Source organism: Nicotiana tabacum, chromosome 22 (genome assembly GCF_000715075.1).
Source record: "Nicotiana tabacum cultivar K326 chromosome 22, ASM71507v2, whole genome shotgun sequence".
In the NCBI taxonomy this organism is placed as follows: Eukaryota; Viridiplantae; Streptophyta; class Magnoliopsida; order Solanales; family Solanaceae; genus Nicotiana; species Nicotiana tabacum.
Genome location: NC_134101.1, coordinates 90386149 through 90458237, shown reverse-complemented (window position 1 = coordinate 90458237; position 72089 = coordinate 90386149). Strand labels below are relative to the sequence as shown.

General features: G+C 37.7%; 1 protein-coding gene and 1 long non-coding RNA gene across 6 annotated transcripts; both read right to left on the bottom strand.

The window, feature by feature from the left end:
* Positions 1-28536: 28536 nt before the first annotated feature.
* On the bottom strand, positions 28537-53151 carry LOC107823876 (inositol hexakisphosphate and diphosphoinositol-pentakisphosphate kinase VIP2). Of its 5 annotated transcripts, none has more exons than XM_016650578.2 (31): positions 52975-53151; positions 52683-52825; positions 52477-52536; positions 51655-51701; positions 51315-51398; positions 45431-45494; positions 43760-43913; positions 43211-43281; positions 42355-42459; positions 41314-41406; positions 40869-40943; positions 40208-40293; positions 38939-39145; positions 38756-38855; positions 38591-38661; positions 36563-36644; positions 35559-35717; positions 35372-35414; positions 34919-35001; positions 34624-34686; positions 34461-34535; positions 33975-34100; positions 33463-33704; positions 33233-33277; positions 33016-33082; positions 32575-32646; positions 30960-31198; positions 30748-30805; positions 29912-30079; positions 29279-29353; positions 28537-29073 (listed from the first exon to the last, which is right to left on the bottom strand). In XM_016650578.2, the coding sequence occupies exons 2-31, from the start codon at positions 52743-52745 to the stop codon at positions 28810-28812; spliced, it is 3141 nt and encodes a 1046-aa protein (XP_016506064.1). In that variant the 5' UTR covers positions 52746-52825; positions 52975-53151; the 3' UTR covers positions 28537-28809. The 5 variants fall into 5 exon arrangements, with proteins under 5 accessions (XP_016506064.1, XP_016506065.1, XP_075100587.1 ...); XM_016650579.2 differs by having other exon boundaries at positions 52701-52825; positions 52975-53150; XM_075244486.1 differs by lacking the exons at positions 52477-52536; positions 52683-52825; positions 52975-53151 and adding an exon at positions 51837-51925.
* A 3420-nt stretch (positions 53152-56571) lies between these two features.
* Positions 56572-59262, bottom strand: LOC107823877 (uncharacterized). The gene is made up of 3 exons (XR_001656729.1): positions 58562-59262; positions 57676-57966; positions 56572-56726 (listed from the first exon to the last, which is right to left on the bottom strand). It is a non-coding gene; the product is annotated as an uncharacterized LOC107823877 (long non-coding RNA).
* Between the last annotated feature and the right edge of the window lie 12827 nt (positions 59263-72089).

Here is a 72089-nt window from a genome sequence, read left to right as displayed (position 1 = left end):
ATGATACGGAAGCGATTAATCTAGGGGACCTAGATAATGTCAGATAAACTAAGATAAGTATCCATCTTTAACCGCAAATCAGGGAAGAAATAATTAAAGCATTGTTGGAATACAAGGATATTTTTGCATGGTCGTATGATGACATGCCAGGCTTGAGTACCGATCTGGTGGTCCACAAATTGCCAATTGATCCAGCTTTCCCTCATGTCAAGCAGAAGTTGAGAAAGTTCAAAACTGACATGAGCGTGAAGATTAAAGAAGAAGTCATAAAGCAGCTTGATGCAAAGGTCATTCGAGTCACGTGGTATCCCACTTGGTTAGCCAACGTTGTGCATGTGCCAAAGAAAGATGGTAAGACCAGAGTGTGTGTTGATTACCGCAACCTCAACAAAGCAAGACGAAAGGACAACTTTCCACTATCGAACATCCACATTTTGATTGATAATTGTGCCAAGCATGAGATTGGGTCTTTTGTGGACTGCTATGTGGGATACCATCAGATTTTAATGGATGAGGAAAATGTATAAAAGACGGCATTCATCACTCCATGGGGAACATACTACTACCGGGTCATGCCTTTGGCTTGAAAAATGCTGGGGCAACTTACATGAGGGTAATGACAACCATATCCCATGACATGATACACAAGGAGATTGAGGTCTACGTGGATGATGTGATCATAAAGTCCAGGAAGCAGTCTGACCACGTCAGAGATTTGAGAATGTTTTTTCATAGGCTCCGTAGGTATAATCTTAAACTCAACCCTACAAAGTGTGTGTTTGATGTTCCATCTGAGAAACTGTTAGAGTTCATAGTCAGCTAGTGGGGCATTGAGTTGGATCCTTCAAAAATCAAGGCTATCCGGGAATTACTACCACCAAAGAACAAGACCGGGGTGATGAGTTTGTTAGGGAGGCTGAACTACATCAGCAGGTTTATTGCTCAGCTCACGACAACTTGTGAGCCCATCTTTAAGTTACTAAAGAAGGATGATGCGGTCAAATGGACTGATGAGTGCCAAGAAGCATTCGATAAGATCAAAGAGTATTTGTCGAATCCACTTGTGTTGGTCCCACTAGAGCCAGGGAGACCTTTGATTCTTTATTTGACAGTCCTGGATAATTCATTTGGATGTGTATTGGGTCAGCATGACATCACTGGCAGGAAAGGGCAATCCATCTACTATCTCAGCATGAAATTCACATCTTATGAGGTTAAGTATACTCCCCTTGAGAGGACATGTTGCGCCCTAACTTGGGTAGCACAAAAGCTGAAGCATTATTTGTCATCATACACCACTTACCTCATCTCTCGCCTGGATCCCCTAAAGTATATCTTTCAGAAGCCCATGCCCACAGGAAGGCTCGCAAAATGGCAGAATTTGCTTACGAAGTTTGACATCGTATATGTGACTCGGACGGCGATGAAAGCCCAAGCTTTGGCCGAGAAACCGGTGGATGAAGAATATGAACCTTCGAGGACTTACTTTCCTGATCATATTGATGAGGTTGAGAAGGATAAAAATCCCAAATTGAAACTCTTCTTTGATGGGGCCGCTAACATGAAATGCATTGGAATATGAGTTGTACTTATTTCTGAAATAGGGAACCGCTACCATGTCACTACTCAGCTTCGTTTATATTGTACCAACAATATGGCCGAGTACGAAGCATGCATTTTGTGTTTAAGATTAGGTATGGACATGGGACTCCAAGAAGTACTGGTTTAGGGAGATGCAGATCTGTTAGTGCATCAGACTCAGGGAGAATAGGAGACCCAAGATTTGAAACTCATTTAGTATCGGTAATGTCTGCAGGATCTTTGTCAGCGGTTCAGATCAGTAGAGTACAGACATATCCCTAGGATCCATAATGAGGTTGCCGACGCTTTGGCTAATCTGTCGTCGATGTTACATCATCTAGATAAGACTTATGTTGATCCTTTACATATTCAGGTCCGCGATCAGCATGCTTACTGTAACATGGTAGAAGAAGAACTTGATAGTGAGACGTGGTTCTACGATATCAGGGAGTACATCAGAATGGGGGTATATCCGGTACAAATTACGGGGGATCAAAAGAGAACAATTCGACATTTGGCAAGTGGGTTTTTCTTCAGTGGAGGAGTTTTGTACAAAAGAACTCGAGATCTTGGATTGTTAAGATGCATGGATGCTAGACAAGCATCGACTATCATGACCAAAGTACATTCCAGAGTCTGCGGACCACATATGAGTGGGTATGTTCTGGCAAAGAAAATTCTTTGAGCAGGTTATTATTGGCTCACCATGGAGCGAGATTGCATTAGTTTTGTTCGCAAGTGCCATCAATGCCAAGTACACGTAGATTTGATTCATTCTCTGCCTTCTAAATTGCACACAATGTCCGCACCATGGCCCTTTGTTGCTTGGGGTATGGATGTCATTGGACCGATTGAGCCAGAAGCATCCAATGGGCACAGGTTCATTCTAGTGGCCATTGACTACTTCACTAAGTGGGTCGAAGCTAAAACTTTCAAATGTGTGACCAAGAAGGCAGTGGTCAATTTTGTTCATTCAAATATAATTTATCAGTTCGGAATCCCAAAGGTGATCATCACAGATAATGGGGCTAATCTTAACAGCCATCTAATGAAAGTGGTATGTCAACAGTTTAAGATTATGCATCGCAATTCTATCCCATACCGCCCCAAGGTGAATGGAGCAGTCGACGAAGCCAACAAGAACATAAAGAAAATACTTCGGAAAATGGTGCAAGGTTCCAGGCAATGGCATGAGAATTTGCCCTTTACTTTGTTAGGTTATCGCACTACTGTTCGCACTTCAGTACGTACAACTCCTTATTTGTTGGTATATGGCACTAAAGCAGTGATACCCACAGAAGTTGAAATCCTATCCCTTAGGATTGTTGCTGAAGCCGAATTTGATGATGATGAGTAGGTCAAAGCCCGTCTGGAGCAATTAGGTTTGATTGACGAGAAGGGATTGGTAGCAGTGTGTCATGGCCAGTGGTATCAAAAGAGAATGGCAAGAACATACAACAAGAAGGTGCATCCCCGGAAATTTGAAGTGGGTCAGCAAGTATTAAAACGCATCCTTCCACATCAGGCTGAAGCAAAAGCAAGTTCGCCCCGAATTGGCAGGGGTCGTTCATCATAACAAGAATGTTGTCCAATGGTACTTTGTATTTAACAGATATAGAGGTCAAATGTATAGATATGGCTATCAATTCTGATGCAGTCAAAAGATATTATGTATGATTTTTTTGGTTTGTCTAAATCGTTGTTTGTACTTGGAATATTTTGATGATTGGAATGATGAAGGCATTTTATTCTGCTATCTAAACACTTTACCTTTTGATACAGCATTGAGCCTTATTTATTTTCTTTCATACCTCTCTTTTGGAATCAGTAGCAAAATTCAGAAACATGAACGCAAAAGTTAAGTAAAGAAGAAAAGGAGAAAAAGAAAAAAAAGAAAGGAAAAGAAAAGAGAAGAAAGAGAAGAAAAAGTGAAAGAAAAGAAAAAAAAAGAAAAGAAGAGAAAAAGAGAGAAAGAAAAGAAAGAGAAAAGTAACAACAACAAAATGTATTTTCATGAACTACATTCGACTCGATTCCTTTTAAGGATACGTAGGCAGCTTCACGGTTCGGTCCCATCAAAATAAAATTTCAAAAGTCCCCAAGCAAAGAAACTGGGGCAGAAGTTGTGGTTGTTGTAAGAGATCTAATTCTAAAAGTTGTAATTTTGAACCCATTCAAGCTGTTTTGAGCCTTTGTGATACCTTTTATTTCTAATCCTATCCAAACACCCACATTACGGTCCAAAGAAAGACCTTCCAATCAGTCTTCGAGAGATTCCAAGTCGAGCAAGCAGAGATGATTCATATCAGGGGCAACACCCCGTTCTGAGCAAGAAAATGGAAAGTGAGAGAGTCTTATATGTGAAAACTCCCACGGGCACCGTAAGGCGATGGAAAGCTAAGAGAAATTAAAAATGAGAGAGTCTTATTGGTGAAAACTCTCACGGGCACCATAAGGCGACGGTGAGTTGAGAGATAAATAAATGAAAGAGGTTTGTTGGTGAAAACCCTTAAGGGCACTGCAAGCCGAATAAGGTTGTTAAATTTGCAAAGGAATCAGACTATGGGAACCCTAGGCATAAAGTGTGAAGACTGAAAGAGGATGGACTGGCTGATTAATCCAAAATACATGTCATGATCATTGATGCCGGTAGCCTCACTTAGATAAGTTCTTTTTCCTTTTCTCCCTCAAATAGTCCTTTTGTTTTGATTTTTCTCCTCTATTCATAACTCTCAAAATCATTGTATTTCATTTCCTTTTGGGTCTACTCTTCTAAGGCATTTTTAATGTTAGCCTTGCTAAGCAAAAGAAAGTATTGCAAAGCTTATTACCAACTTCCAAATTGCACAAAGCAAAGTGCGGCCAAGGCATGCCAGCAATAGCATGATGCAAAAGTTGAAAAATAAAGTGTTAATGGAAGCTCAAGCAGTCGAATGGTTTGTGAATTTTGTGGAAGATACAAAGGTTCAAATGGGAAGGACAGAAATGTAAAACAGCAGGTTGGGTGTAGAGCATTCAGGTCGTTCAGAGTCCTGTGATTAAAATGCAAACAGAAAGGCAAACAATTCTTGGCCAGTTCAAGGCGGACACTCAAAGCAAAGCACGGAAGCAAAAGGGCCACCCTCAGTAAGAATGCCGCAAACTAACCACCACATTTTCAAACTGATAAGATTTTTCTTTGATTGAAACAGGGGCATAAAATTTTGTTTGTTTCAGAGAAACCCTCCATATAGAAAGCAAGCGCCAGACAGGTTCGACAGTAAATGCCAGTACCCTCTTGTATAACATGATTTAGTAAGTTTTGAGGCCCTCGCATATGACAAGGTTCGGCGAAAGGTCTACTTTTGTGAAGTGTAATTTGGCATTTAAGTTTTCACTTTTGAAATGAGGCTTGGTTTGAAATTTTCAGGATAAAAGAATTTAATTTAGAATTTAGTTCGATAACAAGAACTGGTTATCACTCATAGGTGTTCCCAATATCAAACTGGGGCAGAAAAATTTCTTTTGTTTTGTTTGTTTTTGTGAAAATCAGGCGCCCACCTAGAGAATAAAGGAAAAGCAATTCAAGTTGTGGAAATCAGCTGCCCACCTGGAGAACAAAGGAAAAATGAGTCAAGGAAAAGTAGTACAAGTGTTAGAAATCAGGATCCCACCTGGAGAAGAAAGGGAAAGAAATTCAAGTGTTGGTAATCAGGCGCCCACCTGGAGAACAAAGGGAAGCAGTTCAAGTTTCGAGGAAAAATAGTTCAAGTGTTAAAAATCATGAGCCCACCTGGAGAACAAAGGGAAACAGTTCAAGTCTCTAGGAAAAACAGTGCAAATGCTGGTAATCAGGCACCCACCTAGAGAACATAGGGAAAGCAGCAATGTTCAAAGGAAGACAACAATTAGGAGCCCACCTGGAGAACAAAGGGAAAGCAGCACAAGTCTCGAGGAAAAATAGTGCAAATGTTGGTAATCAGGCACCCACCTGGAGAACAAAGGGAAAGTAGCAATGTTCAAAGGAAGACAACAATCAGGAGCCCACCTGGAGAACAAAGGGAAACAGTTCAAGTCTCGAGGAAAGACAATGCAAATGTTGATAATCAGGCACCCACCTGGAGAACAAAGGGAAAGCAACAATGTTCTAAGGAAGACAACAATCAAGAGCCCACCTGGAGAACGAAGGGAAACAGTTCAAGTCTCGAGGAAAAATAGTGCAAATGTTGGCAATCAGGCGCCCACCTAGAGAAAAAGGAGAAGGCAGCCCAAGTTTTGAAGGAAGACAATTCGAGTATTGCCAATCAGGCGCCTACCTGGAGAATAAGGGAATTCACTTCAGAATAAAATTCAAGGCAGCAACTAAGGAATCTCACCGGGAGAGGACAAGTCAATAGAGCAGCAGAAACTGCGAGATCAAGTTTGAAGATATAGATAGGATTCTTGTAGTTCATAGATCATAGCTTAGTCTAGTTTCTTTTATTTGGTCTTGGTGTAATAAGGAGTTCAGCAAGCAGTAGCAGCAGCAGCAACAGTGAAATCACAGCTTCCTGGTAGTTCCAGCTACCGAAACTTCCCGAACTACACTGACCTGATTACTTTATAGCCAAGGATATGTAGGCAACCTCGGAAGCAGGGTGCGGTCAAATCTTTCAAAAATGCTTCCCACGGAGTATTCAAACGGGCAAAAATCGCTCGTATCCGCTCACTTTATCTTTGCACAAAAACTCTACATATTTCCGAGCAAAGAGGGGCAGTTGTGAGCACGTATTTTTCGCTCTATATAAATTACTCCCATAAAATACAAGAAAAACAATTTTTTCCATTTTTTAAAAAATTTTATAGGATTTCATGAGATTTGTTTTTTGCATTTCTGTGCATGTTTATCTTGTTAAAATCATGAAAAATACAAAAAAATATCATGCATTTCATTTAAGATTTATCTTTACATTTTTAGGATCAATCAGTTAATTATTTGTCTTATTAAAAGTGAAAATCACAAAATTAGTTCATTTTGCATTTTTTAGTTTTAATTTTAGAATAGTATTTTTATTTTTTTAATTTAGGATTAAAGAACTTTTATAATTTTTAGAAAAGTGGGTAGTGTTACAATTTAAATCAATTTAAGGTTTAATTTAGTTTTTGTTTCATTAATTTTTAGTTGAAAGAAAATTGAAAAAAAAATAAAAAAAAGAAAACAAAGAGGAAAGAAGTGGAAAGGTTCAGCTTATTTCAAAATTGGGCCAACATTTGAAATTGGCCCAAAACCCTCGCCCATTTCCGCCCAGGTCCGATCCGAAAACCAGTCCACCCCTTTAAAACCCAAAACGACGTTGTTTATGTAACGACCATCTTGGCCATTGATCTCCTTTGATCGGACGGTTGAGAACTCATCAACACTTACCCTTATATATGTCGGAATCCCACCTCATACCTTAACAAACACTCTCATTCTCACCCCATCTCTAACACAACAAACCCTAGCCGCCCTACTTCTCTCTAAAACTCACACAGCTTGAACCCTAGTTGCTGCCCACCAAAAATATTTCACGGCGGTGGCACATCGCTAAACACCACCAAACTCGTCCTCTACACTCCCCAACCTCCCCTATACACTAATCTATCAACCATCTTACCAAAAAACCCCATCAAAATACCCGAAAACCAGATCTAAGATAACCTTAAATCCACCCTAATTCCGATTCCTTGCCTCCCGAGGCTCGATTTGACTCGAGACTAGTGTTATGCAATTGTTCTTATTAAGAACCATTGCCTAGAGCTAGTTTTTACTTATTTCGAGGTTTATTGTCTCGACCGAACCGCTGTGCCTAGCCAAGTTCATCTCCTTCCTTTGTTCGTTGGGTTAGCTCAGTCATTGATTCTTTCCGGTTAGACCAGTTCTTTACTTCTTCCTCTTTGGTTTTGTTTTTTGCTTATTTCTTGATTTTTCTCTTAATTCTAATTATTTGTTTGTTTGAATTTGTGTTGGTTACTTATTTGGTCAAATTAGACGTTATTATTTGCTTGTTTGAATCAATTGGGTTTTTATTTGTTTAAAATAATTTTAATGTCTACTCGCTTAAGTTAATCAGGACTCTTAACTGTTTAGCTGAATTTATTTGAATTTATTATGATTCTATTTTTTTGTGTTTTTCTATTTCTTTTATATTCTAATGCCAATTGCATGTTTTAGATTTTAAGTTTTCCTTTGCTTTGAGATTTCAGTACCAAATGACTAATGCTCATTCCTCTTTGATTGTGAACGAATTTGGCAAATAGCCAACTGTTTGATTTCATTGTACTGATAGTTTTCCATTTTGTATTGTTTATCTAGTTAGTAATGGTTAGGAAACTATTCGGGTGTTAGTTGAATAATAGAAACTTGGGAGGTTGTTTTGAGAGTAAGAAAATCAAATTTTGTTGGGGAAATTTCTAGACTATGGGCAACTGGCCCAGTTTTGGCCAGCATAAGTGCTGGAGCTAATTAAAGGCTGCCAGTTGTCCTATTCAGTTAAAAAAGATGCCTTTGCAGGCTGGAAATATTCCTAATTCTGTTTCAGCATATGGGATTTTCTTTAGGCCTATAAAGAGGCAGCATTTCCTTCACTCGAGAGCAGATTTCAAGACTCATTTTCTCTGCACTAAACTTCTGAAAAAGCCACTAATACACTGAAACACAAAAAAAAAATTCTGCATCATTTTGTTTCGAAAATTACTGGGAATTGGTCTTTAATTTCACTTTTAGCAGTAGCTAAAGAGTTTCAAAGGATTTCTGAACTATTTGAGGTTTTAAAAATGGTTTAAGGAAGCTAAAAGGAGCTGTGTTGATATGCTGAGCAGTTGCTCATTGCTGAAATCCTCATTTTTGCTTTGTCTTTATTTCCATGTACCTATTGGACCTTATTGAATGTGAAGCTCAAACTTGAAGCATGTAATCGAATGTGGAGATCTAAGCTTTAGTATCAGCTGATGTTATTTAGAATCTATCTTTGTTTTATGCATTTCAATAGTTGATTCTGTAATTTGTCGTTGTATTCATTCATGCTGCTGATAATACGTTCCCAGCTAGGTTTGTATTTGGACTTTAACTTATCATGATATTGGTTTGGCTAAAACTTTCCTTATTAAGCATATAGTGCATGGGCTGTTGTAGTAGGGGTTTGGGGACTTCTCTTGTTGGGTTTTGTTTTGTTCAAGTTAGTGGTGAAGTTCAGCTTGAGATTAACTCTTATCATGACTTTACTATTTTGGGATTTTGGTTTTAGTACTTGAATAAATTTAGGAACTACTGTTGCATTGTAATACTTAGTTCAATGTCTGGAGTATTTCATTATACGTATGAATTCAATAGAAGCTTAGTAGTAGCTTCAATTCTCAAATGCAAGTGGCCTGTAGCTAATTTCAGCAAATTAATCTCCATGTTTAGTATTGTATGTGTGTCCTAAGGCAATAAAATTTAGAATTGGGCCTGTTGAGTTCGCTTCCCTAATACGAGGCCCAAAACTATCGGATCCAGTTCTCTTTGGGTCTTGGACCCAATCTCAGGCCCAAGGATCTTTAGCCTTGGCATATCATGTGTCCTGTTTGGATTTATGTACTAAAAATGCATTTTTGTTGTTCTCTTTTTGGCTTTATCTAGGTTCGAACTCGGATTTTGTTAAGTTAAGTAGCCCTAACTTGTTAAGTGTTTATATGCTGACAATGGGATATGCCTTTCTTGTTGGAAGTTCATTATGAAAAGGCTAGGCTTAAGGTTGGCCCAATCACCAGCCAAACCAGTTGGGCCATTGCCATTCTTGTCTCTCGTTTGGCTTGTCTAAGCCCAAGCCCTATTAGCCCCATTTGCTCTTGTTATTTCTGCAGTAGTTTAGGCTTGTAACTGGCCCATTGTTACCCCAAAAATAATTCATGGACCAACATGTATCTCAAGCCTATTTTGTTTACTAATAGCTCAAACTTTCCCGTTTCTTTTAAATTGTCACAACCCTAAACCCGCACCCGGTCGTGATGGCGCCTCTCGTGAAGAGAAGGCCAACCGACACTTTCCATTTTCCAATTTTTAACATTAATCATTAAGAATAGTCTAAACATGATAAAATAAATCCGAAGTAATAGATGATAGCATAATTACGCGGAAGAACACCCATACACAGCCCTAACCGAGGTGTCACTAGTCATGAGCATCTATAAGTCATAATACAATCCACTAAGTCTATAAACTAGTACAACTGTCTGAAAAGAAAGATAGAACTGATAAAGGAGTAGAGACACGGGGCTGCGAATGCCAACAGTTACCTTGTGAACTCCGAATATCCGCCTGAAGCTTGAGGGATCAGCACTCGGGAGCGGAATCAGCTACGCCTGAATCTGCACACAGGGTGCAGGGAGTAAAGTGAGTACTCCAACTCAGTTAGTAATAAATGTAAATAACGACTGAAAGTAAGAAAGCACGCAAGGCACAAGGCATTCTATAATGAAGCAGTAAAACCATTTAAAAGCAATAAATCAGTGAAAAGTTAAGTAACAATCCTTTTTCAACAAGTAACAGGTAATTGACAAGTAGTTAAGGTAAAGTAAACAAATAGAAGTTCGCCCCTCGGGCACAGTATCAACAAATCCGCCCCTCGGGCAACATCTCAGAACAGTACCAGCCCCTCGGGCCATCACATAGAACAATACCAGCCCCTCGAGCTATATCTCACATCACAATGGGTACCCGCGCCCACTGGGGTGTGCAAACTCCTGGAGGGGCCCCTTAATGCCCAAGCGCAATATCAAGCCATCTAGTGGCATCATCTCTAGGCCCTCGGCCTCATATCAATCAAGCCACCTCGTGGCATACATATCTCAGGCCCTCGGCCTCATAATCAGTATCAAATGTTTCCTCACAACATAGGCCCTTGGCCTTACTCAGTCAAAAATCTTCACAAGCCACTCGGGCAGTAGTAAAATATGTTTCTCAGCCCAAAAATATCATTTAAAAGATCATGTAAGTGTTTGAAACAGAGTAAACATGGCTGAGTACAAAAACAATGAAATATAACATGACTGAGTTCAAGTATAAAGTCAAAACAGTGAGGAAATACCAATAAAAATCCCCGAAGGGTTCAAATAGTTGGCACAAGGCCCAAATATGGCATTCAGCCCAAATAATGTTGATAACAAATAGATTTCAGTCAAATACGCGGTTAAATCATCAATCGGGACAGACCAAGTCACAATCCCCAATAGTGCACGACCCCACGCTCATCATCAAGCGTGTGCCTTACCTCAATATAGCACTACGATGTGCAATCCGGTTTTCAAACCCTCAGAACATCATTTACAATCATTACTCACCTTGAATCGGTCAAAGATATAGTTTGTGATGCCTTTGCCCCTTGAATCGGCCTCCACGTGCATCGAATTTATCCAAAATCAGAACAAGAACGTCAAAATATGCTAAGGGAACGAAGCCCAAGCGAAAGCAATCAATGAAGGGCACAAATCCTGAAATTACAAAAATGCGACCCCCAGGCCCACGTCTCGGAATTTAATAATTTTTACATCAATAGGTTTCTTATCTCCCCACGAGTTCATACATATCAAAAGTTCTCAAATCCGACCCCAAATGGTCCTTCAAATCCTCAATTAAAGGCCTAAGTTCCCAAGACCTAGTTTTCCCCAAATTTCACCCTTGATTTTCCTTAATTTCTAGCTCTAATCCATGGAATAATAGCATAGGAATGAGTTTTAAGTCCAAATCCCTTACCTCAATGAAGTTCCCTTGAAATCCCTCTTTCAAATCATCCAAAAAGCTCCAAAGCCAAAGTCAAAAATGGTAAAATAGCTCAAATTCGCGGAATAAAATAACTTATATGTTCTACCCAGACCCTTTCGCATCTGCGGTACCGCATTTACGGTTAAAACCTCTGCTTCTGCGGGAATCACTAACCAGCCCAAAAATCACATCTACGATAAGCCTTCCGCAGATGCGGCCATACTGACCGCTTCTGCGATTCCTCACATTCTTCCAAAATCCACTTCTGCGGCCCCTCACTCTCGCATATGCGGCGCGCACCTGCGGTCCCCAATCCGCAGGTGCAAAAATACCAGAAGCAGCAAATTCAGCAGCTGCAACAAAAATCCAACTTCTCCGTTAACCATCCGAAATCACTCCGAGGCCTCCGGGACCTCAACCAAAAGCATAAACATATCCTAATACCTTATTCAAACTTGTATCAATCTTCAAAACACCTAAAACAATAACAAATCAACCAAAACACGTCGGATTCAAGCCAAATTTTCTAAAATCTTCCGAATTACGCTTTTGATCAAAAACCCAACCAAACCATGTCCGAATGACCTGAAATTTAACACACACATCCCAAATGACACAACAGAACTATTGCAACTCTCGGAATTTCATTCTAACCCCTATATCAAAATCTCGCCTACCAATCGGAAATCGCCAAAATATCAATTTTGCCAACTCAAGCCTAAATCTACTCCGGACCTCTAAAATCCATTCCGATCAACTCCTAAGCCATAAATTACCTCCCGAAACTAACCAACCCCTCGGAACTCACTTCCGAGCCCTCTAATACATAAGTCAACATCTGGTTGACTTTTCCAACTTAAGCTTCCTTAAAAGAGACTAAGTGTCTCAAACCTTACCAAAATCATTCCAGATTCGATCCGACTAACCCGATACCACAAAACACGGATAATGAAGCATAAAGAAGCAGAAATAGGGAAAACAGAGTAGTGACTCATGAGACGACTGGCCGGGTCGTCACATCCTACCCAACTTAAAACAATGTTTATCTGGGAACAAATCAAGAAACATACCTGAAGCCTCAAACAGGTGAGGATATCTCCTCCGCATCTCCTGCTCGGTCTCCCAAGTAGCCTCATCCACGTGCCGACCTCTCCATTGCACTTTCACTGAAGTTATATCCTTTGATCTCAACTTTCGAACCTTACGACCCAAAATAGCTACTGGCTCCACATCATAGGTCAAATCATCATCCAATTGAACTATGCTAAAATACAGAACATGAGACGGATCCCCAATATACTTTCGGAGCATAGAAACATGAAATACCGGATGCACACTCAACAAGCTGGGTGGCAAGGCAAGCTCATAAGCTACCACCCCAATTCTCCGAAGCACCTCAAAAGGCCCAATAAACCCAGGACTCAATTTACATTTCTTTCCAAATCTCATAACACCCTTCATGGGCGAAACCTTCAACAGAACCTTCTCGCCAACCATGTAAGACACATCTCGAACTTTCCTGTCAGCATAACTTTTTTGCCTCAACTGCGCTGTATGAAGCCTCTCCCGAATCACCTTTACCTTTTCCAAAGCATCCTGCACCAAGTCTGTCCCCAATAGCCTAGCCTCACTCGGCTCGAACTAACCAATGGGAGATCTACACCTCCTTCTATACAAAGCCTCATATAGAGCCATCTGAATACTCAACTGGTAGCTGTTGTTATAAGCAAACTCCGCAAGTGGTAGAAACTGATCCCATGACCCTCTGAAATTAATGACACAAGCACGCAACATGTCTTCCAATATCTGAAAAACACGCTCGGACTACCCGTCCATTTGAGGATGAAACTATGTACTCAACTCAACCTGAGTAACCAACTCTCGCTACATAGACCACCAAAACTGCGAAGTAAACTAAGTGCCCCTATCTGAAAAGATGGAAACTGGGACACCATGCAAACGAACAATCTCCTAGATATATATCTCTGCCAACCGATCTGAAGAATAGGTAGTACACATAGGAATAAAGTGCGCGGATTTGGTCAACCGATCCATAATCACCCAAATAGCATCGAACTTTCTCAAAGTCCGTGGAAGTCCAACTACAAAGTCTATAGTGATCCTTTCCCACTTCCACTCTGGAATATCTATCCGCTAAAGCAAGTCACCCAATCTCTGATGCTCATATTTCACCTGCTAAAAATTAAGACACCGAGCTACAAACCCTACAATGTCTTTCTTTATTCTCCGCCACCAATAGTGTTGTCTCAGATCCTGATACATCTTCGCGGCAACCGGATGAATGGAATTCCGCGAGCTATGGGTCTCCCCAAGAATTAACTCCCGAAGCCCATCCACATTGGGCACACAGATCCGCCCTGCATCCTCAACACCCTATCATCTCCAATGGTCACATATCTAGCACCATCATGTTGAACTCTGTCCTTAAGGACAGCCAAGTGCGGATCATCATACTGGCGCTCTCTGATGCCATCATATAAGGAAGACCAAGAAACCACACAAGCCAATACCTGATTGGCCTCCGAAATATCTAACCTCACGAACCAATTGGCCAAGGCCTGACCATCAACTGCAAGAGGTCTCTCCCCAACTAGAATATATGCCAAACTCCCCATACTCACTACCTTTCGGCTCAAGGCATCGGCCACCACATTGGCCTTTCCCGGATGGTACAATATAGTGATATCATAATCCTTAAGCAACAACCATCTCCGTTGTCTCAAACTAAGATCCTTTTGCTTGAACGAATGCTGAAGACTGCGATGATCAGTGAACCCCTCACAAGATACGCCATACAATTAATGCCTCCAAATCTTCAATGCGTGAACTATGGCAGCCAACTCCAAATCATGAATGGGGTAGTTCTTCTCATGGGGCTTCAACTGATGAAAAGCATAAGCAATAACTCTACCCTCCTATATCAACACACAACCAATCCCAACTCTCGAAGCATCACAATACACGGTATACAAACCTGAAGCTGATGGCAAGACCAATACTAGAGCTGTGGTTAAAGCTGTCTTGAGTTTCTAAAAGCTCTCCTCATACTCGTCCGATCATACAAATAAAGTATCCTTCTGAGTCAACTTGGTCAAGGGCGATGTGATAGATGAGAATCCCTGAATAAACCAGCGATAATAACTCGCCAAACCAAGAAAGCTGCGAATCTCTGTGGTTGAGAACGGTTTGGGCCAACTCTGAACTGCCTCTATCTTCCTCGGATCAACCTGAATACCCTCGTTGGACACCACGTGCCCTAAGAAAGCCACTGAACTGAGCCAAAACTCACACTTGGAGAATTTTGCATAAAGCTTCTCCTCTCTCAATCTCTGAAACACAACTCTCAAATGCTCTGCGTGCTCCTCCTAACTACGCGAATACACCAGAATGTCATCAATGAAGACTTTGACAAATGAGTCGAGATAAGGTCGGAACACACTATTCATCAAATACATGAATGTTGTTGGGGCATTGGTCAGCCCAAAGGATCACTAAGAACTCATAATGACCATATCTGGTCCTGAAAACCGTCTAAGAATATCCGAGTCCCTAATCTTCAACTGGTGATAACCTGAACGGATATCAATCTTGGAACACTCTCACTCCCTAAAGCTGGTCGAATAAATCATCAATGTGAGGCAAAGGATACTTGTTCTTAATTGTTAACTTGTACAATTGCCTATAATCAATGCGCATTCTCATAGTGCCATCATTCTTCTTCACAAATAAAACTGGAGTACCCCAAGGTGACACACTAGGCCGAATGAACCCTTTATCAAAGAGTTTATGAAGTTGTTCTTTTAATTCCTTCAACTTCGCTAGTGCCATACGATACGGCAGAATATAAATGGGCTAAGTGCCCGCACTAGGTCAATACCAAAATCAATATCTCTGTCCGGTGGCATGCCTGGCAGGTCTGCAGGAAACACATCGGGAAAATCCCTCACAATTGGAACAGAATCAATACTAGGAGTCTCAGATCTGGCATCCCTCACAAAGGCTGGATACGAAAGACGGCCCTTCCCAACTATATGCTGGGCTTTCAAGAATGAGATCACTCTATTGGGAACATAATCAGTCACACCTCGCCACTCGATCTGTGGCACCCCCGGTATAGCCAATGTGACTGTCTTAACATGACAGTCCAGAATAGCACGACACGGAGATAGCCAATCCATGCCCAAAATGACATCGAAATCCACCATACACAATAATAAAATATCCACACGGGTCTCCAGACCCCCAATAGTCACCACACACAACCAGTACACACGGTCTACAACAACAGTATTGCCCATCGGGGTAGATACATGAATAGGTGAAGCAAGAAACTCATGGGGCATACCCAAATAACGAGTAAAGTATGATGACACATAAGAAAAGGTGGAACCTAGATCAAATAATAATACAGAGGCATCTCTGTGGCACACTAAAACAATACATGTAATGACAGCATCTAAAGCAATAGCATCGGGTCTGCCTGGAAGTGCATAGAAATGGGTCTGACTGCCACCTGATCGACCTCCCCCTCTGGGGAGACCCCTAGCTGACTGAACTCTACCCCTAGCTGGCTGGGCGGGTGGTGGTAAAGTAACTGGCGCTGAAGCCGATGACTGACCCCTCTGCTGAGATGAAATCGCATGACGATGAGGGCATTGCCTCCACATGTGGCCCCTATCACCATACTCATAACAACTCCCAAGCACTGGAGAAGGGGATTGAAGGGAACCCCTCGCACTAGAGTGACTAGCAGATGCACTCGACATGGAAGAGCTTGAGTTGATGGAGCACGGGACGAACTCTGAGCTGAAAGGGCACTAAGTGATGACTGGCCCTGATGAGAACTGTGAAAACCATGACCCGATGACGCCCCACGATAACTTGGGCGAGCTGGCTGAGCATGCCTGAATGGACGGCCTCTGCCGTGCTGAAACTGACCCCTTAAAGGAGTACCACTGTAACTACTAGATCCTCGAGGCCTCCTAGCCTCCTGGCCTCTCTCTCCTCGCGCTCCCGGCGACGAACAGACTCAATCTCACGGGCAATATCCATAACCTCCTCAAAAGTAGCACCAATCACCCTCTCCCTGGTCATGAGAATACGAAGCTGATAAGTGAGGTCATCAACAAACCTCTTAATCCTCTCTCTATCTGTCGGAACCATCCAAATAGCATGACGAGCTAACTCGGAGAACCTCATCTCGTACTACGTCACAGTCATCTCTCCCTGACGCAACCACTCAAACTCCCTATGCAGCTCCTCTCTGCACGACTACGGCACATACTTCTCCAGAAAGAGAACGGAGAATTGCTGCTAGGTAAGGGGTGCTGCACCAACAGGCCTACGCCTCTCAAAAGCCTCCCACCAAGTAAAGGCAGCTCCCAAAAACTGATAAGTAGTGAAAGTGACCCCGCTGGTCTCCAAAATACCCGTTGTACGAAGTATCCTCTAGCACTTATCCAAGAAACCCTGGGCATCCTCACCCTCTACACCACTGAAGGTCGTACGCTGCAGTCTACCAAACCTCTCCAACCTACGCTGCTCATCCTCCGGCATAGCAGGAACTACATAGTCCTGAGCAGCTGCAACCAGCTAAGTTGGATGTGCCCCCGGCGTCTGAAGTCCCTGCACGACCTACTCAGGTATGTGAGTGGCGGGAGTCTGATTGCTTCCCCTGACCTGAGAAGTAGCTGCGGCTGTAGTGGCTGAAACCACCTGAGCTAGGCCAGTGCAAACTGATAAGATCTGAGCCAAGGCCTCCTGAAGACCCGGAATCACAATGGGCATAGCTAGTGCCTAAGTTGGTGCTACTGGAGTGTCCATAACCGGGACCTGATCCTGAACTTGGGCAGCGGGTGGATCTGCAGGTGCTGCCCTAGTTGCTCTGCCCCTACCACGACTACGGCCGCATCCTCAGCCTTTGGTGGCCACAGCTAGTGGTACTGGGGGTCGTCCATCCTGACCAATAGTGCGTGTCCTCAACATCTGTGAGTGAATAGAATAAAAGAAGTTTAGTACTCAGATCAACAAGTTCGCACGACAAGAATTTCAAGAATATGAAGTTTTTCCTAAAGGTTTTGCAGCCTCTCGAGGATAAATACAGACGTCTCCGTACCGATCTGCGAGACTCTACTAAACCTGCTCATGGCTCGTGAGATCTATGTAACCTAGGCTCTGATACCAACTTGTCACGACCCTAAACCTGGACCCGGTCGTGATGGCGACTCTCATGAAGAGAAGGCTAGCCGACACTTCCCATTTTCCAATTTTTAATAGTAAGCATTAAGAACAGTCTAAACATAAATAAATCTGAAATAACAGATGATAGCATAATTACGCGGAAGAATACTCATACATAACCCTAACCAGGGTGTCACTAGTCATGAGTATCTATAAGTCATAATACAATCCACTAAGTCTATAAACTAGTACAACTGTCTGAAAAGAAAGATAGAACTGATAAAGGAGTAGAGACACGGGGCTGCGAACGCCAACAACTACCTCATGAACTCCGAATGTCTGCCTGGAGCTAGAGGGATCAGCACTCGGGAGCAGAACCAGTTACGCCTGAATCTGCACATAGGGTGCAGGGAGTAAAGTGAGTACTCCAACTCAGTGAGTAACAAATGTAAATAAAGACTGAAAGTAAGAAAACATGCAAGGCACAATGCATTCTATAATGAAGCAGTAAAACCATTTAAAAGTAGTAAATCAGTGAAAAGTTAAGTAGAAATCCTTTTTCAACAAGTAAACAGGTAATTGACAGGCAGTTAAGGTAATGTAAACAAATAGAAGTTCGCCCCTCGGGCACAGTATCAACAAATCCGCCCCTCGAGCAACATCTCAGAACAGTACTAGCCCCTCGGGCCATCACATAGAACAATACGAGCCCCTCGGGCTCAATCGCACATCACAATGGGTACCCGCGCTCACTGGGGTGTACAGACTCCTGGAGCGGCCCCTTACGGCCCAAGCGCAATATCAAGTCACCTGTGGCATCATCATTAGGCCCTCGGACTCATATCAATCAAATCACCTCGTGGCGTACATAACTCAGGCTCTCGACCTCATAATCAGTATCAAATGTTTTCTCACAACATAGGCCCTCGATCTTACTCAGTCAAAAATCCTCACAAGCCACTCGGGCAGAAGTAAAACATGTTTCTCAGCCCAAAAATATCGTTTAAAAGATCATATAAGTGTTTAAAATAGAGTAAACATGGCTGAGTGTGAAAATAGTAAAATATAACATGACTGAGTTCAAGTATAAAGTCAAAACAGTGAGGAAATACCAGTAAAAATCCCCGAAGGGTTCAAATAGTTGGCACAAGGCCCAAATATGGCATTCAGCCCAAATAATGTTGATAACAAATAGATTTTTGTCAAATGTGCAGTAAAATCATCAATTAGGACGGACCAAGTCACAATCCCCAATAGTGAACGATCTGACGCTCGTCATCAAGCATGTGCCTCACCATAATATAGCACTACAATGTGCAATTCGGGGTTTCAAACCCTTAGAACATCATTTACAATCATTACTCACCTCGAACCGGTCAAAGCTCTAGCTCGCAACTCCTTTTCCCCTCGAATCGACCTCCACGCGCGTCGAATCTATCCAAAATTAGAACGAGAATGTCAAAATATGCTAAGGGAACGAAGCCCAAGCAAAAGCAATCAATAAAGGCACAAATTCCGAAATTACCAAAACCTGACCCTCGGGCCACATCTCGGAATTCAATAATTTTTACATCAATAGTTTCCTTATCTCCCCACGAGTTCATACATATCAAAAGTTCTCAAATCCGACCCCAAATGGTCCTTCAAATCCTCAATTAAAAGCCTAAGTTCCCAAGCCCTAGTTTTCCCCAAATTTCACCCTTGATTTTCCTTAATTTCTAGCTCTAATCCATGGAATAATAGCATAGGAATGAGTTTTAAGTCCAAATCCCTTACCTCAATGAAGTTCCCTTGAAATCTCTCTTTCAAATCGCCCAAAAAGCTCCAAAGCCGAAGTCAAAAATGGTGAAATAGCTCAATTTCACAGAATGAAATAACTTATATGTTCTGCCCAAACCTTTCTGCATCTGCGGTACCGCATTTGCGGTTAAATCTTCCGCTTCTGTGGGAATCACTAACTAGCCCAAAAATCACATCTGCGATAAGCCTTCCGCATCTGTGACTCTGCAGATGCAGCCATGCTGACTGCTTCTGTGGTTCCTGACATTCTTCTAAAATCTTCTTCTGCGGGCCCTCTCTCTCGCATATGCGGCTCCGCACCTGCGGTCCCCAATCCGCACGTGCGAAAATACCAGAAGCAGCAAATTCAGCAACTGCAACAAAAATCCAACTTCTCCGTTAACCATCTGAAATCACCCTGACGCCCCCGGGACCTCAACCAAAAGCATAAAATTATCCTAATACCTTATTCAAACTTGTACCAATCTTCAAAACACCTCAAACAATAACAAATCAACCAAAACACGTCGGATTTAAGCCAAATTTTCTAAAATCTTCCGAATTCCGCTTTTGATAAAAAACCCAACCAAACCACGTCCGAATAACCTAAAATTTTGCACACACATCCCAAATGACACAACGGAACTACTGCAATTCTCGGAATTCCATTCTGACCCCTATATCAAAATCTCGCATACCAATCGTAAATCGCCAAAATATCAACTTCGCCAATTCAAGCCTAAATCTACTTCGGACCTCCAAAACCCATTCCGATCACACTCCTAAGCTATAAATCACCTCCTAAATAAATATCCGTAGAAAAGCCTTTAGGCACGTTTAAAATACAAGTGTGATTGTGTACACGTTCGCGTGACATAATTACAATTTGAAAAACCAATTCGGGGTATGCGTTCGTGCAACTTCGTACAAACTTTCTTAATAATAAAAATTGTTTTAATAGGCCACTAATTAAATTTAGTTCATATAGTCCAAGGTGTGCTATCTTCCATTTAATAATTAATGGCCCTCGTATTAATTTCAAAGCCTAGACATAAAGATGACAAATGCTCGTAGTTGCTTTAGGCACGTTTAATATACCATCGTGATTGTGGATGTGTCCGCGTGACATGATTACGATTTCTAAAAACAAAAACGGAGTACGCGTTCGCACAACTTTGGCCAAATTTTCTTAATAATAATAATGCGTTATTAATTGTGGACACGTTCGTGTGACATGATATTTGACGCGCCAAACAAATGGGTACACATATGCGTGACCCGTTTCAAGATAATTTTCTTAATTAAAATGCGGTAAAAGGTAAACGCATATAGGTTCTAAAATCAGTAATTAGACAATTTTATTAAGCCAAGTATAATCAAAGCGACAGTGCTAAAACCATGGAACTCGGGAATGCCTAACACCTCTTCCTGGGTTAACAGAATTCCTTACCCGGATTTCTGTGTTCGCAGACCGTAAATAGAGTCAAATTTCCTCGATTCGGGATTTTAAACCGGTGACTTAGGACACCATAAATTATCCCAAGTGGTGACTCTGATTTTAATATAAATAATCCCATTTCGATTGTCACTTAAATTGGAAAAAACTCCCTTATATCTCTTCCGGGGGTAGTAAAAAGGAGGTGTGATAGTAATCAATATGGATTTTATCATAGGCTTACCTCGTACCCAGCGTAAGTGCGATTCGATATGGGTGACTGTTGATAGGCTTACAAAGTCAGCCCATTTTCTGCCCATTAGAACTACATATTCCTCAGAGGATTAGCAAGGCTTTATATTAAGGAGATATTACGACTGCATGGTGTCCCTATATCTATTATCTAGGATAGAGGAGCTCAATTTACATATAACTTCTGGAGGTCCGTCCAAAAAGGATTGGGGACTCAAGTAAGTCTTAATACAGCATTTCATCCCTAGACGGACGGATAGGCTAAGCGTACTATTCAGACACTGGAGGATATGTTATGATCTTGTGTAATAGACTTCAAAAGTAGCTGGGATGATCATCTGCCACTTATTGAGTTTGCATATAATAATTGCTATCATTCTAGTATACAGATGGCTCCATATGAAGCTCTTTACTAATGGAAGTGTAGGTCGCCTATAGGGTGGTTTGATGTTGGAGAATCTAGATTACATGGGTCAGACATGGTTTAACAAGCCATAGAAAAAGTGAAGCTTATCCGGGTCGACAATTGATAGCTCAGTGTCGTCAAAAGTCATATTCTGACGTGCGGCGACGAGATTTAGAGTTTGGGTTTGATGACTGGATGTTCTTAAAGGTGTCACCTATAAAGGGTGTTATGAGATTTGGCAAGAAAGGCAAACTTATCCCACGATATATTGGGCCTTATAGGATCATTCAGAGAGTGGGCCAAATAGCTTATGAGTTAGAATTGCCCTCGGAATTAGAGTCTGTCCATCCGATTTTTCACGTATCTATGTTATGGAAATGCATTAGCGATCCTACCCGAGTGGTACTCCCGGATGATGTACAGATTATAGAGGACTTGTCATACGAGGAAATTCCTGTTGCCATCCTAGACCGACAAATCCGCAAGCTACGGAATAAGGAGGTAGCCTCAGTGAAAGTACTTTGGAGAAACAACAATGTGGAAGAAATGACTTGGGAGGCCGAGGAAGACATGAAGTCTAGATATCCCTACTTATTTCCTCCTCCAGAGAAGGGTCCGACTGAGATGTCATAACCTTAAGGTATATGTACGGATTCTTATGTCAGTTATTGCCATTGGTCGTGTGAGGTCATTCTCGTTATTGATGATTATGATCCTATGTGGCATTAAATTATTGAGTTTCCACGGAAAGAGTTGATAGTAGTGTTGTTGCAAAGGCGGCTCTGCCAAGGTTATATAGATCCCGGAGATTTAATACATTCGAGGACGAATGTTTCTAAGGGGGAGAGATGTTACATCTCGCATTTTCGTATGTAAAAAGTTTCATCTTCTGTTAATCGACGTAGTCTCGAGGATGAGATTATCTTGAGGTTAACGTATTTTTGCTATTTATAACAAGCGATAAATAAGTGACATGAAGGATAGAGGGTGCACGAATTAAAGAAAACGAGTTTCATTGAAAATGGCGAATTTGGGATAAAATACGGGTCGAGCGATAATACCCGATAATTATAGACTAGTACCATGCAAGGTATCATATGACCACGGTAGCATAATGTATAAAGTATAAATATAAATTATATTAAAAATAAGTAGAATTTTAAGTAATTTGTGGTATTTTTTAAATTATGCAGGTAATTGGTTAATTATCGGGTAACGGGACATTACCCAGTTAACTAATAAGTGAATAAAAATTTATAAACTACACCCCCTCAAAAAACGTGGCAGAAGGTTACAAAGTGAAGGTATGACTCTTGCTAAATCCATGACAAGGTGGCAATTGGTGGCCTAAAAAGGGATACATTATTATGATTAATATAACATCTTACTATCAGAATTTAAGAAACTTTACAAAGACGAAAGATATTGTCATTTTGGAATCAACAGAAATGTCATCCTCCATGGAAACAGTAACCATCTTCAAGCTTTCAAAAAAAGCTAATTTCTCCATTTCTTAGCTTCATTTCGTTCAATACTTCAAAAAAAAAAGCAGAAGCTTAATTCCATTCGAATTTTGTGGTTTTAAAAGAGTACGGTGCAATCTTTATCAAAAATATTATACGGAGTTTTCCCTACTCCGGGTATGTTAAGGCAATCCCTTCTTTCTTTTGGCATGGTCCAAATTATACAGAAGAAACGAGCAAACGCACAATTTCCATAAATTACTCTATTCATAGAAATACTAGGGGTGTCTATATTCTTGATTCCCTATGAGAATTATTATTATCTTCTGTTCATGGGTCTCAGAATAATACGCAGTTGAAAAAGTTTATCCAGAAGGAATATTGAGATTATTATGTATTTTTCATGCATTTCACCCATTTATACATGTGCATTGACCCATGACCAGATGGCGTTATATATGTGTATATATGTAAATATATGTATATGGAATATAGAAAAAGGTTACGACGTTATATACGCACCACCACCTAATCAACTGGTATATGTTGATGATGTTGCCCATAGTAGCCGAGACGATATGATGGGACGCCCTCAGAGGCATGATGATATTATGTACATCTATACCTATGCATGACATGACATTTATATGCACGTGCATGACATTATAAATGTTTCAGGATTTATAAAGTTACTCAGATTTATAGATGGATTTCTTTATTTAATATTTCATCTATGTCTCTTATGTGCTGATTTTCATGCCTTACATACTCAGTACATTATTCGTACTGACGCCCTATTTCACGGGGCCTGTGTTTCATGCTCGCACGTGCAGGTAGGCAAGTTGACGGTCCCCCTTCTTAGGATCCTTGATTGTCTACAGGCGTGCTCCACTTGATTCGGAGCTGCTTTTGATTTTGGTACGATACATTTGTATATATATATGGGTATGACGTGGCTCAGTCCCGTCTTTGTACAGTTATATTTCTATTAGAGGTCTGTAGACAGTATGTCTAGTTGGATAGTATGTGGCCTTGCCGGCTTCCAGTTTTGAGGTATCTAGTTGTCTATAGCAGCCTTGTCGGCTCGCCCTACGTATGTTGCATGTATATGTATGTATGCCTTTTGGGCAGGTTTCCTTCATGTATATTATTCTCGTAATTCAAGATTACATCTTAGACGCATGCTTAGGGTGTTTAACAGGTAGGACTCGGGCACCCATCGCGGCCTATCGGTCTGGGTCGTGACATCTTTCACTCGGTGAAAGTAATATTTGTCATCGATTTGACATGAAATTTTGTAAAGCACACATAAATGATTATGGTTCATTCATGATGTGAATGTGATAATATGTGATTTATGAATACATATTCATTTTTGGAAGAATATGAGCGTGCTAGTGGTATATACCACACTCACCTCTAGAAGGAGGTTTGAGAGGAAATAAGAAAATAATATCATTATTATGGCATAAATGGTCATTGGTCACGCACATATTATACGCCAAAATATTTTGGCATTGTAATTATTAAAAGACAACAGTAATGGAAGAAACAGATCTTGCATATAATTTTGACCATAACCATAATGGTATAACTTTCTCTTTAAAAGAAATATTCACCATATGGATGTTGATGAATATGTGGTACAACAAAATTAATCGAGAACTCTGCAAGAGCCAATTATACAATTTTGGAGAAACACAATTGATTACCAATAAGGTATTGTGTTATATTAAGTCTCAAAGAAACTTATTCAGTTTCCAAAATATACGCGAAATCGGTTGATTATATTGAGACTATAAATAAAGAAAAGATTTAATATCTTCAATTACTACAATTTGTAGTAGGGTAATATGTATGTGAAAAGTTACCTGCTTTATTCTCCAATTTGTACTACACAAATAAAAGAATGTCATAATAAAGTAAGATCAAGGGGTTAGAGCAAAACCTAGGGTTTTAATAAAAGTTAGATTTAACCACGAAATTTGTTATGGAATAAATTAGAAATCATACATTATTGATCCTTAGGTTATAGAGAACAACTTCCTTCGAAAAATTTCGGAATCCGGGCACGTGGGCCCGGGGTCGGATTTTAGGAAACTTGTGTTAAAGGTTGGGAAATTGCTTAAATAGATAGAATTCGATATTGTGAGTCTATATTGACTAGTTCCTACCTCAGTTAACTAGTTTGGGATCATTCAGCTCTGAATTGAGGGCTTGGACTCGTTCTTGGTATTGAATGTTTATTGATATAAAAACCCATATCATAATAAACTTGGAGTTTATCAATAATTAAACACGTTAGGGTGTAAACCTGAATTTTATCAATATTGATAATTTATCCAGTTGGCATAATTGGTTTAGCCATGATAATTTAAGTATAATGTGCAAAAATAAAAGAGAATTCACATTGGTAAATATTAAAGAACTAGAAAGTTCTTTACGAATTCTCTTACATTGCTTGTCCTCAATAATTGATAGACCAACTAAAATTGGGATTGAATCCCATGAATGCTGAAAATATCAAAAGTGAATATGGGCTCATTCACCTGCCATGTATACCACATAAGATGCATCTATGAGATGGTTACATGTGCGATTATTATTAACCCGCAACCTGGCCGGTGTTTGCGAGGTAACTTGCTCAGTAATTTAATATCTAGCATAATTTCTATATTTTCCGTTCAAGACAGTTTATCTTGATAAGTTGGTTTACATCACAGTTGGTTTAGCAAAATGATTTATTGAGTGCATCCACTTAATAGCTAAACTATTTCTTATGAGAACAAAGTTATATATATCAGTTTGTTATATGTTATATACGAAAGTATATTATTTTCTCCCCTCACAAGTGCTTCAGGGTCAGGAACCAATAATTCTATCTTATTATTATTGATGTGCGATGTATATTTTGATTAACACTATAACGCACAAAGATGGGTTCTCAAAGTTGAGAAAGCAAGTTAGTTTTTCTAACATGAGGGAGAGACAAGATAAACAGTTGAGAAAAAGTTACTTTGCTGACCCAAAGAAAGTAACTATATTCTCACTGCAAATGCTCCTATTAGAATAAGTCCTAGAAGGACAACATCTATGGTACACTTAAAGCGTATAGACAAATCAGTTTCAAATAAAATTCTTGATAAAGAAGATGAACAATATGATCAAAATGATCATAATAAGGAGGCAAGTGATCTAGAAGATCACATGACGTAACACTTCACAAAATCTCAGGAGAGATTCAGGTACCTGAAAATATTAATGAAGAGATCTCTATGTTATGTCTTTATGAAAAATGTCGGAACCGATATAAAATATTCGTCGACGACATCTATGATAGCGCTAAGTATAGATAGGGATCTTAAGCATGTCGAACACAGACACAAAAGTATTAGCCAAATGAAAGAGACACAATTCGAATAGAATTTGTTTCATATGAAATACATGTAGGACCTGCAGTTCAAACACTTGAAAGTATAAAGTCAATGGTGTGTGCAATCACCTTTATCTATCTTGTATGTCTTGCATGACATAAAACTTGATATGCACCTAAAGTCCATTTATATGACTTAACTTATATAACAATCCTTGAAGATTTAAATCGCTTGAAGCATGTACAATTCTTGGTCCTAAAGTACCACATCCTAAGTGCAATTTATGCATGTGTATCTTGCTATAGTTATAAGCATGATAATATGATAGCGAAAATACCTCTATGGAGATATTGAAAAAGCTATTCCACAACAATATTATATGAAGACATTACATATCTATCAAGAAGGATGATTTCAAGGTTCAACATATTCATTCAAGTTAATATGGCTGATTTGTTTATCGAATCTATACCAACGATCTTTTGAAGATGGTGCACAAGATTGGGATGCGAAAGCTCAAGGATGTGAATTGATGCTCTCATCAGGGGGAGCTAATGCGCGTTGCACTCTTTTTCCCTTACAAGGTTTTGTCCCATTGATTTTTCTTGCAAGGTTTTTAATGAGGCAACCAAAAGGTGTATTTCTAAACATGTGTACTCTTTTTCCTTCTCTAGAATTTTTTTGCCACTGGGTTTTATTTTAGTTAAAGTTTTAACGGGGCATATTATCTGTTGAATAGACATTCAAGGGGGAGTGTTATAAATAGAATTATATTTATGGTAAATGTCTATCTTTAGGTAGATTTTAGGATTTGTTACTTGGTGGCTAAGTCATTTTCCCCTATAAATAAAGGGGTTCTATTCCATTTTAATTGATCTCAAAGCAATAAGAATTTTCTCTCTTTCTTTGCAATATTCTTCTTTTATTATTTTATAACAAGCCCAGAATTGTCAGGGATATTTAATTAAGGAGTACCAATTTCAACATTTTAAATATCTATCTCTAACATTTCGTGCGGGGATGGTAACGGATTCTTCGTTAGAGTAACTTGTTCAATTGTTCGATGAATATTCCTTCAACCTCATAAATACACTATGATGCTAAAATACTTATAAACTGATAAAGCAAGTGAAAGAAAACAAAAGATGACGACAGAACCTTAATTGTCGAAGTGATTAATCAAATATAAATAGTGTACTACTCTGGAAAGCTATTGCATGAATAGAGTGGGAATTGGAATGATACGTGTTTTAAGTCACAGAAGTTATTTGACAACGAAAGACTGAATTGTCACTTGTGAGTCCATTCTTCCTATGACAATCAAGTTGCATGTATGCCAATGCTACGTGACGTTATTAAAAGAATTTAAATTAATATATATAAAATGTAACTTAAGGTGTAATGACAGTTATTCCATTTCAATTTGCGTAATATATTTTACTTTTTTGGTTTATACAAAAAAGAATGATATTTTTTTATATTTAAAAACGATTTAACTTTAAAAATTCTCATTTACCTTAAGTTATAACCATGTAAAATTTGTTAACTATTTTAGGATACAAGTTTTAAAAATCCTTCTTTTTTTAAAAAGAAATCGTGAATAATCAAACAAAGCTATATAAAATGAAACCAAAAGAGTGAATTTTTTTGTTGATTACCAATTATGATGATATAGAGCTATATTGTAAAGTGAAACTAATTACCATAAAAGATCTTCCATTGTTTTCACGTACTTCATTAAGTACTGAGCTATTCCGCTACTACCGATCCTTGGTGTTTTATGTTCATCCTAATTAGTATCAAACAACTTTCAAGTAATTTAGAAGAAAGTTACTTTCCATGTGAATAGGAAACTACAGAGACATCACGTGGAAAACCAAGAAATAGTAACTACTGTTTCATTATTTTAACTAGAGATCGTATTCGAATCCCGCCTATGGAGTTACCTTTGCTAGGAAGTGCTTTATCCCTAAATGTAAAACTTCCCAATGCAAACATGGACAAGTTAGGCCCCAATGCGGGTACTAGCCACCAAGTTGAAAAAGAATGCAATGACGGCAATATCATCTTGGTATCAAATATAAAAATCATGTTTGTTCCTAAAAGCTTATCAGATCCAAATTATAACCAGTGCAATTCTGATCTCCAAAGATCATTCTAATGCTTCAACAGTATCCCCATATAGCACTATGATTGGGAACAACTGTTAGAGAATTGCCTGCTCTTGTTCATAATTAAATACTATAATATAACATCAGCACAAAAAAAAAGGGTCAGATCTGCGCAAGAGGCAGAAGCGCAAAAGTTAAAGCAATTTTAGGCTAATTCACTAAGAATTTAGTGCTGTGAGTTGTGGCTGGCTACTAGAGTTCATTGCAAAACGTTCCATTATTTACAAGAATGAATAATGATTGGCAAGACTTGGGAAAAAGGATTCAAGAATGGTAATTAACAAAAAGAACTGCTATTTTGAACTCTATAGCGACTACTGATTCTTCAATTGATTTTGCCAATACCTTTGAGAAGACAATCCCAACAAACCACCACAGAAAAGGGAAAACTAGGCGAAAAAGAAAGAACTACTTCCCATTAGTGTTCCCATACTTGTGAAAGGGCCATAAGTTCGCAAGGCGCTCTAGAACTGCTGCACTTTTTGAAAAGTAGCCCGAGAATCCTTGAGGGATTGATGGTGGGGGGAAATCTTCAGCCGGCATGGCGAATGGATGAATCATTTTTTCCATGTTTTCCCATGTAAGATATGATCCCACTTCTTGAAGCCTTTCAGGACCCATAATTGGCACAGTGTGCTCCTGATGCCATGAAGCTGCATCCTTGTCATTTTTCTGAATGTTATATAGAAAGAAAGTAAATGAATGGCCTGGAATTTCTACATCTTGTGAGTTTTATGCAAATCAGACTTATGAATGTAACAATGATTCGTTCCTGTGCTTTTACTGTCAGCATTATCAGAAATTAGACCTTAATGAAGTGGTTTTACAGCAGTCAGAATTTCTTTGTAATTACATTTCCTGAATGGATACAACATACCTCCAATGGTGATAGATCTGCTCCACGGCTGAAAGTCATCTCTATGCGGAACTTTTTTGGGTCTTCCAAAGCCACCTGCGCGAATAAAGTTGCTAAATGAATCCAACTTAAAAAAGAAAAACAAATCTGGATTATTACACTGAGCATTTACTTTAACAACCAATAAGAGTATTCTCCATGCTGCCATTTGCCGAAAGAGTTGAAGTAGGAACATTGGAGATGTAAAATTTGCTGGGATATACTTATCTCAAGTTGCGTCTAATAAGTTCAAAATAATGTATCTTCACCCGGGCTGCATTATTTATTCCGTTGGTTCATATACTAAGTCCATAAAAATTGTAAGAACTTATACCTGACTTTATACCTAATAAGGGTGCAGAAGTGTCCTGCTAAGAGGGTTTCCATACTTCTGCCAATGGTTCACTGATATGCTGAAAAGGTTTTAACAACTTTTTACCTTACCAACTTTTAAATTAAATCTAAGGACGCAGAAATAGTGATTCAAAACTTTTTACCTTACCAACTTTTAAATTAAATCTAAGGACGCAGAAATAGTGATTCACTTCAGTAACTAGTAATCCTGCTTTTTGTTTTTATTTGTACCTCAATAAAGGTTCAGTAGGATGTACTGACCTCTGTGTTCTCAAACATCCTCAATACAATATAACTCATGTAGTCAAGCTCCTTGGTTTTGAACAAGCGATCTAAAGCATTGTCACACACAAGGCTGGCTTCTCCATGAAGAGACTCATCCAGGTTGCAGTAACGGAGTACATTCATCAAGGAATGGATATGTGACTCCTGACAGTCAAACAATTGTAAAACTAGCAAGTTAAAAGAAAAGATAAGGGATACAAAAACAAAATTAATGATAAAAGCCAAAACAGACGAGACAAGCAAAAGCCAAAGAAGATTAAAAAATAATCTAATCATAGAAAATTTGTAGAACCGGCAAATTTAAGGAAGAAATACAAAATTATGGCGATATAGATATCATAACAAACATAAAGTCGGCTGAAGAAAGTTCAGATGGAACATTCATCTCTTTATCCAGCTGCAGGCATCAAGTGTTCTCGTCAGTTTTAAAAGTCAGAATCAGGTCAAGACCATTTATGTTTGATCATGAAATTGGTTGACTTGAAATTTGCTCCCTCATATTTCAGTATCAGGGGTTTTTAAAAATTCACAGACAAAATCAAGTAAAACACATTTACGTTTGGTCTCGTTGTAGTCGATTTGAACTTAGCTGCCTGCTATTTTTGTTTACTATCAGCATATCACCATCATTATTCATGTTTATAAACTGACATATTTCTGCTTGTTATACCTTTATGTTTTGCCAATTCTAGCTAAAAAGATAAGGATGCAGGGTTCCAAGGGTTAAGAGGAAGTGCGGAAGAAAATCACCAGTAGCAGCTGTATAATACAGTAGAAATAGTAACAAAACTCAGCCGCAGGTTTTCACTCACAGATGTAAAGTAAAGGCGTGTCCGCACATGTCTTTCTGGTGTCCTCACATTTGCATACCTAAAAACAAGAAAATTAAAAAAAAAAAAAAAACGTCAAAGAATAACACAACAGATGTTTTAGCAGATCTTCCTTGATTTATGGGGACATCTCTAAACTACAAGATAAATAAAGATTCAGCATTCTTCATTTACTAATGATAAAGACCACATACTTTGGATCTAAGCGGTACTTGGTCTCTTTGTCTTCATCATCATCCTGGTCCGTTGACTTTACACTGGTGAAGCTACTTTTCCTAAGGTCTTCACTCCTAGCGTTAAGCTTGGGATCACTCCCTGTCTTATTTACTGCTGAATGGTGGTCTTCACAACTCTTCAAGTCAGCAACACTAAGAGCTTCTTCACGAGTATTCCTCAGATCAATCAAAATTTTACCCAACAAGCGGCGAGCAATCTGAAATGTCATAATCTTAAGATGATGTATTCAAGTCTCCATGAAGCTTGCATCTGTAATAAAGCAAAGCTCTACCAGATATATGATTTAAGTGTAATTGAAAGGACTCCTATTAAACCATGGAGAGCCAAGACCATAGCCAGTGATCCATTAAGAACGCAAGCTGCAGTGCTACTCCCTTCCTTAAGCACATGTTGACGGTTGCAATGGAGAAATATGACGAAGATGAATCGATTACTTGATATTCAAATGACATAATGTATGCGTGCCAAACAAAAATGACATCTGTTCAACGTGGACAATATCCAACTTAATATCTAATATTCTAGCTCTAATACTCCAACTCGATAACACTTTACTTTTAGACGCCCCCTCAAATTCAAGATGGAATGATCAACTTGAGCTTGCTTATTTTAATAACACAAAAGAAATTTCGCCTGAATTTTTTTGGTGATTGGAATATCATCGGAAGCTTTCGTTGTCAGAATCTGGCTGGAAAAAGTGATGTTGTTGGAACATTAACTGGAAAGTAATGCAGCTCCCGTGGGGCATTCATGAGGAATAGGCGTGGAGCTGACAGAATAGTCCCTGGGATAAGAATGTTGCCTCTAGAAGAGTCGCAGAAAAGAGGGATAAGAATACAAGAAGAAAACTATAACGGGACAGGTGGCATACGACCTCCAACTGCCAGATGGAAGCTACTTGAGTCTCTAGTCTCTACCAAGATCATAGAAGATCGTAGAGGCTTAGATATCATGGGAAAAATATGAAAAAAAGATTGCTCAACAGTCTAATCAATACAAGAGACACCTTTTATAGGTGTTAAATATACATAACACATAATATTTGTGCTATGTGGAGTGTAGACTATATCGGACTCAACAACTAACTTTACCAACGGTTACCTTCCATAAGCACATATTTATAGAAGCAATGCAGACCGGAGAGGGGCTACTTAAGAACTTTTGGAAAAGTCAGAATTGCACGCAAAATGGCATCCACATGTACTTGCCTGCATTCTTTGCACCAGATTGCTGATAAACCACAACACTCTTTTAACTGATAAACCCAATAGTCTAGGTTGAAGCGCACAATTTAACTAGAAGAGGAAGAGGATTCAATCTAGATATACCTTATAGATGTAGAAGGTAACCGCTAAACTTTGATTTTTGAATACTATCCACTTCTTCATTCACTCTTAAGACTAAAGAGTGTAGGGGTGTCGGTAACAGTCAGTAGGAAATACTACATGATATACAGTTTTTGCTGCCCTTTTTCTCAACAATAGGTAGACAAGAAATATGTATGAAGTTACTCTAATTTACAGAAAGGAAGAAAGTGAAAAATGCAAATGGCTCTGAAAGTAAGAAGTTTACTTTTGATCCAATCTTCAGCTTCTGCTTTGGATTGATCCCATATTCATTAGGAATAACACCATCTGCAAGTAGCTGAGATACAAAGGCAGAGTCATATTTTGTGGAGGTCAGACATGCTTACTCTTAAGACAACACTGCAAATCCTTCATTGTACGACAACATAGAATTTTCATTTTAGTGGACACTCCAAAGTTATAGCCTAAAGATGCTCAGGTAAATCAACAATGCCATCACGGTAATTTGTCACTATAGAGAAAGAAACTTGGGGAGCTCAAATAACAGTTTTTCTAGCTCATTACATTTTGTGATCTTTTTACTCTTTCATTCTTCTTTCTTTTCCTTTTTTGGTTCTTTCATTGGGAGGAGTGTTGGAGGAGAAGACACGATCTTTCCTTTCAAAGAAAAAAAAAACACTATGCTAGTAGTTGTTCCTTCTCGTACCTGTGCAAATTCGAAGAGTTCACCCAAACCCTCTAGATTTAGATGTGAATTGTGCAAACGATCATATCTGTAACACAATTCAGAAGTTCATCGAGTAAATACAAAAACAAACACCAGATTAAACATGCTCTTTCAACGGTATTTTGATGGAGAAAAACAAAAATCAAGTAATTTTCATTAAATAAAGATGATAAGACATGTAAGAGAGTTGATTTACTTGCAAGAGTCATAAACATCTGGAATTTGAGTGATATCATAGCGGCTGCAATTGAATACTGTGTTAGGGAGAACATAAACAATAATGACACAACTCTTATCCAAAAATCGATAGCACATATTCAACAGAGGACAATCCCAAACCATTAATATCATGACACAAAGATATGAGGAGCAACTATTAAATATCCAATTTCAAAAATAAGTTAGATTCAGCTAGCAACAGCTTACTCTTTGCGTTCATTATATAAATCTCTCTCAAGTTTTCTCCACCGTGCAAACATGAGTAGAAACCCCTCACTGCCACAAGGTAAACCTGCAGCAATACGATCAACATCTATATTTGTTTTACCAAGTGCTTTAGCTTGATCATATGGCGGAATCACATCATAAGAACTTGTCTCTGCAAGTTCTTCATCTTCATCCTTAGCAAGAAGCTTCACTTGTTCTGTCACCCTCTTAGTCAATTTCACCTGATTGCAAGACAGAGATTTCTGACAGTGAAAATATAGAAAGACAGGAAGCAACACAAAGGAAAGAAGACACCAAACAACCCAATTCAAAATCTTGCAAATTAATCTGGGAATTAAAGCAACCATATCCCCGAGAAGGAAAAGGAAGTGGAACAGGGGCATAAAAAGGATAAAATTTCAACAATCGGAGAAAACAACATGCCGCTAATGCTTGAGGTTGATTTTTTATAGAAGATTGATCTAAACAGAACATGCATATGAAGACTTTACCAACTTGGGCAGAAGTTCAGATGCATTAGGTGGGAGTCCAGCTCCATCAACCATCCAAGGCTTCTCTGCTGATCCACTATTATGTAGAGTCTTTGATCCAGAAATAATTACGTCGTTCAACCTCGCCTGTAAATAGAATAATGGGAAATGTCATCTTAACCAAAGGCGGACCAATGAATTGGAAGTTGCGAGTGCACTAAAGTTTTGTACAAGTCATATCTTTTTAATAGGCCGATGCGTTCAGTCAGTTCAGTCGACACTGCATTAGATCACTTCAGCTTTTTTAGAATCATTTATGTGAAGAAAAACTCGGGTAAAAGCATATATTTTTAACAAATCTGTTGCTGGATAGATATTTACACTCTTCAATCCTCGAACACTACAAGAACTCTGGATTGAAATAACCACAACTGCAAATTAGCACCGGATAAAGATATTCACATATAATAACAAACTTAATAATACAGTGCAAAGAAGAGAAGAAACCTTAGCTTCTTTTATCTCGATACTGGCATTGGCGAGTCCATCCAGCATAGATGAATCCTTGCTAACCAGTGACACCTTCAAGTGAAGAAGAAAATATATAGTTCATTAAATCTCAGTTGTGAATTCTATTCAAGAAGCAAATCTTTGTGACATGGATACAGACCAGGATAGGTGTCAATTGACCTTCCAAGTCAAGTAGACCTTTGGCAAATGCAGCAGCAGACATCTACCAATAGTTTATGCACAAAGCAAACTCAAGGGTTAGAGGAGATTGGATAAAATAAGATGCAAGGGAAATGAAATATGAATTTTCACCAATATAAGAGATGAGGAAAACTAGAGAACTCGTATGAGATAATTTGACATACTAAAGAGTTACATAGAAAAAGAATTGGAGAACAACGAACAGTCGATACTTACAATATTAAATATTTATTAAGAAAGGAAAAGAAGCAAACCTGCACACGACCCTCATCGGAGCTGTATATCTTTAAGTCATGGCGATATGTGCTATGGAGCCGAAGTAGGCCTGTACCTTCACCTGTGATTTCAAAGTAGTTGGAATGTAGTATATGCAATAACGTAACCCCCAACCCCCAACCCCCCCCCCCCCCCCAAAAAAAAAACACACAAGTTCTCCAGTTAGCAAAATCGGAAAAAGGTTTGTTCTTCATCAAAAATCATTAATCATCTGCACCTGCAGAGCTTGGATACAACATTTTCAAAAGAAAACAAGGAAACTGAAATTTAGAGTTTGCTGATGACGCTCCCAAATTATTAAAGTTTTAGAAGGAAGAACTTTATTTGCAATATCTAAACCTCGTGTCAGAAAACATTATCAAAAGGATGATATGACTTTAGAGTAAAAGTTTGGAAAGTCAAATGCGAGATGTCCAAGAATACAAGCCAACCTGGATATATGTTATTCCGAAAGTATCTTCCAAGCTCTTCAGCCTGCAAAGGAATTTTCAAAAAACAAGAAGAAAGGTTAAAGTTATTCCCCGCAGGACAGAAACCTGTAACTGTCACAAATGCAGTTATCTATCAAATGTTAAGCCAATTTAGAATATTTACAAAACTGTTAATGCGTAACAGCACCTGCTTTCTTCCAGCATGAGTGAGAACACCTCCATATTTTAGAACCATGAGAGCTTCAACAGGTCTTTCTTCTTCACCTTCGCCATTAGATTTTGGAACCATAACCCACTTCAGTGGCTTTAGCTGAACCTTTCTATAAATCCCAGAAAAATGGCCACCCTGCAATCCAATATATAACTTAACAATTGGTAAGAACAGATCAAATTGATAGCATATCAATTTTGAACAAGTTAGCCTGCTTGGATTCTTATACTCCAATTTTCGGGAGAATACATCAGAGCAATATAAAAGACAAAAATTCCCTCGTTTAAGAAACAGCAATGAAGAAAGAGAAACAAGAATACTTTCTTTGTTAAAGTTATGCTTGCCATTATATTTTTTACCGTTTTATATCCCAGAAATCACCTCATCTGTCCGCCCGAAGACACCGGCACACCCAAAAATAAATAACACATTATTTCTAAAGGTAAGATCTAATAGTCGAGCAACAAATATCAAAATAGTTCTATTACAAAATGTTTGGATTACTGAAGTTTCTGTAATTTTGAAATCCACAAGGGAGGTAACGCGATTAAGGTAAGCCTCATAGACCATTCGTGCAATTAACCCTTTAGCTTACTACGGAGAGGTTGCAATGCCCAAATTTCACATTTGCCACTACATTTTCCTTTAACTATTGCCCTATTCTTTGATACTGATCTATAACTCTGTTGAATGGCATGTAAGCTCAAAAGCAAAGTAGAGGACATAGCAACAGAATTAAAATAACACAAGTTACTTCAAAATAAATTATAAATGAAATATTACCTTCAACAATAATCTAGATATCTAAGAAAATAAAAGGAAATAAAAACAAAATAGGTTAAGACTTTATCCTCTACTTTATTGTGATATTCCTTTCTCATTCTTTTAAGAAAAGAAAATGAAACTACTTTGCGTTACAACATGTATTAACAATGATATTATGCCATGCTAAATGCATAGAGCAAGAAAATAGTGTTGACCTCCTCAAGAACTGCTTTAACTTGACGTAGTTTCTCAGCATGCTCAAAGTCTTCTGCTTCACTATCACTTCCCCTACCAGGTCTATACAAAAGAGTGAGCAACAAATCCAGATTGTCTTTTCCAATCAGTAAATGACAATCATTTTTGCATCTTTGTAAGTGTTGCAGAATTTTCTATAAGAATGGAAGAGACTGAATAGAACCAATTTGTTGTTTTACTCTTTCATTTTCTTTCGATTCTTGTATGGGCAGGGGTGACCAGGTAAAGAAAGGTGAAAAATGACAATTGTCATTAGAATTTAGAACTAATATTTCCCCTCTAGTTTCATAACAGTGAAACCTACGAAGTACTAGCATCATTATGAGATACAGACTGAACCCAACAAGAACAAATTCTACAACTACCCCAAAGTAGGCTGTACTGAGAATTGAAAAACATAAGCAACAAGATTGTTCCCTCTGTAAATTATACATCCATATTACAATAACACACAATCCTGGAACAAACAGAAATCCTGGAAGAAGCAGAAATTTTACAACATAATGGATTCTAATACCTGGTTGAAAAGCACAGTGAAACAATGCAGATATGATCAACAATAATATGGGGTAATTCATTAATACCTTTGTTCAACAATATATAATTTGACCGAGCAAACAATTGGGACTAAAAGTTGGAATAAAGTCCTTCAAGGACAGGTAGGGCCAAAAGCAGATTAAAGATTAAATTCTGATAAGTTCAAGATTTTATCCGTGGAATTTTTAATGAGTCAAGATTTTATAAGCTTGAGCACAATCCATCTGACTTTCAGTCTATCCCTCCACCTATTTAACCATGAATGTGTGCAATAGTATACTAGGGTCTTTATTCAGCTCAGCACTAACCTATGGATGCCTTTTTGTATGAATGATAATTAACCTACTTTCTTAAATTGTGGGCATCATTTCCAAAAAATTACGCACGCATGATTATCAGCATAAGTGTGCCACTAAAACTTAAAGATAAGTTATACAAAGAAGTGGTTAGACCGACTATGTTGTATGGGACAGATTGTTGGCCAGTTAGGAGCTCTTATGTCCAGAAGTAAAAAGTTGCTGAAATGAGAATGCTGAGATGGATGTACGGGCATACCAAGTCAGATAAGATTAGGAATGAAGTCATTGGGGATAAGGTGGGAGTTGCTCCGATGGAGGATAAGATGCGGAAGACGAGGCTGAGGTGGTTCGGGCATATTAAGAGGAGAAATAGATGCCTCAGTTAAGGGGTGTGAGAGGTTGGCCTTAGTGGGTACGAGGAGGGGTAGAGGCAGACAAAAGAAGCAGTGGGATTAGGCAGGACTTACTGAGGACATGACCCTTGATAGGAGGGTGTGGAGGTCAAAAATTAGGGTAGAAGGTTAGTAGATAGTCGAGCGTGCCCCTTCTCCTTTCTTAGTCCAATAGCATTATTGCTAGTATGGCTTCGTTTTTTTCATAGATTGATATTATTACCCATTGTTTGATTGCTATCTTTACGTGGGCTTTCTTAATATCTTGTGTTCGTTTTAGATTGCTATTACTACTTATTGTGTGATTGCTTTCTTTGCCTTGTTTTTCTTAATATCTTGTGTTGTTACTACTTGTCTTCACTGCACTTCTCATCTTTTCTGCCGCTGAGGGTCTATCGGAAACAACTTCTCTATCCTTCCAGGGTAGGGATAAGGTTGCATAATTCCCACCTTCCCTAGACCCCACTCATGCGATTACACTGGTTTGTTGTTGTTAATGATGATAATCAGCATGACATTGTTCAAATTTTCAATTTATTTCAGCACAAAAATTGCTTCTTTTCAAGTTAAAATCTATCAAGTTGATAGTCTTCAAAGTTACTCTTACATTTATTATTTCACCTCAGCTAATTTGGTGAATCGTGCACACGTTATACTTGTTTGGAGCTGAAGATCAAAGCACAGAAGGCAATAGCAAAGGTGAGTTTAAGAAATCAATATAATTGAACTTCTATTAAGAATGACAATAAGTTTCACTTACCTAGTACGTGGTACTAGAGCTCTGGTGGCATCCAAAAGATCTTGCAATTGCACAGCACTCTTAAGCTTTGTCTGGAGCAGATTGTGAAGAGAAAAGAACAATAACAATCCTCTAAAACATTGGGAATATAATTTAGAAATAGGATAATGAAAAGCAAAGAAGCACCTCAGATCTAGGTCTACCCCCGTTGTATTTTAACATCAAATTTAAGAGCTTTTCCTCAGTGACCTTGAACTTCACTTTCTGTTTTGGAGTTCTATCACCACTGCACAAATTGAGAGTGATTGAAGAGAGGAAAATAGAAGGTCTTAGTCAACAAAGGAAGCAAAGCAAACGGGCATGTCTTACTGTCGAATAATTGCAATAACGGATCGTAGCTCCTCTGATTGTCCAAATGTGCCAATAAGCCCACTTCCTTGACGTGTTAGTCCCTCAGAAGGCTGAACTGGTTCATTGACCTTCCATGGTAAAGTTGGTGGGATTGTGGATGAAAGATGTGGAGCTTTCGCATCTAGAAATATCTTCCTCAACACACATGCCGCATCATCATAGTACCTGCACTCAGACATCATTGTGGTAACTCTCTTTTAGAATCAAGCAACAGTAATGCACACACAGAAGATGACACTAGTGCTACCGATTCTGCCGTTACTAATAGTATTACAATACTCGATAACAGTAATGATAATGCTAATAATGAAAATACGACCAACAATTATAAAAAATAAGTCGAGACAAAACATTTTAACTTCAAAATCATGCCGTATGTATGAAGTTGCACTGAAGAATGAAGACACTTTAGCAAACACATGAACTAAATTTTCAACTACAAACTCCAGCTCTTATCAGTGGGAGTACCACAGTGAGATGTGCAGTCAAAACATAGATGGGCAGGCAAGGAGAGGAAATTATAAGCATGGGGTCTTAACCAAATTAAGCATATAAATCTTGAAACATTGTTCATGACAAAAAGTGAACCTATTGATGTTGACATACTCTTAACACATAAGTTAGGTTCAAATATTTCTTTGTTTATCTTTTATCCCTTTTTGGGTGTAGTTTATCCGACTAAGAACTGGCCATTATTGGCACTCTATGTGCTAGGAGCCCCTACGAATTTTGTTATGTGAAAGTCGATGCAGACTCATTCACTTGAATTACGACTTCTCTTGAACGGAAAAAAAATCGTTAAAGATGTACAGAATTAATCTCTCTCCAGTGCATAATCCATCTTTGAGAGTTCATATTTAAGAGGAAGTAGATGGGTCCAGATTAATTGATTACTTTCACCTTACTTAAACAATGTTAATCCGTCCAGTCATTGGTTTCTCCCTGCCATTTAAGGAAGAGCTTGTGGTCCGGCTCTTCCCCGGACCCCGCGCATAGCGGGAGCTTACTGCACCGGGCTGCCCTTTCTTTTTATTTATTTAAGGAAGTGCTTCTGTTTTGCGTTTCATTTTTTCTTTTTCTTTTCGCAATTGGGGCAGAAGATACATGTTCGATTTGTATTATGAAGCTGATAGAGAAATGCTGAAAAATGAAAACAGTTACTAGACTTGACTGGGAGTCCTATTTACTTTCTTATTGGTGAAGAACATGAAGCATTGTAAACATTACTTGTAAGAGTTCTTCACAAAGCTCCAGCCATTCACATCGCAAACATAAGAACGCCCCTCACAACGCAACAGATCGAAGCCACAAACCTAAATAAAAGAAAGAGAAAATGTCATCTTTTTCTTTGCCGAATCACATGGAGGAACAAGGTCATCGATGCGCTTAAAAAGATTATCAAACAAAAATTGCCAGCACAGTATGCCGCAGGCTAGAGGTCAGAGAAAGAAGTATTAACGTATTTCTCAAGTCTTATAGCTGGGGTGAGGGAGGGGGACTAGCCTCATTTATCTTTTGCATTTGGATGATTCTGCACATGCCACAAAAGTTTCACCAAAGGCTAGAGAGAACTAGAGCAAAGTGTTACCCATTTTGAGATAGAATCAACCAACAAAACCATGAAAACAAAATGGGAAATATCTAATAAACACATGGTACATTGAAGCGGATCATGCTGCCTCAACACTAGAGAGAGAGAGAGAGAGAGAGAGAGAGAGAGAGAGAGAGAGAGAGAGAGAGGGAGCACTGAAATAAACCTATAAAAAGCAAAAGATGAGGACGCAAATACCTAAACTAGCTGCAATAGCTTTCACCATGCTTATTAAGATCAAGGAAACTCATATTTTCAAATGTTGTAGACAAATATTTTGAGACTTAAGTGACTTACTGCTTGCCTGAAAGCTATGCAAACTTCTCTTGCCATTTGCTTCTCCACAGGGGTTAATAGAACAGGATATCGGACCTGCCAAATGAAGCAACTTTGAACATTTAGCCAAATAAATGCACATATCAGCTGCTAGAGGAAAAGATCAGACTTCACCAATTTATTTATTTTAAGGAGCTTTTAGTGGGATATAAGTTTGTCTCCTGAGCCTTATATATGGGGAGATTCCCGACATCAATAAATTATTACTTTATTAAAACTAATTCTGTCTCCTGAGCCAAGTGCAACACAGTGACTAAACCAAACAGTACAGAAGAAGATGATATCACCATTGTTTTCCCTTCTCCCCCACTTTTCTCTTCGACAATAGGCCTCAGGATATGACAAAACAGGAAAGGGAGAAAAAACGGACTTCAAAGATGTCGAGGATGTTAAAGAAATTACTAACTTCTTTTCCATCAGGATTTCTCATCACAACTCCATCAACAACAGGAGATTTTCTTGCCTCTGCATGTGCATATTCTGGGCCAACAGTATACACCTATGTAAATATAAAAAGAGAAACTCAAAGGCATGAATGCATCACGGGCAAAGTTATACAATTCTGAAGCCGTGCAAAAGGATTTTGAAGCATGGATTTTTCCACATAATGGAGACCACTTACGAGTCAAAGAGGTAAAAGCATGGAAAGCTAAGAACATATTTAAGAAGCATGGAAATTTGGGAACATCACTATCTCCATGATGGACACTCCCTGAGGAAATTGTTGGACTTGCAGTTTAGCTCTCCACAATTTTTCTTTGGTTAGCATTTAACTACTCCCTCCCTCCCCTTGCTCTTCTTTTTTTAGCGCATACAAATAGATATTCAAGAATGAATTCGAAAAGAAGAAGAAGAAGAAGAGCAAGATACAACTTATCTTTACCATTAACAGAGGCCTGCCCAAAAAATTACTAACTTCCTTGGTTTCTCTGTCTCCTCTAGTAATCTAAACCAAAAATTTCACCTAAATTCTTACTCATTAGTCTTGTCACTACACTCTATTCTCCTACTTTTAAGCTCATTATCTCATTTTTCTAATCTTTCTTCAAGAAGTTTTAGAAATTATTTCACTCTAAATTTTAACAACTTACATTTAAAATGAAACAACTAACAATTCTTATTGAATGTATATTCATGGATCAAGTGTGCCATAATTTCAAGTACTGATAAAGTACTGTTAACTACTTTTTTGAACTAGCTCCTGAATATATTGTATCTTGATTCCCAGTCATGTATTGCATCATTGTTTAATGTAATTACACTTTCTCCTCACTGTATCTATTATCTAATAAAAATAATATAAAACTTTTGGACCCACTTTTGATGTCTTTTTGCCAGACATAACAATACCTGAGATATGCTACCCACAGAAAAAGAAAATCAAGTTTAATTGCCAATAACAGTTAATCTCATTCACTGATAGATACTGAAGTATAAACTTACGAACCTTAACATCTGTTCCTCCAGTAGGCATGAACTCCTCATATATGTAGGATCCTTCACGTCTCACTCTTCTAACTTCTGGATGGAATTCACTTGAGCGGTTACCAACCTGAAAGAAAGAAGGAAGTTAAAGTGCATACTATCAACTTTGATGCTCATCATATGTAAATACAACAAATAAATGTAAAAAGTGGCAGAAGCAAAGATATATGGATGACTTAATAAGTGAACTTCAATTGTTAGAAGTTGCAATGCGTTTGAAAGATATGAATAAGGATGCTCGCTGCAAGTTTAACACATTTTGCTCTCATACTTTCCATTATAAAGGAAATGTCACAAGTAGACACCTACAGAAATTGCCAGTAGTCTTTGAAGCCCAAGGAGAAGCAGGAACTGAAATAAGACTTGACAATATCATAATGAAAGTAATGATCTTTTAAGTATCATCACGGATGTTGGACGAAGGATTGAAGTTAAGGAACATATTAAATCCTTCTCCGGAATTATTGCCCGGGCAATGTATAATGAAATTATCCGAGCAGACAAATGCAACTCTCTCCTAGCCAAATGTCTAAATTTCTCTCTGCAGCATTTAAAATCTATCTGTAAAATAATTGTATCCGTGACACAGCTAAAGAAAAAAGTCACTGGATCACCACAGATCATCGAAATCATTCTCAATCACCCATTGCGGGTTTCTATACAAGACATTGTGGATTAGAATACAAGAACATTGCAAGAATATCCATAAGCAGAGCAGCCGCAGTCTCAGACACAAAAGGAAGCTGGTCAAAGAAAAACTTGTCTATGAAAGCAATTCCAAATCTTTGCTCAAACAATATGTCATTTATAATTTTCACCTTTCGGAACAATTCCTTCATTCCCCCGCCTGCTGAACTAGGGTAATATATCATTATTCTGTGATCATCACCTACTCAAACAATGAGAGACTGAATAAGCCAGTGAAAATGGTATTTGCATAATATCAGAAATGCAGCACATTCAAAAGCAAATTCTCACAGTTAGAAAACCTGCATTAGTAATAGCAGTCATAAGATATAAGCAATAAACCTTAGGTCTAAGTGCAAAGCCAACTAAACTTTTCAAACTCCATTTAGCAGTCATAACCTAATATAAATCATTTTGGTTTCTCATCCAAGCAAAACTTAGCCAAGAGGCATCCATGTGTATCCCACTATTTGGATAGCATCAGGTGGTCATTTATTTAGCAAATTTTGCAAGGAACACATAAATATGTGTCTTGCCTTCTGACATATTGCAGTCTATTGAAGCCATATGTTGTAGTTATAGTGCAAACAACATATTAAGAAGCTAATCGATCAGAGAGAAAAAAAACAAGAGCACATATTTATAAAAACCTCACAAAGATGGGAAGGCAGGAGACTCACCATTAACAGGCTTTTCCACGAGAGGTTTGCAAAAGCGATTCCCATGAACTTCAACAAAGTCATCTTCTTCAACAAAATAATCCAGTTCTTGATAAGGCACCTCTCTATTAACGCAAGCATATCTTGGAACTGGGATTCCAAACATATCAAGATGCTGAAATACCACAAAGCAAAACAAAAAATGAAAAGTGTCTAAATAATTCCTTTTTTTTTATGGAAATACAAAATCAAGAAGATACTGATTTCATACAAGGTTAGTTTTTACATTGACAAGTCCCTCACAGAAGGGGGAAAGGGTTTCCAACAGGAAGATGAAGGCCGAAAAGTCTAAAGTGGAGATATCAATAAGCTGTCTTGACAACTTTGAAGTTGAAGTATAAACAAAATGATTTGAAGTTTAAGTTGGGAGAAAGCTTGTCGGATATTTAGCAGAAAGCTTGGATTGGCAATACTTGAAAAAGCCAACTAATCCGGTTAACCAATTAAATATCGTTCCTACATTTCCCTAGTTCTTTTTTTCTTTATCTTTTTTTCTTGTAAGTCATTCCTATTCTTCCTCGTAATATGGAAAGAGTTCAAAGGGATATTCAGATGGTTTTGCAGAAGATTTTACCAAATAATATGTTCTAATCTTTTTTTCATTTCTTCATGTTAAAATAAAATTGGTCCAAATAGAGGAAGTGAATAATGAGGAATCTTATAGACCCAAACTTTTGAGGTGTAGCTGTGTTGAAATAAGCAGTTGAATGTATCACAAAAGGTAATCAACTTACATATTCATAATGCTTATGGGAAAATGCTTATAGGAATCTACTTTTTGCTTTATTGCTTGTATACGTGAGATTTTCCCGTTATTAATAAAATTACTTACCTTACCAAAAAATATGTGTCAATCACAAACGAGCTACAGGAAAAGGAGGAAAATATATATTCATTCTTAGAACATAAGTGAAGTTGAAAATGATCTTTCTGAAGTCTATTGGCGTTAGTATTCATGTTACTGACACGGGCACTGCTCAGTTCTAAAATATGATCATGCTGAAATTGGCCATATCCTACTCTGACCCTCGATAATGCTGAAGCACGATCACATTATATCTTGAACAGGGCATTCAAACCTACTTGGCAAACATGTTGAGGAGTATAAAGGGTACATAAAGCACAACTTTAAGTTTATAACAGTGTTTTGGATGTAAGCCGGCAGCGAATGTATTTGTACTCACACCCTCGAAGAAAAATACAACAATTTTACAACTAAAAATGGCAGTGCACAAATACAATTGTGAGTCTGCAACCAGAGAACTCGTTGAAGAAGTGGACAACCGAGAATTACGATCTGGTAAAAAGGGTAATGTAATTAATTTATTCACCTTATGTCTGCATTACATTATGAATCCAATCTGCTTTGAACGAATGACTATTAGCATTTCACTCTAATATATTTATTTCGCAGGGAATCATGTTGCTACAAAGTATGTGAATAACCTTCAGACAGACAGCTAAAGGAAGCATAGCAATCAATTAGTGCAGTTTTTTGTTGATAAATACGCTTAACGAGAAAACACTTTTAGACGAACAAGTCAAGGCCAATTTAATCTTCAAAATATAAGCTGTTTCCCCTTTTCCTTGGGCCTGAACATCACAACAAGAAAAAACATAACTGGTGCAAACCTCATATACTTTTCTGCGATCATGAAGAAGGTGTTGCGGCTCCAATTCATTCACAATGAAAGGCCTAAGACAGAGGAATCGATATATCATCATAAGAATGTAGAAAACAGTAATGACAGAGTTTCAAGAATTGGTTAAAGTCATTTCTTCAATGATTTGAATGGAAAAACAACAAAGAGAAATAAAAGAAGTGGTTCTCGTTATATGCCAAGCACTCGCATCCTAGTCATAAGAAAGCAGAGGAATATTTTTCGGAACTTAGCATACTTAATGCTACCAGATTTTTTGGTCTTAAGACCTGGTCTAGACAAGTGTAATATGCCCAGAAAGCTGTTATTGTCATTACAATGACAAAACTTTAACTACTTATGGGGTAGTGGTAAGAAATTGTATATTTCCAACCAAGACAAAAGACAGAGTTTAGTGAAAGATCACCAAAAGATACACAGGAAAAAAACAGAGGATAGACACGGTGCATCGACATGGCACAGAAGGAAGTCAGAGAGGGAGAGAGAAATGTTGAATGGCAGAAATCCCATATCAGTGAAGTACCCTATAAAAGGAGGTCTAATGTTTAGGATTTAAACAAGCCTCTCATTTGCCTTTTTATTTTCTTAAGGCATTTGTATCTTCTCTCTTTAGTATTATTTCACTTGTATTTTTGGAGTGGAATAAAATATTGGTTGTGTCCGAGGAGTAGGCAAAATTTGGCTGAACCTCGTAAATTCTGGTGTTTCTTTTATTATTCCTTTATTGTCTTATTTATTATTTGGCGGCTGTCATAATTTTTGGTATAGTAGTTGTGACTTATTCACACTATATACATTTGGTTTCCGCAACAATTGGTATCAGAACCAAGGTACTGTCTAAGTATGCTCTGTGGTTGCAGCATTGCATAGTCTGATCTTCCACATCAGAAAAGATTTATCTTGGTAACTAAGTTAAGGTTCTGTCTAAGTATGCTCTGTGGTCGCAGCTTAGTCTGATCTTCCACACCACAAAGGAAATAATCTTGATTTTTGTCGTCAGCTATTAAATAATATTTGTGTCAAAGATGGGAGACAATAAACAAGAAGAATCTACATCAAGTGTCAACAATACGTCATCATTGGCATCTTTGCTTATGACAAGAATTGTGTCAAATGCGAAATTTGCGGTAGAAATTTTTGACGGATCAGGACATTTTGGGATGTGGCAAGGCGAGGTTCTAGATGTCCTTTTTCAACAAGGGCTAGATCTTGCCATTGAAGAAAAAAGTCCAGATGTTATTGGAGAAGAAGATTGGAGAATTATCAACCGTAATGCTTGCGGTACCATTCGATCCTACCTTGCTAGAGAGCAGAAATATCCATACACAAAGGAAACTTCTACAAGTAAATTATGGAAAGCACTGGAGGATAAATTTTTGAAGAAAAACAGTCAAAATAAATTGTACATGAAGAAGAGACTGTTTCGCTTCACCTATGTTCCTGGTACCACAATGAACGAACATATCACCAGTTTCAATAAGTTGGTCACAGATTTGCAAAATATGGATGCAACTTTTGATGATGGTGACTTGGCCTTGATGTTATTGGGGTCACTTCCTGATGAGTACGAGCACCTTGAAACTACTCTACTCCATGGGAATAACGAAATTTCTCTCAGAGAAGTTTGTTCGGCTTTGTACAGCTATGAACAAAGAAAGGGAGAAAAACAAAAGGGCGGAGAAGGAGAAGCACTGGTTGTGAGGGGTCATCCTCAAAATCAAATGAGGACAAAGAAGGGAAGATCCAAGTCAAGATCTAAACCCAGCAAAGATGAATGTGCCTTTTGTCGAGAAAAGGGGCACCGGAAGAAAGACTGTCTGAAGTTGAAGAATAAGGCCAAACATAACAATGGAAAGGCCATTACGGATTCAAATGTAGCTGATTGTGATGATTCAGACTTCTCATTAGTTACAGCAGAGTCATCAACATCATCAGACGTATGGTTGATGGACTCGGCTTGTAGCTATCATATGTGTCCCAACAGGGACTGGTTCGTGGAATTTCTAGAAGGAGAATATGGAGTCATCCACACAGCGGATAACAGTCCTCTTACCTCATATGGCATTGGTTCAATACGATTAAGGAACCATGATGGAATGATCAGAACATTAACAGATGTTCGATATGTACCGGATTTGAAGAAGAATCTCATCTCTGTGGGAGCCCTAGAATCAAAAGGGTTCAAAATCATTGCAGAAAATGGAGTGATGAGAGTATGCTCCGGTGCACTAGTGGTAATGAAGGCCAATCGGAAGAACAATAACATGTACCGTTATCGCGGTAGTACAGTTATTGGGACAGCGATAGTAACATCCATTGACGAAAAAGAGGCAGAAGCAACCAGGCTATGGCACATGCGCTTGTGACATGCTGGAGGAAAATCCTTGAAAACTTTATCAGATCAAGGATTGTTAAAAGGAGTAAAGCCTTGCAACTTGGAGTTTTGCGAGCATTGTGTCAAAGGGAAACAGACAAGGGTTAAATTTGGTACATCGATCCATAATACTAAAGGCATTTTGGATTATGTACACTCTGATGTTTGGGGTCCTTCCAAAACACCTTCATTGGGAGGGAAACACTATTTTGTAACCTTTGTTGATGATTTTTCCCGAAGAGTGTGGGTGTATACAATGAAAAGCAAAAATGAAGTGCTGGGAATTTTTCTCAAATGGAAGACGATGGTGGAGAATCAAATAGGCAGGAGGATCAAGTGTATTCGCACAGACAATGGAGGTGAATACAAAAATGATCATTTCAATAAGATCTGTGAAAATGATGGCATCGTCCGACACTTCACTGTTAGACATACACCACAACAGAATGGAGTGGCAGAACGTATGAACCGGACCTTGCTGGAGAAGGTACGGTGTATGTTGTCCAATGCTGGCTTGGGCAAAGAATTTTAGGCTGAGGCAATTACATATGCATGCCACCTCATTAATCGTCTACCATCTGCTGCTATTGATGGCAAGACACCATTTGAAAAATGGTATGGAAAGCCTGCTGTAGATTATGACTCTTTGCACGTGTTTGGCTCAACTGCATATTATCATGTGACAGAGTCAAAATTGGATCCAAGGGCAAAGAAGGCTAATTTTATGGGAATTACTTCTGGAGTCAAAGGATATCGCTTATGGTGCCCTATGACAAAGAAAGTAATATTCAGTAGGGATGTTACCTTTAATGAATCTGCTATGGTAAATAAGGTAACAGAAGATACCAAACAAAATGAAGATGCTTCTAAGCAGGTGGAGTTTGAGGGAAAATTTATTTTTCCTACACAAGAAGCAGAGGAGGAAACAAATGAAGATTATCCTCTGGAAGGAGAGCCAGTAGAGGAGATTCCAACTCAGGAACCTCAAGAACAACTTGAATCAATAGCAACCAGCAGGCCAAAAAGGACAATAACGAAACCTGTTCGTCTCATAGAGACGGTTGCTTGTGCAACCTCAATTGTAGCTGATGATGTTCCTACCACTTATAAAGACGCAGTCCAAAGTTCAGAAGAAGATAAGTGGAGGATTGCCATGAATGATGAAATACAGTCCCTTCATCAGAATCATACATGGAGATTGGCCAATCTCCCGAAGGGAAAGAAAGCAATTGGGTGCAAATGGGTATTTGCAAAGAAGGAAGGATTTCCTAACCAAATAGATGTTCGCTACAAAGCAAGATTGGTGGCCAAAGGATATGCTCAAAAGGAGGGAATTGATTACAATGAAGTGTTTTCTCCAGTTGTAAAACATTCCTCCATTAGAATTATGTTGGCTTTGGTAGCACAGTTGGATTTGGAACTAGTTCAGATGGATGTAAAAACTGCGTTTTTACATGGAATCTTGGAGGAGGAAATCTACATGTCTCAGCCAGAAGGATTCAAAGTTGTTGGAAAAGAAAATATGGTGTGCAAACTTGAAAAATCGTTGTACGGATTGAAACAATCTTCTAGACAATGGTACAAGCGATTTGACGAGTTTATGTTGCGGCAAGGGTACAAAAGAAGCAAATACGATCATTGTGTATATTTGCGCAAGCTTAAAGATGGTTCCTTTGTATATCTTCTCCTATATGTTGATGATATGTTGATAGCTTCCAAGAATTTGGAAGAAATTGATAAGTTGAAAATTCAACTAAAGAAGGAGTTTGAGATGAAGGATTTGGGTGAGGCAAAGAAAATTCTTGGCATGGAGATAATAAGAGATAGACGTTCAAAGAAACTCTGTTTATCTCAGAAAGAATATTTGAAAAGAGTACTACAACGTTTTGGCATAGATGAAAAGACTAAGCCAGTTAGTACTCCACTTGCTCCCCATTTTAAGCTAAGTAATACTATGTCGCCAAAGGATGAAGCTGAACGAGAGTATATGTCAAAGGTACCATACGCAAATGTTGTTGGTAGCTTGATGTATGCAATGGTCTGTACGAGACCTGACATTTCACAAGTTGTTGGAGTTATTAGCAGATATATGCATAATCCAGGAAAGGAGCATTGGCAAGCTGTGAAGTGGATTCTACGGTATATTCATAATACTGTAGATGTTGGGTTAGTTTTTGAGCAGGAAGGCAATCAGTCTGTAGTTGGATATTGTGATTCAGATTTTGCTGGTGATCTGGACAAACGAAGATCAACTACTGGTTATGTGTTTACTTTTGCAAAAACATCAGTTAGTTGGAAGTCTACTTTACAGTCAACAGTTGCTTTGTCTACAACAGAGGCAGAGTACATGGCTATTACAGAGGCTGTGAAGGAGGCAATTTGGCTTCAAGGGTTGCTAAAGGAGCTTGGTGTTGAACAAAAAAATATCACAATTTTTTGTGATAGTCAAAGTGCTATTCAATTAGCGAAGAACCAAGTTTATCATGCAAGGACGAAGCACATTAATGTTCGGTATCATTTCGTACGAGAAATCATAGAAGAAGGTGGAGTCACGGTGAAGAAAATTCATACTACAGAGAATCCTGCTGATATGCTGACAAAAGTGGTAACTGCGATCAAGTTTCAACATTGTTTGGATTTGATCAACATTGTTGAACACTGAAGATTGAAGATGAAGACACAACTAAAATTTTGTTATTGAGAGAAAATTGAAGATGTGAAATTTTGCCAAGGTGGAGATTTGTTGAATGGCAGAAATCCCACATCGGTGAAGTACCAATTTTGGTTGGTACTTCACCCTATAAAAGGAGGCCTAATGTTTAGGATTTAAACACACCTCTCATTTGCCTTTTTATTTTCTTAAGGCGTTTGTATCTTCTCTCTTTAGTATTATTTCACTTGTATTTTTGGAGTGGAATAAAATATTGGTTGTGTCCGAGGAGTAGGCAAAATTTGGCTGAACCTCGTAAATTCTGGTGTTTCTTTTATTATTGCTTTATTGTCTTATTTATTATTTGGTGGCTGTCATAATTTTTGGTATAGTAGTTGTGACTTATTCACACTATATACATTTGGCTTCCGCAACAAGAAAAAGAGGAAGAACATCAAAACTATATCTGGAAAGATAAAAGCAAAAAGTGTCTCATCTTCTAGTTGCATTCACTTGTCTTCACAAACTAAAAATCTGCTACCAAATCTTTGCACCTTGCCGAAACAACAATCATTCCGCATCTTTTTCACATGCAGATTAAATGAAAAAATCAATTGCAAACAACAAAAGTTCTACACATCAGCATAGTATGCTTTATCAAAGTTGACGAGGCAAAAGAAAAGGAGTTTAACAGTCTGTATGACATCAGAAAACATAAGCTCGTTGTTTCAATGTGTGAATGACCAATTTCTTACGACTCTTTAAACACCTTTAATTATAGGCATGACTTTTGAACACATCATGAAAGCATGATAAAAGGGTTTCACTTACTTTCTCAATGCAGCATATTCTTCAACCTTCTCCAAAGGATATCCACTGGAATGGAAGGCAATCAAGCAATCACATACCGGCCAGCTGCAAACATGATATATTCACCCCATCAATAATGTGTAGAGTATATAGTGAAAAGAATTGCTCTCAGTTACATGTAAGAACAAAGCATATAAAACATAAGGTTGAAAAAATTTGCAAGTTAGTGGTAATGGCTGATTAGAAAGACAAAATGTTCTTTAAGAATTAAACTCATGCATCAGCAAACAGAAATATTATATAGTATAAATTGAAGTAGTATACTAGCAATTGAAGTCAGAGTTGATTCTGGAATAAGTACCTCTCGATTGGATCCTCGAGAATAACTTTGTCCCCAAAATGAACTACCTGCAAGTATATACATCTTATCAGAAAAACGAATAAATCTTAATAATAAACAACGAAAGCAGCAAAATTAGTAAAACAGTTGTTTTAAATACTTCCTTTTGTAGACATAAATGAATAAAATTGTCCCATCCCTACCTCTCTAAAGTTTTCAGATTGAATGGTTCACACAATTTAACATGGTAAATTAGTAGGTAGAGATCTTTACTTCAACTCTCACCATCACCACTCGACAAAAATATTTCACTTACTTGGTCTAAGAAAAAAAAAATTAGACGTGTGAGTGAGCTAATTGTGTTCCAGATATAAGTAAATAAAAGTGTCCACCCAAGGGAAGCAGAAGGAGAACCATGAGGTCTCAAGTTTAAATCCCATCAAAGGCAAAAAAATACTAGGTAATTTCTTCCCATTTATCTAATCGATCTAATCCTTGGTGGACAGAGTTATCCAATACTCATGTTGCTAGCCAGAACACCACCACTGTCATAAATAAATAAATAAATAAGTCACCTATCTAATAGTCCTAGCAGGTAATCAGTCAAGATGCATGCGAACGGACCACCGTCATAAATTAAATAAATAAAATGTCCCCTATCTAATAGTCCAAAGCTTTCAAATAACACTAACGCACAATTCAACAATTCCACTGTCAGAACACTCTGCTTTACTCACTGGCGGTGCTTTTTCTTTTTCACAATTTTCAGGAGACGGAATAATTTACGGGTTAAGCAAACAAAATTAAAAAGGTGGCGAGATAGTTTAACAGTGAATGAATTACCTCAAATTCACCAAACGATTGTAATCTATCAAGTATCTGTCCCATGGGAGCCGAAAATACCTAAAAATCAAAATTCAACAATTGAAAGACAAAAAAAAGTATCATTACGAGTGAAAATAGTTTTTGATATGCTAATAAATATAGCAGTGGTAATTTTGCATGCGCTCTGGGCGAAAATGAATTTAAATAAATTAAAGGAAGAGAACCTCCGGGCCGCATTTCACCTTCTTTTCCATTACACAAACACCTATCCTTATCTTCTTTTCCATCTCTTTTTTTCCCTCTCTATTTCTCTCTTTTACCGATGAAAAGCTTCGAACATGCTTTTAAATCTCTTATTTTCACTGCTCTGAAAAAAGAAAAAATTAGCAAATCCAAACAGTCATTATACACATTCAATGTACGAAAAGCACACGTATGATAGATAGAAGGAAAGGGAAAAATAATGAAAATGAATGAAAAATATAGCAAAAAATAAGTAAAAGTGTAACTATAAACCGTAAGATTCGCGGTAGTTGTAACGGAAAGGAGAAAAAAATGGAGATTTTGCTACTTGCTGAAAAAGTTGTAGTATTAAGCAGCAGCTAATAAGAAGTAGAGGGAGTCACGAGAGCAGAAAGCGCACTGCGGTCTGCGGGCGGATAGGCTGCTTGACACGCGTAGCTGTAGACAAAAATATTTTTTGCCTTGATTCCGTATACTTTTTACATGGTCGATCTCAAGTCAGGATAGAAAAAGAAGGATATTGCCTATGGCTAAAATCAACGTAAAACTTGCCATGAATCTCACAATATGCCCGCCCCAAGCCTAGTTGTTGTGTTTTAAAAGGTTTACTTGGGATTCGCTTGGCGGCACTATCAAAACGCGTTGAGACTTAGGTATAGAGCCTAATTTTGCGAGTTTAATTGTCTGATTGTATGCCCGAAACATGCCTAATATTCGCCATTCGCGGTTCGCCTAAAAGTTTCTAGTGCAAAGTATACGTCAAATCCCTTAATTGGTATTGTTGGCACTCAAAATTCTTTAACAAATAAGGGGTCATTTGGTATGAGGTATAAGTAGGTATAAGGGTGGCATAAAAATTTAATACCACATTAATATTCTGTTTGGTTAGCAAACCAGGTATAAGTTATCCCGGTGTTAAATTAACACCGGGATAACTTATACCTTATAGAAGGTGGGGTAATTAGCACCAGTATAACTTATACCTTCTTCCTAGAAATTATGCAATTGTCATTCTTAATACAACATACCAAACAATGAATAAACAACAATTCCATCATAACTTATCTCAATATAACTTATACCGGCGTAACTTATATCGGTATAAATCGTATTCCAACCAAACGACCCCTAAGTGATTAAAGTTATCTTCATCCATAGAAATATAAAAAAGTGAGAGTAACTCAATTAAATAATGAGACATAGTATTGCATATTTACCAATTGAGAATATCAGAAGAGAGTGAATATCATTTGAATAGCCAAATTTATATTTTTACTTACTATAGATATTATTTGTTATTTGAAAGCAATTTTATATTTACTCATGTGGAATAATATTTAAAATTATATTATTGATGAAGTTTCTTGATTATTAACATTTAGAGAGATAGACTGTGTAGTTTGATAATATTTTTTAAAATATTATAATTTTTTAATCATTTGAAAGATAAGACATGATAGTTGATTTTTATCTTATAGTAACTTTAACGCTATTGCATTATTTATATTTATAAAAAATGCTAAATATTTTATTTTTGTGAGTTTTTTTAATTTTTTAATTTTCTTAAGCTTTTAATGTGCTTTATATACTTATTGTGATTATATGCTATTTTATTAATTTATAAATTAATTTTTTTTATGATTCATGGGGCTTATACCCCATGTCTCAGGGCTTATACCTCACTCTACGTTAAGTAAAAGGTCTCGTCTTATGCTTCTGCCTTTTAAAATACTGGTCTTCATCCTTACGAAGATATTTGTTTGAATGTTTTCGAAGTACGAGAGTGAAATTAATTAATTTTTTATGTTAATTTGGATATAAATTTTATAAAAAAAAATTAAAATAAATTTTATATATTAAAAAACTATATAAAAATATTATAAATTGTAATAATTAACAATTTAAAATATTTAAAAACTCTTTGCAAAAAAAAACTTATTTGATTTTCCAAATAGTAAAATGTTCAATTTTTTAAACGGAGGAAATAATTAAACATATTTTCATTAATTTCTTTAAAAAAAATTATGATGCTAAAATCTAAGTAAAATAGAAAAGCACAATTGTGTCAGTGAATCAACTATAGTGCAATTGCAAGCTAATTTATGTCCACTTTATGTATTTTTATTTATGTTCTTTGCTTTGCCCAAAATCAATTAATGATATATTAAATGTTTCTGTTATAGAAGTATATATTTTTTATAATTTAATTAGGATATTTTTATTTCAATTATTTTTGAATTATGATAAAGTAATGTGATTTGGTGACATATGGATAATGGACAAACACAATATATTGGCTGGAGGTATTAGGATGATAGGATCTTGGAATATACATTTAGAAGGTGATCCAAAAAAAAAAATTGAGAAAAAACGTGAAAAGTTTTGGACATTTGGATCGACCTTGAAAAGCTTATAAAACGATATATAAGTGCTACGTTGTCCATGTCACTATCAATATCATAGAGCTTGACTGTCCTTTTTCGTAGTATCAAAGTTCACTTGAAAAAAGGTGATGGATTATAAAGTTGTTCTTATGCATTTTGGCACATGATATAATCATGATGCTTTTATGATATTTGCACTATTTAATTATAGCTCTTAACAAAAAAAAATATGTTCTTTTCACCAAAACATACTAACTATTTTGTTTTATTTCATGTCATGTAATTACTACCTTTTGTTCTATATTATCCGTTAGTTCACATTTTTGCTCATCTTTAATAAAAAAAAATATCTGATAATGTTGATTATAAGAATATTTTATAATTACTTTTTATCTATTTTTAATATCGAAATAAACATTTCGCTAATTGAAGTATTAAGAGTGAATTTTGCAAAAAGAATGTTTTTTTTGTTTTTCTAAATTATTAAATATTTTACAATAATTTCAGTTTAAAAGGACAAATTACATGACTAGCGGTAGTATTAAACTAATATAATTAAGATCAAATTTTAAGGCACTGACCAATGAGTATAAATACTAAATACATACTCCTACAATGAAAATCATGCATTTGTCTTTCTTCCCTCTCCTTGTTTTTTTTTTTTTTTTTGGCTGATTCATCCTTTCGCAATAAGATGATACAAAGTATATCCCTATTTTACTTTTTCTTTCAATAAGGTATATCCATCTATTATTTCAAAATATGTATATATGTATTCCACACCATCAAATATGTGGTAAGATGAATAGGTTGCTCGGATTAAACATCACAAGGTTTGAGTTGCAGAAATAAAAGAAATTTGATAAAAAGCACTTCTTCTTTAATAAAACTCACACAGAACGATTTCAAATTAATCTGAACTTCAATGCTAATCAAAAATTAAAAAAAAATATTCCATAAAAAAAAAAGACGGAAACCTTTAAAGCGTAATGCCTGTGAAGCCGCATAGTTAGTCGAAAAAAATTCGCATATTCACCACTTTATAATGATGGAACTTTTTTGATGGAAAAAAAAAAAGTAATGGAACTTTTCGTGGGGGCGCGTCCAGACATATATTCTCATGGCTTTCAAGTTTGATTTACTAATGCATAAAGAGTTTAACCCCTCTATATTAATACTGTATGAGCTATTTTAAGCGACATATAACACGTAATTATTGTGTATATATCCTACTTTACACGAGCAAGTTTTATAAGATAATTACCACACCAACGGTTGTGGTGGGTGGTAAGTACCCCTCCATTCATAATCAAACTTGTTTGAGTTTCGTATACTAAAAATAAAGTCGTTTTTTACTGGGAGTGTTTTACCCCAAAATGAGACTTTTTGGAGCGAATCCAAATTAGTAGTAGCCAAAAATGGGTATCAAATATCTTCTAAAATAGTTATAAATAAATCTTTATGATACACATTAGTAACCAGAAAAAAACAGTTAGTAACTAGTTAAAGGTTAAATTAAAAATTATTTACAGTTTCAGCGTGAATTCACATGCATGATAGCTTGTAATGGCAAAATTTCATGAATAGAATGTTGACCACCGACCATTTGGACGCGGGAATATCTGCTACCTATTCTCTTTGCTGCAGTTTCGGAGAAAGAAAAAAAAACATTTTATTCAGATGCTAACAAAGCCACAGAAAAGAACATCAATAGATACGTACAGCCTTACAGGTATAGAAAGAGATTATGCTCGATTGTGTAATGAATTTATATACTCTATTAGTTTAAAATTGACTTGTAACATAGGCAACTTTACAATTGAGTCTAGTAGGGTAACTTTAAAAAAAAAAAGCGATTAAATTATTTTTTACATTATCAGTATATATAAGTTGAAACGCATGATATATGTACAAGCCAAGTTTGACCTAAATTGAACAGTAACAAAGATGATTTTCGAGGACTATTATATTCTTATCGATCTAACAGAAGCTAAACCTTCCAAACAAGGAGCCAAAAGGTAGCATAATATATTAATATCTAGATAATTAATTTATAACCTGTTAATTAATAATGGTACTAATTTAATAACCAGCTATAATAGATTAAGGATTTAATTTTCATATATTTACAGTGTAGAATTTTTATTCTATCAGGTCATCTAAAACTAACTACAAGTAACTAATCTATGATAAGCGGAATTAGTCACTTGAATACAATAAGATAGATATCCTGCCTGGACATTTTACAATCAGGGGCGAAGCCAGCCCTTCGGCTACGGGTTCGGCCGAACCCAATAGTTTTGGTCCAAATCTTATATATGTCTTAAAAAATTATTAAATATGTACAAATTATTAAGTTAGAACCCAGTAACTTAAAAGAACTAGAATCCTAAACTCATAAACTTTAAATCCTAACTCCGCATCTATTTACAATACATGCAATAAGGAAATTCTTTGCATTGTCAATGTCTATAAGTTAAATCCATAATTTATGCAACACTAATCGCGTACATAATTTTTTTTAACACCGCGAACATATATATAAATAAAATACATTGTTAAATGTTAAGATAAGGTCGAGCGTACTAACCTTTAGATGCAGATGAAGCTAAGGTACTACCACAACATCCATGGTTGCATTGTTGGGTGGTAATTCTAACTTAAGAGGACATAAATTCCCATTTATTTTGTTGCGCAAACACAATGTAATATTCTTGAGCCCTGTTTCTTCCTCTAACTTTTGAGTTAGTTCCTCTAGCACTTGCCCTTTGAACTGAAATGAAGGTCCTTTCACTTCATCATTCACAGTTCCCTTCTCATCTGCCACATAATAATAGATCAGCCGACCTTCGGGCTTTGTCATAGCAGCATCAAATTTTGACTGCATGTTAATGAATTTAAGTTATATACAATATATATATAAAAGTGAAATATACATTTAAATAAGAATTGTCAGAAATTTATTAACTCAACACCGGTAATAACAACTAAGCAACCACATAAGATAAAATTGTAAAAGCATTGCCATGTCATCGACACATATATAGTTAAATTCAACTTCGATCTTATATATGTTGATAATTCTTATTGGAAAAACGTATATGAATAACACTAGGGTAAAAATGGGAGAAATGGGGAAGTAATAACATAGGTGTTGCCCTGTAAATGTGTTTCTAGTGTTGGTGACGTGACAATACTTATTTGACAATCTTATCTTATCATGTGTCAGCTTAATTAGCTGTAAATATTTAGCATTGGCTGGCTTAAATGAGTTCCCAATAATTTCATTTGAGCGAAAAGGATAGTTAATTTATTTTTCTGGTTACAAAATATAATTTTACGACTTCTTTGCAGTAGACCCTTAATTCGATGGCATGAAATTAACCACATTTCATTTGGCATAAGAAAGTGGTGATCAATATATTAGACATTAGCTTTAGCTGTATATAGAAAACTAACCTGATTATGAATCTTACCTGGAAAACGTAAGACGAAAAGATGAGCTCAAATCACCATCTAATAATTTTTTCTGTGGTTCGGGCAGTAACTCTTTACTTGATTGGGATTGAGATATAGTTGTTATTATTGTTGCGCCGGGCAGTAACTCAATAATATCTATTTCCCATAAGATCCAATCTTGATGTCTATAAGGTATGTCATGTGTAATTGAATTTCTAAAAGGGGGTAATCCACTATTTGCCCTTAAAAATTTCCCATATTTTGTTTTGAGCTTCACTAAAGATCCAACATTAACAGGTTCTCATTCAATTGAGGAATCCAAATTTTTGGGCAAACTTTGAACAACTTTAAGACCCGTTACACCAAGAAGAAATTGTTCATCTGTGGCCATTAGATATTTGCCATAACAACTATTCAAACGTACAACATTATTATTGATTCCTTTAGGAAATTCAACTGTCCATTTTGCAGTCTTAGATGTTCCATGACGATGTTGGTGCACTGTTTCTTGATTGGAATTGGCATGTAAGAATTTCCCGTGGTGGCTTTTTAGCCTGATGGATTTTGCTTTCTCGAAGAATTCCATCCTAAGATTCTATAATGAGGATGAAATTCCAAAAACAAGGACATATTCACGTAACGCTACAATTTTAATCAAAAGAAAATTTCAGCAAATCTCAAATCTATTCACCAAACAACTTCCTAAAAAGAAGGTCCATCTTTTAATCTACTATTTTTGCATGGTAGACTTTTAGCCTAACAGATTGGCTTTCTCGAAGAATTCCATCCTAGGATCTTGTAAGGAATAGAGAGAAAGGATGAAATTCCAAGAAAAGGGGAGGAGACGCTACGAGTCCATTTGGGCATACAAAATTTTTACTTTTTTCCAAAAACAATTTTGAAAACAATGTTTGGTTATCCATATATTATCAATTTTTTCAATTTTACTTGAAAATGCATTTTCAAATTTGAAAAACAAGTTCTTACCGGTTTTTCAATTAAAAATGCATTTTCACTAGTTTTAAATTTTATAAATTTACCCTATACTTTTAAAATTTATAAAATGACCCCATCAATTATTAACCTACAACTACCCCACGTGTTTCCCCTCGACTATCAGATGAAGCTACCGCAACGGATAATGAACCCTTTTCTTGTGACGACTACCATATTACTAAACAATAGCATGTTTGATTGTTTATTTCAAGTAGTATAATTAAATTGGGATGGTTTTAATATTTTTTACAAGTTATGGGGTATAAATCATATTTCATGGTTTTGCAAAAAAGACATTCAAATATGTTGCAAAAATTATAACCAAACACAACTTCCAAATTCCAAATTTGAAAATTTATTTTGGAATTCATGGCCAAACGCCTACTACAATTTTGAATAAAAAGAGATTTCAAGAAATAATAGATCTATCACTAATTAATTACTTCCTTAAAAAAAATCGATCTTTAATCTTGATTTCATCTTGATCAATAACCTTTGGTCCCTTTCTGTCCACGTTACATTTAATGCAAAATGAATCATATATAAGGACAAGCAGGAGAAAGATTTGAAAATGGTTATTGAAGGCATGCCATGAAAACGTAAAAATTGTACGGGGCGCTCTATTTGGTCGCCCACATTTAACCTATATCTATTTTTTTTCAAAACTTTTAACTTGTACCCACTTTTTAAACAACTTCAGCCTCCTTTCTCCTCCTCCTTCTCCTCTTTTATTTTCTTCTTTCTTCTTCTACAACGATGACTTCAACATTGCTCTCCTTGATTAATGAAGCTAAAGCAAATATATTGAGGACTTCCACTTGGATTATTATAACATTAAAAATCTCAAACCAAGAGACAATAAAAGTTCTTTGAAATTTCAGTTCTGTATTTGTGAATTTCGGTGAAACAAACTAAAGTAGCATATGTCAAGCCGGTAATATTATTAAATACATTATGTCGTCTCTTTTTACAATGATTCAGAACAGTACAGAGGAGATGGAGGTGATGGTAATGGACATTGGGTTTATGATAAGTTACAAAATTTCCAAAATTAATGGAAACTAACTTTTCTCATTACATACAAGACATATTGCCTATTAGTCCAATGCGTTGACAAACTTAAACGTGAGTGAAAACTATGGATACCTTGTATACTGCGTACATATTGGACAAAAGAAAGAAGAGTTTGGATCAGATAGCATAAAACATGAGAGCATAAAACATGCTGAAGTTAATCAAATATTTTTCCAGTTACAAAGACAAAAACTTCAGCTCTAGAGCTGAAGTTCGCCAGTTACAAACAAAAACTTCAGTTCTAGAGCTGAAGTTCGCCAGATACAAAACAAAAACTTCAGCTCTAGAGCTGAAGTTCGCCAGTTACAAAACAAAAACTTCAGCTCTAGAGCTGAACTTCAGGCCCGACTACTAGAATGCTGAAGTTTTGCGTGATTGTCTTTGCTACTTCTGCCTCGTATGCTGAAGTTATGCGAAAAAGCGGGTACGTTTGTAAATTTTTTTGCAAAGAGGGCACAAGTTAAAACGTGACACAAAAAGCGGGTATAGATACAAATGCCCTTATGAAAATGAAGGACGGGTAGAAAGGAGCTTCCCACCAAAGGTTACGGTTGGATGAACACAATAGCGGTGTCAAGGGTGGTCACGCGAACATCCTTCGTTGAAAAATTATACTACACAATATAGGTTAAATATCATTTAATTTTATGTGACTATTAATGGGAAGTTACCGGCTATGTCCATTTATAAGTAGCTCATTACAAAAATTAGCCAATTCATGATATATTACTAATATTAGCCAATTAGCTATTTGTAGCAAAATTAGGTCAATGTTTTGCTTTTTTTTTTGAGTGGGTGTTATTAAAATAGATTGGATATATCTTAAAAAGTTTGAATCTCAGTTTGGGATGATTTGGTGAAGTTTTGAGGCGGTTTGAATTGAAAATTCGAAGTAAAACTCGAACATGAAAAAAAATGATATGTGTATCACACTGTGTATCACATATGTATCATATTTGTACCAATTATGTATCACATATATATTCATGTATACCTGTGTGTGAGATATATGCATGATGCATGTTTGATACATGTGTCGTGGAAGAACTTTTTTGAACTCGATTTTATTATGAATTTTGATACAAAATCAGTCCAAATCACCTCCAATCTTCCTCAAATTTTATATATTGACTTATCTATATGTTTTCAATGAATTTCAACTATACCCATTAAAAAAAGTTCCCTTTTTGCTTAGACTTTTGGAATATTATATTTTTTTTGTATTTCATTACCTTATTTGCTACCTTATCCATGAAATTTCCTTTCCATCTTGCATCTAATGTTGCTAATCACGCTTAAAAATATGGAGGGAGATTTTTGCATGTGATTCTTTGAGATAAAGAACCTTATTTATTTAGTTTTTCAATTTTTATATGTAATGGGCTAGTTTTGGTAAGTTTATGACTAATGGCTAGATGTTGGTAAGTTAAAACTTATATGGGACATTTGTGTAAGGTTCCCATTAATATTCTTTGAAAACCCTAAATATGATTGAGAAAGGCAACCCAACACTAACCATATTCAAAATAAGGTGGAGTTCATGGGCTCGAATCCTGACTACATAAGCCTCTTGAAACTCTCTTTCCTTTGGTTCTCTGCTTATTTTATTAGTAGAATTCTCTTTGTTGTCTTTTTAATGTTAGTTTTGATTTTATAAAATTGTAGTTCAATTTTTTTGTTAAACCTAGAAAGGATTCTAGGGGTGCTGTATTATATCATAAACTCAGAAAATAAAGGGGGGTTGACCTGACCTCTAGAATACAACACAGATTGTTAGACAATCTATACAAAAAGGAGACAGTTAACCACAAAGTCTCCAAAATAACTACTACACAATTAACTAACAAAAAAGTTGGGTTTGTCGTATTTTATTCTGATGCTAGGTAGTTGCTATTTATCCATCAAAGTGATCCTCTAGCTTTCCCTGGCTATTACTAAAAGGAATGATATATGGCTCCCTCAGTCAATGTAGCATCTAACTTCGCGAGATAATCAACCATTTATTTGTCTTCCATAGCAATGAGATATCCTGACAATTGCTTGATCTAAAAGCTGCAATGTGTTGTCGATGGTGTTTCTGAGGAGAAGGTTGCAAAGAGTCTATTTCTCAACATGTTGGCCACAACCAGTGAATCCATCTCTATAGCACATCTGTTATGCCAGCTAGAAATACACCAGATCCCTCATAATGTACAACTAAAGCTTCCGCACAGTTGTGGTCCTTGCATTATATAAGGATATCGAATGCAAAGATGAAATCCCCATGTTTATTTCTGACAATTCCACCTATTCCTGATCTTCCACTCTCATCCAAAAAACTCCCATATGTATTACCTTTAACTTCTCCAAAATTCGATTTCTCCCATGTGACATATATACTTCTAGAGATTGGCCTAAGCTTCTCAACATCCTCATAGATTCTATTCCAAGGCATAGTGCAGCTAGGAAATGCCCTTGCAATTGTAGTCTTAATAGTCCATATAATTTGGTGTTCCATGCTAGAAGAAAGATTTTTTTTTGTTATCAATATTTACAAGCACATCTGCTCTTCTGGAGTTCCTAATAAATGACAATAGATGTTATTTGTATGAGCATTCTATGGACAAGTTTCATGTATTCATTTTGCCACCGGTTATTGAGGGAAGCCCACACAGAAATTCTATGGTATTTGATTCCCAAAGGTTGGCCAAATCTACACTAGAGGAATTGTGCAGCATCACTCTCAATAAGCAAACGTTGGATAGTCTTACCATGAGGAGCACAACGACAAGAGCAACTTGTTACGACTCAACACCCACCGGAGCCGTGATGATCTCTAACACTACTTTCTAGGCAAGCGAGTCCGAAACCTAAATACCAACTTTTTGGACTCAAAATACGTTTCTACTGCCCAAAAAAAGATACTTTTCTATATATAACGCGGTATTATACCGCGTTATACTTTAACGGTATTTCTGCCGTTAAGGTATAGCGCGGTGTAATACCGCGTTATATATAGCGCGGTGTAATACTGCGTTATATATAATGCGGTGTAATACCACGTTATATATAACGCGATGTAATATTGTGCTAATATTCCATGATGGACATTTTCCTGTTGGTGATGACTCCCGGATGGACCACCGTGATCCAACACTCTAGAACTACGCATCTTCCAACTGGGCGTGGGGTCATAACTTGTAAAATTCATATCCGGATGGTACCCCCTGTGAAAAATATGAGTGTTAATAGAAATTTAATTCAACAAAAAATAAACATCGTAACAGAAAGGAAAATTGAAGTTTACTAGTCGTCTTGTGGATTATGTAAAGTAGGAGAGAAATTATTTACTCGATCCTCGTTCGCCCGCGGAGATAAGTTAAGATCCGACCAAACTCTTTCAGCGGGAACTTGTTGGGCTAAAATTGCTCAAGAATAACCACCCGATGACTGAGGGTTATCCCTGCTTTGCGCAATCTCATTATTGCCAACGTCTTCAGCCTTGACGTACATTTCCAATAATTTTATCACAATAAATTTCATGTATTCATCCGAAATCCGCAAAAAAATCTCTAACAGTTTCATCATCTTCGATGTTAAACTCAGAATAACAAGCAAACCCTTCCGGAGTCACAGAATATGGAAATCTACCGGTTACTTTAAGGTTCACCGAACGTTTCCTCACACTCAATTTTTTACATAACAACGATACCAATTTATCGTACTCCATTGTAAGCGGCAATTTAACATGATACTGTGGAGATGAACTATACCTCAGAGAGTTATTCTCCACTACAACCTCACCCTCCCCCCCCAATATAATGAAACCCTTATTTTTGGCTCTTCAGGCATTATAAAAAATGCTTGATAACAAGAAGAAAAGTTTGAACGGAAGTTAGAATATTTTTTGAATGGATTTTCATAAAATCCTAACGCCTTTAAATAGGGCAATGCCTAGCTCGAGGGGCTGAATTTTTTTGATGTATAGCGCGGTATTACACCGTGCTATACCCATTTAAATTATTGTTATGTCAGTTAACCACATGAGACTTATTGGTGGGCCCACAAACAGGTATAGCGCGGTGTAATACCGCGCTATATATATTTGAATTACAGTTATGTCAATTAAATGTGGGAGACTAATTGGTGGGCCTACAATTAGGTATAGCGCGGTATTACACCGCGCTATATATAATGCAATATTACACCGCACTATACTTTAACGGCAGAAACACCGTTAAAGTATAGTGCGGTATAATACCGCGTTATATATAGAAAAATATCTTTTGTTTTGCAATAGAAACATATTTTGAGTCCAAAAACTTGGCATTTAGGTTTCGGACTCCTAGGCAAGCCAACAATCACCAATAACAACGAATTTGATAAAAACATGGTTTAATAACTTAACAGAAGAAATACCATGAAATATCTGATGAAAATAACTAAAATACTGCTACAACCATCCCAATGATCTAGTGTCAACGAGTACATGAGCACTATTGAATATCAAAATACAAACCAAATCCTCTGATACAACTGTATGAATAAGAGAACAGTAATAATAGAAATAACTAAAAGAGAACTTCAAGGATTGCAGACGACATAATAGCTACCTCGTAGTCTCCCAAACGCTAGTAGCAACTTAACTTTAGAAATCACCTCGTCCGAAAGTACCTGGGTCTACACACAAACTGCAGAGTGTAGTATGAGTACAACTGACCCCATGTACACAATAAATAACAAACCGAACCTTGGGATGAAAGCAGTGACGAGCTCAGAAGAAATAGTCAGAGACCAATATTAATAACTAATAATAGCTCCAAATATAAAGGAAAACAATGTAAGCAAGTAGCTCTATGTTATCATGCTCTGCTCGTTCACGTATCAGGAATTTAGGCATGCTTTTCATATATAACAGTTAAAATCCAACAGGAATAAAATATTTTATTTATCGGCTAGAATGAGGAAAGTAAATCGCATGCCTACATGTCAAATATACATGTAAAATCAATAATAATGCCCCTCTTTGCTCGGAAACACGAAGTTTTCGTGCAAAGATAAAGTGAGTGGATACGAGCGATTTTTGCCCGTTTGAATACTTCATGGGAAGCATTTTTGAAAGATTTGACCGCACCCTACTTCCGAAGTTGCCTACATATCCTTGGCTATAAAGGAATCAGGTCAGTGTAGTTCGGGAAGTTTCGGTAAGCTGTGATTTCACTGTTGCTGCTGCTGCTCACTGAACTCCTTATTACACCATGTCAAAATAAAAAGAAGCTAGACTAGACTATGATCTATGCATTACAAAAATCATATCTATATCTTCAAACTTGCTCTTGTGGTTCTTGTTGCCTTGTATTCTCCCAGCGAAATCCCTTTGTTGACGACTTGAATTGTAATCTAAGATGTTTTCCTTTTTCTCCAGGTGGATGCCTGATTGCTGAACTCGAATTGTACTCTGAGATGCTTTCCCTTTCTCCAGGTGGATACCTGACTGCTGAACTTGAACTGTATTCCCGTGCTCTCCAGGTGGGCGCCCGACTAATGGACTTGAACTATATTCCCATGCTCTCCAGGTGGACGCCTGACTGCTGAACTTGAACTGTATTCTCGTGCTCTCTAGGTGGGCGCCTGACTACTGAACTTGAACTGTATTCCCGTGCTCTCTAGGTGGGCACCTGACTGTTGAACTTGAATTGTATTCCCGTGCTCTCCAGGTGGGCGCCTGATTGCTGAACTTGAATTGTATTCCCGTGCTCTCCAGGTGGGCGCCTGACATGCTGAACTTGAACTATATTCCCGTGCTCTCCAGGTGGGCGCCTGATTGCTGAACTTGAACTGTATTCCCGTGCTCTCCAGGTGAGCGCCTGACTGCTGAACTTGAACTGTATTCCCATGCTCTCCAAGTGGGCACCTGACTGCTGAACTTGAACTGCTTCTCCCTGTTCTCCAAGTGGGTGCCTGATTTCAACAAAAATAGACAAAACAAAGAAACTTTTTTCTGCCCCAGTTTGGTAGCTGGGCACATATGTGAGCATTAAACTGAATCATGTTACCAAATATTACTAAGAACTTGAAAGCTAGGTCCCATTATCTAGAGGGGATCCGGACAACTCTCAATTAAACGACAATTTAAAACCTAAGTTATGTCTTCTAAAGGTGTGACTTCCGCTAAATCTTGTTATCTAAGAAGGTCTTAAAACTATACCCCATTATCCAGGAGGGTCCTGACAATCGAATATCAAGTATTATCTTAAAAGTGACAATTTTTACGGCTGAACTACCCTATAATAGAGCTTACGCTAAATCTTGTTATCTGATGGAATCATTAAAGCTAAGTCTCATTATCTAGGAGGGTCCTGAAAACTCCTAGTTGAATCCTATCTTAAACATGCCAACTTTGAAGCCAACTTATATTCCTTTAGGGTACGTTAATGCTAGATTATGCTACTCATGATTGTTTTGAATTTTAACTAGGTCCCATTTTCTAGGAGGGTCGTGAGAACTTCAAATTAAATCCCATTATCCAGGTGGGTCCTGAGAGTTTACGGTCAAACCTGTCTAGTGCTTGCCTTTCCTTATGGAGGGTTTCTCCGAAACAACGAAACTTTCTGCCTCTGTTTCAATCAAAGAAAAATCTTGTCAGTTTAAAATGTGGTGGTTAGTTGATGGCATTCTTGTTGAAGGTCTCTCCGCTGCCGTACTTTGTTTTGACTGGCTTCCCCGAACTGGCCCTGAACCGCTTGACTTTCTGACTGACTTTCAACCCACATGACCTTGGATGACCCGAGTGTTCTATACCCAAACCGTTGTTTTACACCTCTGACCTCTTTACCTAAACCTCTGCATCACCCACGAAATTACTAAATCAATCCGTCGATGGAACTTTCGCTGGCACTTTATATCCCACTTTACATCATACTATCTTTGGTATGTTCTGGCCCACTGTGCTTTGCAATTTTGGAAGTTGGTAGTGAGCTTTGAAATCCTTTCTAATTTGCTTGAACAAGACTGACATTGAAACATCTTAGAGAAATAAAACCCAAAAGAAATGAAATGTAACGACCTTGAGAGTTAAGGATAAAAAAAAATCCAAACTGGATGACTTGTTAAAAAGGAAAAAGGAAAGAGACTTATCTGAGTGGAACAGCTGGTATCAATGATCATGACATGCATTTTTTCATTCTTTTCTTTCTCTTTTCATTCTTTTCCCTTACTTATCTTTTGCTGCGTTTCTGAATTTTCCCACTGATTCCAAAAGAGGGGTATGAAAGGAAATAAATAAGGCTCGAAAGCTGTAACAAAGGATAAAGTGTTTAAATAGCAGAACAAAATGCCTTCATCATTCCAATCTTCAAGACATGCCAAGTACAAACAAACACAATTTAACCAAAGAAATCATACATAATATCATTTGACCGCATCAGAATTGATGGCCATTTCTATACATTTGCCTTCTATATCTGTTAAATACAAAGCACCATTGGACAACACTTTTGTTACGACGAACGGCCCCTGCCAGTTTGGGGCGAACTTGCCTTTTGCTTCAGCCTGATGAGGAAGGATACGTTTCAATACTAACTGACTCACCTCAAACTTCTGTGGAGGCACCTTCTTGTTATATGCTCTTTCCATTTTCTGTTGATACAACTGGCCATGACACACTGCTGTTAATCTTTTCTCATCAATCAAACTCAATTGCACCAGACGGGTTTTGATCCACTTATCATCATCAATTCTGGCCTCAGCAACAATCCGAAGGGATAGGATTTCAACTTCTGCGGGTATCACTGCTTTCGTTCCATATACCAACAAATAAGGAGTTGCCCCTACTGAAGTACAAACAATAGTGCGATAACCCAACAATGCAAAAGGCAGCTTCTCATGCCATTGCCTGGAACCTTCCACCATTTTCCGAAGTATCTTCTTTATGTTCTTGTTGGCTACTTTGACTGCTCCATTCGCCTTGGGGCGATATGGGGTGGAACTGCGATGTGTAATCTTAAACTGTTGACACACCTCTTTCATCAAATGACTGTTGAGATTAGCACCATTATCTGTGATGATCACCTTTGGGATCCCGAACCGACAAATGATATTTGAGTGTACAAAATCGACCACTGCTTTCTTGGTCACAGACTTGAAAGTTTTAGCTTCAACCCACTTGGTGAAATAATCAATGGCCACTAGAATAAACCTGTGCCCATTGGACGCTGCTGGCTCGATTGGTCCAATGACATCCATGCCCCAAACAACAAAGGTCCATGGTGCAGACATTGTATGTAATTCAGATGGTGGAGAATGAATCAAATCTCTGTGCACCTGACATTGATGACACTTGCACACAAAACTGATACAATCTCGCTCTATAGTGAGCCAATAATAACCTGCTCGGAGGATTTTCTTTGCCAGAACATACCCACTCATATGCGGTCCACAGACTTCGGAATGCACTTTGGTCATGATAGTCGTGGCCTGTCTAGCATCTATGCATCTTAACAATCCAAGATTTGGAGTTCTTTTGTACAACACCCCTCCACTGAAGAAAAATCCACTTGCAACCGTCGAATTGTTCTCTTTTGATCACATGTGGCTTGTACTGAATATACCTCCATCCTGATATACTCTTTGATATCGTGGAACCACGGTTCACAATCAAGTTCTTCTTCCACCACGTTACAGTAAGCATGCTGATCGTGGACCTGAATCTGTAAAGGGTCCACAAAAGCCTTATCCGGATGATGTAACATTGACGCCAGAGTGGCCGAAACATCGGCAACCTCATTATGAATCCTCGAAATATGCCGTAACTCTATTGATTTAAACCTTTGACAAAGATCATGCAAACAATGTCGGTACGGTATGAGCTTTAAATCCTGTGTCTCCCATTCTCCCTGAATCTGGTGCACCAGAAGGTCCAAGTCCCCTAAGACCAAGACTTCCTGGACACCCATGTTTATAGCCAACCTCAAACCCAAGATACATGCCTCATACTCATCTCTCTAACTCAAAATATAATAACTCAAATGCTTGAAATAGAGTTTTAAAACAATCTACCCAAGCATTACCCTTTCCGATCGTGGAAATGCCTCCGCGATAGTGAAGAACCAAATTCACCAGCTGCCCATTACTCCTACGCGAACGCGACGTCCAAGTTGTGAATGCGATGATCAAATGACCCCATGCCTATGGAAACACGGAAATCCTATGCAATCGTGAAGGCTTACGACTTGAAGCCCCCAGCCGCACTCCTTTCTATGGGAATGCGTCCATCCTAGTGTGATCACCATGATCACTATACCCAAACCTTCACGAACACGCTCACTGCTCCACAAATGCGAAGAACAACCCTCCTGCCATCAAGATCACTCTACACAATCGCGAAGAAGAAAACCAGAAATGAGAACCAATAGTTCGAAAACATGAAGAAATGGCCCGAAACCATCCGAGGGGACCCCATCTAATCCCAAAACAGGACAAGAACCTACTCGAGGCCTGAAATCACACAAAACAATATCAAACCCACGAATCACACCCCAATTCAAGCATAATAAAACTAATGAACTTTCAACTTCCAAAACTCATGCCTAACTATACCAAATCAACTTCGAATGACCTCAAATTTTGTATGGAAGTCTAAAATGATACAACAAACCTATTCCAACTCTCGAAACCAAAATAAAATCCCGACATCAATAAAGTCAACTCTCGGTCAAACCTCTCAACTTTCTAAATCTTTAACTTTTCCAGTTTCAGCAAAAAGCGCCAAATCAGCCTATGGACCTGCAAATCAACATCCGGACGTACACCTTAGTCCATATCACCATACAAAGCTATTGGAGTCATCAAAATACAATTCCGGGTTCATTTACATAAAAGTCAAACTCCGATCAACTCTTTCAACTTAAGCCTCCAACCTTGGGACTAAGTGTCCCAATTCACTCCACGACCTTCCCGAACCCAATCCAACTACCCCGGCAAGTCACATAACCACAAATGAACATAGAAGAAGCAATAAATAGGGGAACAAGGCTATAATACACAAAACGACCAGCCAAATGATTACATTCTCGCCATTTTAAACAGATGTTCATTCTCGAACGAGTCAAGAATCATACCTGAAGTCTCAAAAAGGTGAGGATATCTGTTCCGCATCTCCTGATCGGTCTCCCAAGTAGCCTCCTCTACTGGATGACCTCTCCAATACACTTTCACTGACGTTATATACTTTGACCTAAACTTTCGAACCTGCCGATCCAAAATGGCCACTAGCTCTACATCATATGTCAAATCCCTATCTAACTGCACCGTGATGAAGTCTAAAACATGTGACGGATCACCATAGTACTTCTAGAACATCAAAACATGAAATACTAGGTGAACTCCAGATAGTCATATGGCAAGGAAAGTCTGTAGGCCACCTCTCCAACTCTCTCAAGCACCTCAATAGGGCCATTATACCAAAACCCTTTCATGGGCAAACTCTGAGTAGAACGTTGTCACCAACTATATATGCAACATCACGAACCTTCCTATCAGCATAACTCTTTTGTCTAAACTATGTTGTAAGAAGTCGCTCCTGAATCACCTTAACCTTCTCCATAGCATCACGGACCAAATCAGTGCCTAACAATCTAGCCTTTTCGGGCTCAAACAAATCAATCGGTGAACGACATCACCTCCCATATAAGGCCTCATAAAGAGCCATCTGGATACTCGATTGGAAGCTGTTGTTGTAGGCGAACTCTGCTAATGGGAGAAACTGATCCCATGAACCCTCAAAATCAATAACACATGCAAGTAGCTTGTCCTATAAAATCTGAATAGTGCGCTCGGATTGCCCATCCGTCTGAGGATGGAATGCTATACTCAACTCTACCCATGTGCCCAACTCTCGCTACATTGCTCTCCAAAACTACGATGTAAACTGCGTACCTCAGTTAGAAATGATGGAAAAAGGCACACCATGCAAATGGATAATCTCCCAGATGTAAATATGAACCAACCACTCTGAAGAATAGGAAGTCATCACCGAAATGAAGCATAAGCACTTAGTCAAGGTCCATAATAACCCAAACTTTGTCATATTTATTCAAGATCCGTGGTAAGCCTACCACAAAATCCATAGTGCTGCGCCCCCACTTCTACTCTGGTATCTCCAATATATGAGTCAACCCTCCCGGTTTCTGATGCTCTTACTTCACCTGTTGATAATTCAGACACCGAGAGACATAAGCAACAATATATTTCTTCATTCTCCGCCATCAATAATGATGTTTCAAGTCACGGTACATCTTTGTGACACCTGGGTGAATGGAATACCGCGAGCTGTAAGCCTCCTAAAGGATCAAATCTCTCAACCCACTAATATTTGGAACACAAATCCGGCCTTGAAGCCGTATAACACCATCTTCACCAATCACAACCTCCTTTGAACCACGTCATTGCACTGCATCCTTCAACACTAACATATGAGGATCATCGAATTGGCGAGCC

Coding starts and splice junctions, on each gene's coding strand:
- LOC107823876 (XM_016650578.2), bottom strand. CDS start 52,745: ATGGAAAAGAAGATAAGGATAGGTGTTTGTGTAATGGAAAAGAAGGTG. Junction 43,282..43,759: donor CGTGGAAAAGCCTGTTAATG/GTGAGTCTCCTG, acceptor TTGTTTGAGTAG/GTGATGATCACAGAATAATG. Junction 33,705..33,974: donor CTGAACTTCTGCCCAAGTTG/GTAAAGTCTTCA, acceptor TCTTGCAATCAG/GTGAAATTGACTAAGAGGGT.